Genomic DNA, 72,089 nt, shown 5'->3' with positions numbered 1-72,089 from the left:
GTTAGGTTTGTATAAGTCACGGATTTGATTCTTTCCACCCTTATGGGCAAGGGGGAATGTTGAGTATATATTTTCCTCCACTCTCAAATTTGACTTGTAATCTTTTTATATTCATAGTTCTCCCCCTCTCCAATTGATCGATTTTTTGGAGTAATTGGTTGATTAACACTTTTCTACTATAGCTCCTAAAAGAATGTGATTAAAGTCTAATCATGTTTTACGCCTGTTTTCAAGGCTCTAATCTTTGTGACCGGATCCTTTTGTTAAGGGTGTTACTCTTGCTCCCAAACCTTGTGATGGTACTTTAGGAGTTGATCTTTCTCTAATCTTTGCTCCCAAATTATAGGAATCTATTTTCAAAATGTTGAAAATTATATTTTATAAAGAATCTCACTCCATCTATCATATTATTAATTTTTTATAAATAGATTTTATGAAAAAAGAGAATTCATATATATATATATAGGGTGGCGTTCGGAGGCCCTAGGATAGCCAAACATTGTGTTAAACATTTTTTCAATGTATGGGTTAAAAGTTTTGTAATGGGTTGATCTTTTGTGAGGATGAACTCCTTGATATAGAAATCACCCTCACCAAAAATCAATCCATTCCGAAACTTCTAACCCATCAAAAGTAATTTACAAAAAATGGATGATCCACGATTCTTCAACTTGTAAACTAGGGTTAGAATTTTCGAAATGAGCTGATTTTTGATGAGGATGGTCTATTCACCATAGAGATCATCCTCACAAAAAATCAATCTTGTATATATATATATATATATATATATATATAGAGTGGCATTCGGAGGCCCTAAAGAGAGCCAAACAATTTTTAAATGTAGAAATTTTGGAACAAGCTGGTATTTTTGTGAGGATGATCTCTATGATGAGGAGATCATCTTCACAAAGAAACAGTCCATTTCGAACCTTCTAACCCTATCAAAAGTGATTTACGAAAAACAAACAATCTATAATTCTTTAAATTGTAAATTAGGGTTGGAAATTTCAGAATAAGCTAATTTTTGGTGAGGATGATCTCTTCACCATATAGATCATTCTCACAAAAAATTAACTCATTCCTAAACTTGTAACCCTATTCTGAAAAATGTTTCGCTCTCTTTAGGACCTTCGAACACTTCCTATATATATATTTGGAATAGAAATGGTTCAACACCAAATTTTGGATCTCACAAATACCCCCATTTTTACATTTGAATTTAATATAATCAAAGATCATTTGGTCAAAATAAAGAAAATTGTACTCCACGACCGTAAAATCATATTGATTAGTTTTCAAAATTACAAAAATATCTTTTTTTATTATATATTATTGTAAAAACATCTAATTAATATATTAAATTACAAACAAACCCTTTTAATTCAAGTGTATTTGCACATACCACCTTCTAGTAACATTAAAAATAAATTATGACATGAGTGACTCATTACTTTTGAGAGTATAAGTTTATATCGGGTCTTAGGTCTTAGCTCCATCTTTTTCCATTTGTTTTTTTTTTTTTTTAATAAACAATTCTTTCTCTGTAATAATACATAATTCGTACATTAATCTTATCATCTTATTTAGTCAAGATTTTTTCAATGAGAACTTTTGTTCAAATTGTATATTAGAGAATTATGTTGTATTGTTTTAAGATATATTCAAATGCACCAAATCATTTTATCTAAGATCAGGTCATATATATATATATATATATATATGGGAAATGTTCAGCACCCTAAGTTTTACCACACACTTTAACAAACGTTTTTTGTCCTACATGGGTTAGAAGTTTTGGAATGAGCTGATTTTTGGTGAGGATGATCTCTATGATTATAAGATCATCCTCCCCAAAAATCAGCCCATTCCGAAATGTTTAGCCCCATGTTTACACGTTGAAAAATTGTGGACCGTCCATTTTTTATAAATCATTTTTGATGGGGTTAGAAGTTTTGGAATGATCTGATTTTTGGTGAGGATGATCTCCTCACCATAGAGATCATCCTCACCAAAAATCAGTCCATTCCGAAACTTCTAACCCATGTAAGACAAAACACGTTTGTTAAAGTGTGTGGTAAAACTTAGGGTGCTGAACGGGACCCTCTATATATATATATATATATATATATAGAGAGAGAGAGAGAGAGAGAGAGAGAGAGAGGTGGACGGAGGACGATGAAGGAGAAAGGGCGGAGAAAGAGTGAGGTTGGGTTATTTTTAGGTGGACGTAATTTCACCATGGTGTTGGGTGGAAAAATCAAATCCCACTAATTATGAATTTCTAATTAATAGTGAAAAATCATCTTTCATATAAAATGTGCAATAAAAAAGATTTCCACCAATTTTTTATTTTTCATTGCCTAATCAAACATTGCCCTTTTCATCTTATCAACATCATTTTCATCACATTTCTTGCATGTGATTTTGATTATTGGATTTCTATTTCAGACACCTATCGAACTTGAAATAAAGAAGTTTGATTTGAATAGAATTGAGACCTTTTTACACAAACTTCCATTTTTCTCTTTTATCTTTTTTGATGAAAAGGGTTTTTCTCCATTAGCTATTGTTGGTCACCTTCTTCACATATAAACTATCTTTTAAATTGTCTAAATTCATGTTCCTCTTTTTTTTATTCGGTAGGCCAAGTTTGTGCCTTAAATAAATAGTTAAAACTTAAAAGAGGGTTGGACTGTTAATGGGCTGTACTCTTTAGACTAGACATAACAAAAGAGGGTTTGTGCTTTAACTAACCTCCTCTTCCCACTCCACCCATCAGGCTTAAGTCAACTAAGCCCAATAATAGACTGGAATTTATTTTTGATTTATAAAAAAATAAATTCATGCACTTTTTCAAATCATTTGATGGTACTTTTCATGAAATGGTGGTCCAATTTATATTGTAATTAAAGAATGGTTAAAAATGAGCGTAAACTTATTATTTCCATATGTGTTTTAGTTATTTTTTGTTAAAAAATTATATATATAATTATGTATAATATACATATATACAATATAAAAATGAATGGGCTTCGAATTGTTAGGCCCAAGTCCAATCCCAGTGTAATGTGGAAAATTTTGAATTTGGTGGGCTCAAGATCAAGGCCTAAACCCTACTTTAACAGTTACATTGGGCCAAGTTAGTGGATCAAATTGAGAACCCTAAGGAAGGGGTAAAGTTCAAAATAAGACACGCAATAAGGCAAAATTACAATGTCACATGCCCTTGACATGGCATGTGTTAGAACCATAGACTCTTTTTCTTGGGATACACAATTACACATATTTATGAGAATGTACAATTGTGAATCTCTAGGAAAACAATTTATGATTCTAATCCATGCCATGCTAGGGAGTGTGTGTCAAAGGGGGTGTTAGAAAATCACAACTCTTTTTTTAAATAGTCAAAAGAATAATGATTTTCTGATGCCCTCCTTTGTCACACGCCCCCTAACGTGGCATATGCTAGAAATAGGGGTGCAACTTGGTCTGGTTCAAACCGATAATTGAATCAAACCAATAGGTTTGGAGTGGTTTGGTTCGTTTTAGAATAATTTGTAGCTTGGTTCCGAATTACGAAAATGGAGAACCGATCAATTTGGCTTGATTTGAGAATCAAACTTGTATAGAACTGAACCAAACCCCTATGCAATAAATAAATACATATGTAAATAATAATTATTATGGATTATTTTAAGAGTTAGGACATAGATTAGTATTTTTGTGGATAAACTAATGACTTTTTTATAAATAGTTTATGGTATAAATTGTTTTGTTTATTGTATGTTTGTTTTTTCATAAAAAAAAAAAATTACTTACAATTTATAGAATATTGGCAATCTGTAGAACTGAATTGAATCAAACTGATTTTAGTTCGGTTTGGTTTGGCTTGGTTCCAATGGAATTTGATTCTTTTTTAGTGGAACCGACCTATGTCGGGGCAGCTCCAATTTGATCTCAAATCGAATTAAGTTGCACCCTTAGCTAGAATCATAGATTCTTTTTCTTGAGATACACAACTGCACATATTTATGGGAATGTAAAGTTATGTATCCTAAGAGGAACTAATCTATGGTTCTAGCTCATGCCACGTCAGGGGGAGTTAAAAAAATCACTTGGCTTATATCTTACATTTTAATAGAATTTTTTTAACAAATAAAATACATGTTTTACTTGCATTAATTTAAGAGTGGGGATCCATAGTCCCATCCCTACAACAATATATGGTGTCCATGTGGCATATTTTGGTTGGGGATTAAACAAGTCATTTTGAGTGCCAGCATGTGAGAAAATTTACCTACAATATTCTAGCTGTTTGACATGTGACTAGAAAAGATAAAATTAAAAGAAGAGAAAATTTCTCTCGTGCCAATAATGGAAAAAGAAAATTTCCTGATCGCATCATCTTATAACATTTAAGAACATGATTTAATGCCACAGGTTTGTAAAGGACGAAATTCTATGAACTTAAAAAAATAATTCTAAATTTTTTTTTCATCGTTGAATTTTTATTTTAAATATGGGTGATGAGTAGTTGTCCATTTTTAATACTCTCCAAGCTTAGATTTTTTTTTATTTTAATGTTTTTTTCTTTTTTGAGAATGAGTTTTTTTTTTTTTTAATATGAAACCTAGAGGATCGTACTGTGAGATTGCCAAAAGTGGTAATCCATGTAGGCCTAATGATTCTTTCTAAGATTTGAAAAATCTTAAAATTAAAATTCCCAGGCTGAAGATGCGTGTGAGAGAGAGAGAGTTTTCTTTCTATTGGTTTTGTCTTCTTTTACCCACCACATGACAATGGCAAGGTTGGGGTGTGATGCGCAAATTTGCTCACAATGCTCCACGCAAAAAGTCACTTACAATTAAACACATTGGATTACGCTCAAAACAACTTGGTTAGGAGCCCGATGTATTATAAACTTCTACTAAAATGTTCCATATAGATATCGTTCCTATTCTGTAAAATTGGGATACTACCCTGGATCTTGATTATGCATTTAAAGGGTGAGGGGAGGGGATTGCACATTCTCCAAGGAATAATCGAACGCTCTTAGAGGCCCGATTACTTAGGTTCCAAGAAAAAGAATGAGAGAGAAGTCCCTATATTGTTGCACACTTGATGGACCAATGCAGTATCAACGAATTGCCCCAACAAGACTTGATTTCTATAACTCGATGAATATGATACGGTAGACTTGTCAACTATCGTACCTTCTTTGTAACAACTAACATCAAGCTTCTCTCTTCTTCTTTGTCGTCTTCTTTTTTTTTTAATGTTAGTATGGTAAGTCATTGATATAGATGCCTAGCATGTATCACTCGACACAATTTTCTAAGAGATATTTACGAAAACTTGACCACATTTTGACAAATTACGATTTCAACTCACTTTACATTTTAATAATCAAAATGTGAACGACAACGATATTGGAGGTACTAAAGTACATTTATAAACATCAGTTTAAAAAAAAAAAAAAAAAAAAAAGATATTGATGTCTATTGTGCCTTTAGACATTGATGAATGTCATCTATAGACAATAGTAAAAAACCAACGTCTAAAGTCCAAGACTTAAGATATCACCAAAATTAAACGTTCGATTTTTAATTGATGTCTAAAGTCTTTTTTATACTAGTGATTTCGTAAATTTAAAGTGACAATATCACAGGTATCAACTGACTATCACAAAGGTTTCATTATTTTTTACGAGATTGTCGGTAGATAATTATCATTTTATACTCATGTTGAGAGGAATATTTCTATGATTAAAAAATAAATAATATATTCAATAAATGTAAAAGTTTGGTGAGACTTTTACAACTTCAAATTAAAGGATAACATATGAACAATAATTGGATCTACCTAATAAAACTCTTATAAAATAGAAAAGTCAACTCAGTATCAAATGTAGTATCTTAAGCATCAATCAATGATGAAGATGATCTAATGATGTGGACCAACCCTTCAGAAAAAGTGTGATGATGTGCAACATGGTTGGACAATTGGACAAAACAAACCATTGGCTTCTTTGTAAAATTGTGCGCCACGTGTGGTTATTCCCATCCTCGATCACGTGGCTTATATTCCTTCTTTTTTAATCTTTAGAACACAGATTCTCAAATCTAACGGTGGGGGTATTTTCGTAATTCAATGCTAAAGCACTCTCCCTCTCTCTTACTTATCGGTTCTCACCCCAATGGACTTATATATAGGTGAAGTGTAACTGTAAGCCTATCTCTCTCGAAGGTTCTCTCTTTAGTGTCGTCTCTTCCAAGCTTATGCCTTTCTTTCCTTTCTGATCTAAATCAGGTACGCAAAGACCGAATTGCCCTCTCACATCTCCTCTCTTTCTAATCTTATTGATGGAAATTTCTTTAATTGTTTAGTTTCATTCCGGAATTTTAGGGTTGTAAGATGCCACTGTGTTGGTAATTGTCGTAATTTCAGTTTTTTTTTTTGTTCCTCTATTTTTTTCTGCATTTTGATTGGTAAAGGTTCGAATCCATGATTTAAGGCTCAGAAATTCTCATGGATTGTTTGTTCTTCACTTGTTCCTTTTTTGTAAAATAAATAGACATTTCGGTTCTTTTTTTATTTTTCGGAACTTTTCGGGGGTGTGTAAGAGAATTTGTAGAAACCTGGGGAGTTCATTTTGTGACTTTTCTACTTCTAAAACGCCGTTTGTTTCACACATTGGGCACACGGCTGAATTCCAACGAAAATATCACCTAGAGATTTCGAGAATCCCTAGGGAACATCTCTCATCTCCGCCGTTTGTAAATGGTTGGAACTTGGGAACTTAATGCTGTTTGAAAAGACTAATTTAACCCTGTCAGTTTGAGACTACGTGGCTTGCCTTTGAAGGGAAGGAAAATGATGGTTTTGTCCCCCTAATTACTAATAAGCTACAGGGCAAAATAGTCATTTGAAAAAATAAACGTTAATAGCTCAGACCACGTAAAATATCTTTTGGCCCATTTTGGGCCCATTAATCTTTTGAACTTTTGGCCCAACTCTTTTACTGAGGAAGACACCAAAAAGAAGTGGACCAAAAATTAATGGGCCCATATTTCCACGTGGCAATCAAGGGGTTGACATAGGGTTTTGTTCCTCCAACCCAACACAGCAATGGTGCACACCTTAGCAAAATTACATTAAATAATGCCTTTCTTTGTTTGATCTTGCGAATCTTTTACAGTGAAAGCTATACTTTAGCTTTCTAAAAGGATTCTTAGTGATCAAATCAATTTTCTAGGGATCTGTATTGCTTTCAGAGGATCTTATTCTTGCGATATGATTGGTAGGGTCAACTGATGGTTATGCACTTCAGGAGCACCGTATCATATACTCTCTTCAAATTTCGACATGCTTATTCTGATTCTCCTTTTCAAATTATTCTTCTTAAGATAATCATATAATATCTTCTCTTTAGTATTCTAAGCTATTGAAATGACCTAAAAGTCCTTAGCTTATAAAAAATGACTAAATTGCCCTTATTACCTTTTTAATTAGAGCTTTTTTTTTTTTTTTTTTTTCTATATTATTTTGTTCTTAATTGTACTTTAAAGGTAGAAGGAACTCTTAAAGCCATGAACCCAAGTGGAAATACAGTAGAGGTTACTGGTCTGTCTCCTAATGCTACAGAGAAAGATGTTTACGATTTCTTCTCTTTCTCTGGTGCAATCGAACATGTGGAGATTGTCAGGTATTATCATATTTGTTTTTTTTTTATTATAAAGATGTTCTTATTGCTGAATTACAATTTTTTCCCATTTATCTCTTTAATTTGAATAAATATTATTTCTTTATTTAATTCTCAGATTATACTTTCTACTTCTCAATCACATTGATTGATCTATTTTGATAAAATTATTGAGTTTGGTGGATTTAATTACATTTCGTCAATTTAATCACTAAATTAGTTATTTTTTTTTGGTTGGATCAACGTGCAAGTTTTAAATTTAAGTCACTATCATCATCATCGTCACAATTGAAGACTTATCCCAAAGATTTGGGGTCGACCCAACGAACTTTGTTCCTCCATTTAATTGTATCCAAAGCCATGTCTTCTGTTATTGAAAGTGCTTAAACTTGAATATTCCTTCTAACTGGGACTGTTAATAGGACTTCGTTGAGTATGCCCAAATCATCTCAATCAATGCTTCTTAGTAGTTGTTCCGGCTATTGTGGTGCATCTATCAAACTTGAGTGGTTGAAAGCGTGGCTTGAGCTGTTTGTTTTCAACCCATCAATGGTGATAGAGTGCATTATACACTACCATATGTTGAGTGTTGTATCATCTACTTCCGCCCCCAGGTGTCACATGCTCATATTCATAGTTGCTCCCTTCCCCATTAGATCGGTCTTTTGGAGTAGTTGGTTGGTCAACATGGTATCAGAGCGCTAGGTTTGTTTAGGTCATGGGTTCGAGTCTCCTCGAAGGAATTTTTCACCTTTATGGGTAAAGGAGAGTGATGAGTGTTGTATTATCCGCCTCCACTCCCAGGTGTCTCATGCTCACATATCGTGGTTCAGTTCGACCCATGACCCTCTTATATTCATAGTTGCGCCCTTCCCTATTAGATTGGTGTTTTGGCGTAGTTGGTATGTCAACACCATATACTTTCTTCAATATCCGTAATAACGAGTAATTGTATTGGTACCTAACCTGGCATTGAGATGCTTTGCTTAAAACAGATCAGGAGAATATGCGAGCTCTGCTTATGTAACATTCAGAGATGCTCATGCTCTGGAGACTGCTGTCTTACTCACTGTAAGTTTCCATGCAGACTCTTGATAATGGAAGTACGTGTACTGGGATAAGACTGAATAACACTCTTAGCTATGCTTTAATTTTCTTAGTTTAATTGTTAAACTTATTCCTTAGTTTCCATCTACCATATGTTTGGTACTTTGTTTTTCTTTTAGTCTTTCTTGTACTTGATCTGTTTATTGTGTTTGAATTTCAATATTCCAGGGAGCTACAATTGTAGATCAACGTGTTTGTATAACACGTTGGGGGCACTATGAAGATGAATTTGATCCTTGGAATAGGTCTTCATGGAATATTGAAGATGAAACTGGTTCAATGGTAAGTATCTTAATCTATTTTTATTGTCCATCTGATAGATGCTTATCTGGTACTAGTAAGATCAACAACCTGGCCCATAATTTCAAATCTTGGTTTGACGTCTCATCTCGTTCATGGATGAGACCGAGTTGTTTCGGATGGGATAAATCATTTAAGTTGTTTCATAACTATTTATTCATATATATATATAATATATATATATATATATATATATATATGAAAATAATTATAATTTTTTAATCAAATAACATAAATTAGAAGATATTAAGTAATAACATTATATTTTATTTTGATGATATATATTTAAATCCAAAAAAAATTAATTATTTCAAAAATCTTGTCCGAGTTATCTCGTGAGAGTCCACACATTTGAGATGCCTTGTCTATCTATCTCCTTCATGGACGATACTGAGATGACTCAGCCGAGTCATCTCAGTCTTGGATGAGATTTGAAACCGTGACGTTACAGACAACCGAGTCATCTCAGTCTTGGATGAGATTTGAAACCGTGACCTTACAGACAACCGAGTCATTATCCGCTTGTAATCCCTTGACCAACTAGGAGGATATTATATTCATATGCCAATGTGTGTGAAACTCTATCATGGGATCTTTGAGTTGAGTAAAACTTAATATGCACAGATCCAATTGTATTTTCAAAGGCCTCCTTCAAAGTGAACTAGATATATAGTCACTATGACACATAACATCTAGGTTTGTGTTGGTATCTCTCTCCCTCCTTTCCTCCTTCCATTTTTTTTATTTATTTAAATTTTTTGTTTTTTAGAAGTATAGGGTTAGTGGTTAGAAAATGAAGTTGGGTTCAAGGGGGTTTGAACCTATGACATGGGAACAACACTCCACACGTCTCACCTACATAGCTAAGTTGGCACTTCAAATTTGTTTTATTTTATTTTTTATTTTTATTTTTCTTTTTATGGGTAAGCTGGACATGAAGCTGCTTTGCAATGTGTCAAAACCAACCAAGCAATGGGTCTTAGCCCACATCTCCCTCCATCATCTTGACATTAGGAAGTTGTAGGTATTGGAGCCAGCCGATAGGAAGTAAGCAAAAAACCTGTTACATTGATGTCCTCAATATTGTACTCCAACATTGCTTTAGTTATCGGAGATTAGCAAAAAATGCCTAAAATGATGAACGGGAGTCAACAATCACACTCAAAGAACTTCTTTCAAACTTTTTGTTTTATCTCTAAATTCTAATCCTTCAATCATCTTAGCATGTTATGCATGGGAATCAGTTTGTTTCCACTCCTGGAGAAGCCGTAACATTAGCTCAAGAAGTAGTTGTAACCATGATATCCAAGGGATACGTACTCGGGAAAGACGCATTGTGGAAGGCCAAAGAATTCGATGAGTCCCATAAAGTTTCGGCTACTGCGGCAGCTAAGGTCGCTGAATTGAGCAAGAGAATTGGACTCACCGATAAGATTTGCAATGGGGTGGAGGCTGTTAAATCAGTTGATGAGAAGTATCACGTGTCAGAGATCACCAAAACAGTAGCTTCTGCAACGGGGAGAACGGCTTCGACAGCTGCCCAAATTGTCGTCAACAGTAGCTACTTTTCTAAAGGAGCGTTTTGGGTGTCGGAGGCTCTCACTAGAGCAGCTAAAGCTGCAGCTGATTTGGGTAACCATGGTATAAATAAGTGAAGAGTTAAAAGAGTTGGATTCAGATAAGTTCTTGATGTTTTGTATCTTTTAGTAATAATAGACTTGTAATGTTTAATTGTGTATCCATGCTGGAACTTTTTCTTCCCTGAAGAGAATTTATCAGGTTGTAGTATGTTAGATTGTTGGAAATTCACAAAATAAAAAGGATAAAATGGTCATTTTGTTTTATTAAGAGAATAAATTTTGAGAGATTCTATTGCCACACCTACTTTTGCTAAGAGCACCGCACCCCAATTCATATGACATCACCAAAGAATTGGCACACATCTTTGCAGGGGTGGAGCCAGGATTTTGCCCACGTGCAGGCAACCAAGCGTAGACAGAAATGTGGGGACAACTAAAAGTGAAAAAAATTAGTTGTGGGAGCAACTAAGAGTGAAATTTTTTTTTTATGGGGGCAATAGTGACATATTTTTTTATCCCTGCAAAAATATGTCGTAATAACTCTAAAATTCTTGTGGGGGGCAAGTGCCGCCACTGTAAATCTGTCCTTTCATATTAGTGTGCCCTTAGTAAAAGCTGGTGTGGCAATAGAGATTCAAAATTGTACGACTTCAAGTTATTTTCCCTTTTGGTTTCTTTTCCTGAAGCTTGAACGCTAATGATTTTCTAACTCGAAAATTTTCACTTGGTTTGTACTTGGCTGATGTGGCAAGTGCATAGAATCGTTGATATTTTTCTTGGGTATCCTGAAGAAAAAGATCTATGATTATATGCCCTTGACTTGTCAGCTGTTTACATACCGAGTGAAAATTTTCAAGTTGGAAAATCATGACTCACTTGAATTCAATTTTTTGGTGGGAAATAAAATTTGGAAACTCTTTCATTTATTTTAATTATTTCCCTTTTTTCCTCGGAAGTTTGGTCCAATGTTGCTTAGGAGAAGTCTTCTTAATCTTTTACACAAACTAATCTCCTTCTTAAGTTATAAAGACTAAATTATGAGTGTTAGGCGGCCAAGCTACTCCATTTAAGCACATGTACTTGGACCACCCTAAACTCTATCTACATTAGGTAGTTGATTAAGAGACATTCTATTGCCACACCAACTTTACCAAGTACATCCCAATTCATGAGATACCAAAGAATTTAGCACACATCTATGGGGGTGCTTTTAGTAAAAATTGGTACGGCGATATAAGCTCTCTTGGGCGTCAACACCTGAGAGGGGTGACATGGACGTTGTGCCTTGGAGTGACAACATGGGCACCTAGTCCATGGTGGCATAGATCATGGCTCCATGCATGGGCACCTTGTGTGCGGTACTAGTGTGTGGGTTGAGCGCCTAGGCTGTGGTGCTTATATGTAGGAGTTGCAACAGGAGCATTTAATGTGTGGGAAGGTAGATTATGACTGAGGGCCTGGGCGACTAGTGCACAGTGCTTATGTGTGGGCTCTTAGTAGTGGCTTGGGCGCCCATGGGCATGGTTTGTTTGCATTAATTGACAATGGGGCCTTGATGAAAGGGTGATGTTCACTATTGAACATTGGCATTCAGGTCAAAAGAATGGCCTTCTATCTCAACCATTGGATCTGGATAATTACCGATCAAATCGATAAATCAAAACTTCAACCTTCAATTGTATATGATTTATGGGTCATGTTCAAGGGCCAACTTTTTAGCCAACAAGTTTTTTCCTACATGGATTAGAAGTTTTAGAATAGACTGATTTTTGGTGAGGATGATCTCCTCCTAATCAGCCTATTTCAAAACTACTAATCCTATAAAAAATGATTTACAAAATTGAACGGTCCACAATTCTTCAACTTGTAAACATGATTATGATCTCCTCATAAAAAATCAGCCCATTCTGAAACTTCTAACCCCATATAAGACAAAATATGTTCGCTAAAAAAATTGGCTCTTGAACGTTGCTCATGAGTTATATTTCCATTTTTCAATAGCGTTAACAATGAAAACTGAGTCATAGTGGAGTGACCTCAATATTGGACCTCATATTGCACGTCTTGAAGTGAGGATAGGAACCATATATGCTATGCTTTTTCAATCGTATCTCAAGGAAAGCATCTATGGTTCATATACTTTTGCGTCGGGGTGTGTGATGTGAGGTCACTTTAGCATTATTCATAAAAAATAAATTTAAATTTTTAAAATTTTTGTCTTTTTTCCCTTTGATAAAGATGGCAGGATTGAGATGATCAATCACATTCAATTAAGTTGATTATAAATTACTCTTTGAAAAACTGTGTTATTATGTGGGGGTGTAGTGACCTAAATATCAGCCATGTATTGTGCTTCTTCTTGTCGGTCACTAAAATTAAAAGAATAATGATGAATGCACGCGATTGGACATGCCGTTGATGTGGCAAGGGCAAAGAACCGCACATCTCTTTCTTGCATATCCCGATGAAAAAAATCTATGATTCTGTGCCCTTGCCATGTCATCCACATACCCAACCGCGTACCAAGACCACTCGCATTTATCATGAGTCAAATTAAAAGAACCGTCTTGAGTGACTTCAATTTTTAGTACAAGTAACACTTTGTGGACGTAGTGACAAGTTCAGAATCATAGATCTTCACTCTTATCTCTAAGAAAAGCATCTAACACATCAGCAAAGTGTGAATCGTAGTAAAAAACAAAGTCAAGTTAGGATTTGCAAATTAAAATGAGGTGTCGGTGTTACAGTGTGCCAGTGTGTTTCCTTTGAGAAACGAGAAGAATGAAACAAAAATGAAAGATACTTAAATATGATTATTAATCACTAATAATATTAGTTATGTGTGGCCTCTTTGTTTGACCATTGTATATTAGTCAAGGAAAAGTCAATAGTCAAAGTGTATTAGAATTTAACGGTGAATCAGGAACGAAGCGTGAAGCTTCATGTAGTGCCTCATCACCAGATACTGAAATACGAGACCATCCGTGCACCCGGCCAAATTTGACCAGAAAGTCTCTCTCTCTCTCTCCAGAGGACTTGTTGAAACCCTAGAATCAGATCTGTAGGAGAAAATCCAGATCTCTGTTATTAGCTTTAATGGAGGGAGAATCAAATTGGTAATTTTCAGTTAAATAACAAAAAAATCCTCTCACATGGCTGACAAAATGGATTCCATTTCGATCCGTGTTCCTTACAAGAACCTGAAACAATCTGAAGTCGAATTGGCCGGATTGAGCGAATCTCACAACCGGATCAGCTTTAATTCTAGGGTTTCGAATGGGAATTCTAATGTTTCTGACTCTCCTTCTCCTTCTCCGCCTCCGCACGAGGTGAGTCATAGCAGTTTGAAGACTTTGATTCTCAGTTGTATGGTTGCTGCTGGTGTTCAATTCGGTTGGGCATTGCAGCTTTCACTTTTAACGCCCTATATTCAGGTTAGATTTATCCTCACAACCTCTGTTTCTGTCTCTCGATCTAGAAATTTTACTAATTTTTGTTATCGATCTGTGCATTTCTGCATGAATCTCAGAAGTCAGATCACATTGATGGAAACTGTAGATGCGTAATTTTGGGAAAATTTAAATTAATGGAACACTAAAAAGATCTGCTTGTGTGAAATTATGAATTTGTGGTTTTGCTTGTGAACTTGAATCTGATATAACTTCTGCAAGTTTCCAAATTTATGCATTTTAATGTGGTAAGTTATAATTTAGTTGTCAAAAATGAAAAAAAGAAAAGTGGAGAAAGGTTGATTATTGTATTTAAGCATTCTTTTCTCATAAAGTTTCATGAAGGATTTGATCTGTTAGTTTTGGAGAAGTAGAGTTTTATTAATGATTTTGTTTTAGGGATGATATTACGAAAATGTCTGACTATAATAGTAGTGACTTAGAAGTTGCTTTTACTAGAGACTTATAATTGTAATTAATAATAATCGATCCTGCAACAGAAAGTGGTACGGGACTTGTGAATTCAGTAAGAGAAGCTTGGATAGGAGGAGCTTTAAACGAGTTGGAGAAAAGCATTGATGTTTAACAACATTATTAGAATCCTACTATTAAGATTTGAACCAAATCAAGTCTTACTTAAACAAATTCAAAAGTTTATGTATAATCCCTTTAGATAAAACTCTATGATTTCTATATGAATGTCATTATTTTAGTGGGTTCACGATTCAAAAGTTTACAATTTGAATTAAACATTGCATATTTTTTAGGTGAAAATAACGTCTCCTATATTGGTGTTTATGTTTTTTTCTAAGCCTTACACACTTTAAAAAGGAAAATTAGTATCACCTAACACAAAGACCAAAATGCCTGTCCATCTACACAATTTGAAAGATTGAGAATTGAAACTGTTACGGGATACATAGATTTCGTTTAATTTGATGATGAAGTGGTGAGGCTGAGGACAAGGATCATCTCATTCCTAGAATGCTTAATTGATGATACATGATTTGACCTTTTTTTCCCTGAGAAAGATCCATTAACCTATGGGTTTATAATAATATCTCCATATTTCATCATATAAGGATTGCTGAGTTTGATTGTTTTATTATATTATTGGTAAGTCTTTGTACAAAACATGTTTTTTTATATTAGTATGGAAAATTATATATTTTTAGTTTTTAGGTAATGTTTCATATTTTTTTAACTTACAAAGAGTAATCATTATGAATCCTTAGATCCGACAATTAGAATCTCGATTTGGTTTGAGTCCCACTCCTTGCAATTCACAATTTGATTTCGTCGACATTGCTGCTAAGTGCATAGCTGATGCTCAGTGTGGCATGAAGCACTACTAATGCAACAATTATCTTTGAAGGAGTGTCAATGTGTAATTCTAAACTCAAAAAAGCCCATCACTCTCAAAAGTGGTTGAGCCACTTTTGCTATTAGTTGAATGCCAAATCAATTATTGTGGTTCAAAATGTGGAATATTTCATTGCCATTTGTTGATAACTATACACTTTTGAGTAAGCAAAGTATTGGGGTGTATGTTAGTTTAGTTGGTGTAAAGATTGTAAAGAGTTTTTATGTAATTTCATTCTTATCTTAATATAAAGGCTGATGGGATCTTCTCTTTCTCTCTCTCTCTCTATCTAACCCATTTCACATAATTCAATACAAAGTACTACAATTTTTTTTTTATTGCAGGCCCAGACCATACCTAACTTCTCTGCAAATCTCTACTTTTTTCCTAACTGCTCTAGCATGTGTTTGACACATGACTATGTCATAGAGTCCAATGTGGAGTATTCTTAGAGAACGCATTGCCCCTGTTACAAATTTCATTTTCATCCATAAAATAAATAGTTAGATCAATATAAAAGAGAAAGAAAAAGATTGGCTGGTTTTAACTGTTTCCCGACAGTTAAATATGTTGAGAAAGTTTAAAGTTATACTCATTATGTCAGATCAGGGTTTTGTAATTTGATCCTTTTTCGATATTTATTGCAGTTGTTCATTGTGTCACGCATGACAAGATGTTCTGTTTAAATTTCTTCTGCGTCTCTCATAGGAACTTTATGCTGATCTATTTTGCTGTTTGATATTTGAATCTTTCTTTTATTATCACTGCTGATCTTTTCTCACCAATTGATGCAGACACTTGGAATAGGGCATGCGTTTTCTTCATTCATTTGGCTTTGTGGCCCTATTACAGGCCTTGTGGTAGGTGATTACAGCCACTTCATTTGAAACTTTCAGCGAGTTTGCCCAGACTCTAGATTGTAACTTGGTTATCTTCCAGTTCTCTGGTGAAATCATTGTGTATGATTGACATGCATTACCTTTCAATGTGATTTCTTCATCATGTTTTTGTTGATGAGTTTAATATGTTTGGACATCATCCCAGGTTTACTTTTAATATCAAGCTGGATTATATGAACAGAATAGAAACAGTTCATCTGTAGATTTCTTATTTGATCTTTTCTAGTGTTTCCATTAATCAATCTCAACTTCCTCATCCCTGCTATGCTCAATTTATTAACATGATTCCTCTTGACTGCCCAACGTTCAACACTATAAAACATAGCTGGTCTTACTGCTGTCTTATAAAATTTCTTTTTATGCATTTGTCACATAACACTCCTAAAGTGCACCTCCACTTTAACGATCCAGCTCTGGTTCCATGGGTAACATCTTCCTCAATCTCTCCATCCTTATATAATAGTCCTAAGAAAATGGAACTGGTCACTTTGAGGTTTTTCTAAACTATCAATTTTTACCGACATTCCTCCTGTTGGGTTTTAGTACTAAATTTACACTGGACATACTTGGTCTTGGTTCTACTTATTATGAAGCCCTTGAATTCCAATCCCTCTCTCCCTAATTTTAGTTTTGTGCTGACTCATCTAGTCTCATCAACTGATTCCACATCATTCACATATACATACACAAAGATGTCTGCTCTTTAATATGGGCAGTTGTTTCATCTGTAATTAAGGTAAACAGATATGTACTCAATGCCGAAACTTGGAACATATGTGTCGTACATGTTTGATACTGAAAAAATTGGAAAGTATTGAGTCATTGTTACATGGTTTTTGAATAATGTGTGTATTCTAAAGTTTATGTACTTCCTGTTATTTCCCTTTCTTTCTTTGGTTTAGCATTGAAGCTAATTGTGTATAGATTTCATTCATTGGTTCTCAGGTTCAACCTTGTGTTGGTATATGGAGTGACAAATGCTATTCAAAATATGGTCGAAGACGGCCATTTATATTTATCGGAACTCTCATGATCTCTGTTGCTGTGAGCTTTGATGAACCTCATGTTATATTGTTTTCCTAATTTTTGTACGGTTGTCTTTGTTTTGACTATTTCGAGGGTGTCTTGTAATTAGGTGACAGTAATCGGATTTTCTGCCGACATTGGTTATCTTTTAGGGGATGCAAAGGAGGATTGCAGGTGAATCTTTTTGTCTTATGATAATTTTATTTTATAGTATGGAATCAGGGCCTTAATTTTGACCAAATTTGTTATGAAAATATAGAGCGTATAGAGGCACCCGAACAAGGGCTGCGATTGTCTTTGTCATTGGTTTTTGGATGCTGGATCTTGCTAACAATACTGTGCAAGTAAGTTGTTAAAATCACCACTTCCTCTTTCCCAACCAAGACTTATAAAATCATATTCGAGATTGTATGTGCCCTCTGTATGTTAGACCTGAGCCAAACATGAACCTTTTTGTTGTTGGCAGGGCCCAGCTCGAGCTCTTCTAGCTGATCTCTCAGGTGATATCTTGTTTACATCTATTTCATGTAGGATTAATGAAATGCTGTCTTTTTAATGTGTATCTTTGATGAATTAGTTCTCACGACCACAAACTTAATGCAGACTAGCTGAATTGTGCTACATTATTTCTCTGTCCTGTATTCCGGTTGGTCTCCATGACCTCCTTTCAATAATGTCTGTCTTACTTATTTTTTTAATATCTGTTATAGGTCCTGATCAACGAAATTCTGCAAATGCTATTTTCTGCTCATGGATGGCTGTTGGAAATATTCTAGGCTTTTCTGCTGGTGCTAATGAAAATTGGCACAGGTGAAGTTTTTCTTTAGCTTAGGTGTATATTATGTTTGATATATGCCTAAATCTTTCCTCTGTTCTCTTAATGTAAATATTGGGGTATGCCCCCTTTCATACTGCAGTTTCTTTATATGTATAATATCTTGCTTGATTAGGTGACAAAATGTTTGATATGTAAATTAAACTTACTGTTTGTAAGTGTTCAATTGACTTTATGTGCTTTGCCTCTTACAACTCACTCTCCGTTGATTAGATGTGAATATCTGGTTCTTGTATTCTCGATCTTTACACTTACGTTTTAGTCATGGAATGTTCAAGGAAATGCTGCATCTTCTGCGACTCTTGTTTCAATTAGCTTTTTATAGTTTCCTTTCTCCTTGTATCTTCTCCTTTGTTTGGCTCTGTAAGAGATCGGAGCATCTAACTACTCATTTGTGTGCAGTTGGTTTCCTTTTCTGACATCTAAAGCTTGCTGTGAAGCATGTGGAAATCTGAAGGCAGCTTTTCTAATTGCAGTGGTGAGCTTCTCTCTAATCTTTGATTATGTGTGTTTGCTCTCTCTTTCTTGTTTTAGAACATTTTTGTCAATGAATTCATATTTTGGGTTATGATGTTTATAATGGTGACTCCTTTAATTTTTGGTTATCGAAAAAAAATAAAAATATGGCGACTCCTTTGTGCCATTTGTTCGGAGGGTCTTTCTGTGAAGACTTCAAGCATCTTAATAAAACTGAAAAGTATGATAACAGCAAGTCTATGGTTACCTATTTCCGCGGTGGAAATGAAATTTTTATGTACAGACTACGTGATGTGGAATGAAATGCCCAATTGTATCAGTGACAGAGGAAATTTAAGGAAAAAGTCGTTCATGAATAGAATCTTGGTGGTAGGAGTAGAGGCCCAGAGGCTGTTAGAGAAACAAGGTCATGGTACATGACATGGCAACAAAGTAGAAAGTAAGGAAACTTCGATATGATTAGGAGTAACGAAGCAAAGAAATTTGTAAGGGTGGCAAAATGTAAGGCTTATGATGAGTTATACAATAGTTGGGTGCAGCAGTGAGAAGTATGGTTTTAAAAATCATTCGAGATCGAAATGAGATGCCATCACCGAAATCTTTCTGGCATACAGAAGCTCTCGTCTCGTCTGAGATTATGTTTACAAAAATTAGCTTAATGTAAAGGGACCTTAGGTCATTTAAACTTCTACAATCCCCCCACCTCCCCGTGATTATACCTGATGCGCCAAGGTTTTGGTAGTTAGGTGTATCCCAAGGGATTAGTCCTACTTCCAAAGACCCATTTGTGGATGACCAAATAAAGCTAGATTTTGATTAGATTTTACAGTTTTAAAAGTCTTACCTTCAAATTTAAAAAAGCTAGTTTACAAAATTAAAAAAATAAAAATTGAAATGATTGGATTTGACTGATAATCACCGATTGAATGTCTACTCAAAAATCAGAGAGAGAAGTGTATGCCTAAAACATTTTTCTTTTGTAAAAAGGCTCCCCACTGCTTGTGCATTGAACATTGTTGAACACATTTTTCTTTTTCTATATTGCTTATTCTCCGTTTTGTAATGAACCTGTTAGACCTTAAACAAAGCGAGAGCTTGATACCTTCTCATCTATAAGTCCCTTATAGGTTCCTTTAGAGTTTTGAAGCCAGGTCTGTGGTACCACCACACACAGACCTTACAGCTGGCATCTTAGGTTCTTATTTTGCATCGGTCATTCAACAAGAACTGCTATATTTGCTTTCTGTTGCTTTCTTGATTTAATAATGTGCATTGTATTTGCCTTCCATTCTAATTTTATTTCCAGGGAGAAAATGTCTGGAATAAAATAATTTATTCTTGAAGCTTCAAGTCTTTGTAAGTTTTGATGACTTTTATTAACCATTTTCACTAAAAGCAACCCATCGATTATGCAGGTCTTCCTTGCATTCTGTACTCTTGTGACTATATATTTTGCTAAAGAGGTTCCACTAGAAAAACCGGTGCATCAAACATCAGATTCTGCTCCTTTATTGGATGATCCTCAACAATCTGGTTTTGAGCTTTCAAGTTCAAATTCCAATCATCCACTTAATGATCACATATCTGGGGCTAGTAATGTAGTCAATGCTGTAAACACAAATCATCTCGACACAAAAGTCTCAGAAGATCAAATCAAAACATTTAGTGATAGCCCTGGGGCAGTCTTGGTTAATCTGTTGACAAGCATGAGACACTTGCCCCCTGCAATGCATTCAGTTCTTCTTGTAATGGCTCTTAGTTGGGTATGTTATTCCTTAACCATTTTGTTTCCACGGCTGAGATGGCTACGTCCTTTTACTCTTCTCTTGTTCATAAGTGTTGTTATGATCTCTTATATCTGTCTGCTGCTGATATATCTGAATGATCAAATATCTTTCGTGCAGTTATCATGGTTTCCATTTTTTCTTTTTGATACGGATTGGATGGGGCGGGAAGTTTACCACGGGGATCCGAAAGGGGATAGCTCTGAGGTTCGAGCATATGATCATGGTGTTAGAGAAGGTGCATTTGGTTTGCTATTGAATTCAGTAAGAACTCAAAATTGGTGAATTATTTATATTTATTTCCAAGATATTTGTCATCATCCATCAAGGCTAATGTAGGGAGAAAAGTATATCAACAGCTATCTTGGAAAATCTCTCTTATGTCGTCAGAAGTGGATGCGCAAACTAAGCATCTTTTTTTCCCCCAATTAGGTTGTTCTTGGCATCAGCTCTTTCCTTATTGAGCCAATGTGTAAGAGAATGGGTTCAAGATTGGTGTGGGCACTGAGCAATTTTATAGTGTGTGCCTGCATGGCAGGCATTGCCATCATTAGTTTTTTCTCCATTGGGGAATATTCCGAAGGAATTCAACATGTGATTGGTGGGAACAAGACAATCAGGATTGCTGCCTTGGTTCTATTTGCACTTCTTGGCTTTCCTCTTTCTGTGAGTCAGAATTTCTTTAGCAATCTCTATTTCCTTCCACTTTTGCCTGCAAAAAGTTAAGTTCGAGTTTGTATTCATGAACGTTCATCTATTGCAGATTACGTATAGTGTTCCCTTTTCTTTAACGGCAGAGTTGACAGCTGATACAGGAGGTGGCCAAGGTTTGTACATACGATCTCTCTCTTTGGTTCTTTGGCCAAGGTTCATAGTCAATTGTGGTCCTGACCGGTTTGTATCTGCAGGATTGGCTATTGGAGTATTAAATCTCGCGATTGTCATCCCTCAGGTACGCTTTGATGTTTCTTTGCTAGATCTCCCAATTTTAAGCTAATTAATGTTCCTCGTGTTTCTTTGACTATGCTCGATAAAAGAAATCCATTAAATCCATGGTAAACCTTTTCATTGTATTTGGTAGTTATATCCATCCACTATTTTCCTTTTTAAAGTATCCATTGGTGCAGTTTTGCATGGACCTTGTATCAAGGGTCAGGCTCCGAGGTGGTGACTCATGAAAAAAACATGATCTCAACCGTGTAAACATGAAATCCAACTGTTCTCGATGATACTTATTTTGAGGATAAGTCTCAACTGTTGGATTTTACGGTTACACGGTTGGGATCATGTGTTTTTTCATGAGTCAACGGATCCTAACCTGTCTCAAATGATATATAATCTCTGTTACTTCTTGGTTGTAAGTTCTAAGCTTGTTCGTGCTCACTGATTTGTTTGCAGATGATTGTATCTCTTGGAGCAGGTCCATGGGATGCTCTATTTGGAGGCGGTAACATACCCGCCTTTATTCTGGCATTCATCTCTGCCCTTGCAGCGGGTGTTATTGCAATCTTAAAGCTTCCCAAGCTTTCAACCAATTCTTACCAGTCGGCAGGTTTTCATTTCGGCTGACACTCCCCCATCTCCTCAACAAAGGTAATGTGCCTTTCATGTCTGCATGATTCTCTGGCAATCCGGGTGTAATTCCTGCCCATTCTTGTTGGAAGGAATGCTTCTTATACCACACATCATGTTCAATTTGATTCATTCTTCCCACATTTTTCTTTTGCATTTATACAGCATATAACGTGTAAATTATAAGGCTGTTATTCATTTGAAATCCGTCAGTTCCTATATACATATACATAAATATCAGAGTTCTAATTTCTAACCTTATCTTGTACCTTCATCCTGGTGATATCACTTGAGAACGCACCTCATCGTTAGTATTGATCAATGTTGTTAGACGCTAAGGCGCGAGGCAAGTCTCTTGGCTGGTCAGCACCTCGAGGCATGAAGCGTTAGCCTCACATGCATTTAAATAATATAATATTAAAATTTTGAAAATTTTGATAGCCGTTGCATGTTTATAAAATTCAAATCTACACATGAAATTTCAAGGTTTAATCCATAATAAATAATAATATATTTTAGCAAAATAGAAATATTTTGTATTTGATTGGTTGAAAGTTTATAATAACTAATTATTTTTTATTTATTAAAAAAATAAAATAAAGACACCGTCGATTTGCCATTTCACATATTACATCCAAATGACAAATGATTTTGTGTTGATGAAGATGTTGGTGATACTAATCTTGACCTTGTTTATTGGGTCATTCTCTTCTGATTAACAACCAAAATTTATGAGAAGATGAGGGTCATTCTGTTCAAGTCAAGTATCTGTGATCCACAATTGAGAAAATCTTGGCATGTGGTGCATGTTATGAAATTGGAGAAAGTTCTGTATTACACTCTATAACTTGTAAAGATAAATTGTTTATTAGAGAAAATTTACAAAATCATCATATAAAAAAAAATTTCACCTATGGTTTAAGGGGAAAGTAGTACTAAAAAAAGCTCTGTATTTTGTGGAAATGACATAACCAGCCATGTGTTTTAATATTTTACTAAAAGAGGTGTGCTGGACTGACTTCAGCGGGGGATACACAGGGACACCTTGATACATGTCTGTAGATGTGTTTTACTCATATCTCGGAGAAAATGCATCTATGGGCATGCGTGCACCACCATGTCAAAGATGTCCCCTATGGTGGTCCGCACTGGTCACTCCAGCATTAATCTTCCAAAAATTATATATCCAAACCAATTTCATAATCATATTTTCTGTTAGCTAAAATGGATGCCCTTGAGTTGATTGAGGTGAATGTAGGTTTCTAAATTACTAACAAGGGTTGAGAGTTATTAAGAATAATGGTGAATGCATGCGGTGTTGTTACATGGATAATGTGGCAGAAGGCACAGAATCACACATCTTTTTCCTGTGTATCTCAATGAAAAAGATCTATGATTCTGTGTTCTTGCCACATCAGCTGTGTACACAATCACGTATCAATATCATGCATTCATCACGACTATTGTATTAATTATTAATTAATTTATGGCCAAACAACTCCAATGTTTGGCGGGACACAATATCAAAGGTATAAGGAAATTAATATATCCAAACACTAGATAATTTTAATCTATAAAATATAAAAAAAAAATGTATAAATATGATATATATTTTCTAGTTATGTATATATGGTATACATACATGCATACATAACGTATCATATTGGATGGTAGCATAGTAGATCATCATACACAACACAGGGCCCACCCAAACATTTGGGGAATATTTGCCAGAAAGATGAGTTAATTCTCTACAAAACTGTCTGATATTATACTAACATCCCATCTGGTATCCGGTGAGTCATCTACTCAGTGGGCCAATGCCAATAAAAAACGAGGATCCAATGATCCAACTAATTTAAAGACTTCTTTTCTGATGATCGTTAACCACATTTTTTTTCCATATCAAATCTATTATTACATCATCACTGAGATTTATTAACACCCACGAAAAATGTGTGTTCCACATGATGAAGGGTCCAGATCTATATAAAGATTGATGATCCTATACTCCAAGGAGTTGGGTAACCTTTGCCATGTGGCACTCTTTCGAGACAGTGAAGTATGAATCAGTTTGATTGGTGATTCATAATCCTAAACACTGCATTCTAGCATTAATTTACTATGGGGGTTTATTAACAGAGTTTGACCCACAATAGTGTCCTGCTCCTATAGAAAAATACGGTGTCTACGTGGCACATGCTCATTCGAGAGCAAACACATTGGGATGCGTGCCATACAGAAAAATGGGTTGCTTACTTAAACTCCTACCAAAACACGCCACGTTCCTATGCTATATGAACGAGACACTGTTCTAGATCCCGACTCTTATTAACAGGCCTACGACGAGAAGTGCAGATTCAAAGGGTTATGATTCATCAATCAAACTGACTTTTGTTGTGAAATTGCATCAAAGGAGTGGAACACATTTGATGCCACCCTTAATTAAAAGACTTGGGTGGCACATTTTTTTGGGTAAGTAGAGGAGCAAATTTTCATGGATGATTTCTATCCATTATTTTTAGAATATATATATTTAAAAAAAATATTTTAATCTAGTGGTTAGAAATCACCAATCAAACAAATTTAGATTATCTAAATCCACCAAGACGTGGGCCAAATGTTCATCGAGTCATCGACAAACCAACAATATGAGCCCATGAAAATACAAATAATTTATTTTATTTTATTTTTATATTTTAATGAGATTAGACGGATCGATAATATCAAAGTCGCAGTCTAAGGAAGTGGCCAACTAAATATTGGAATCGGGATTTGTTGAAAAACTGTTAATTGGCTGTATACAGTTAAGGGTTCTCCCAAAAATAAAATTTATCTTCATCTTTAAAATTATGATTAGAGAATGGTTGCATATTATTTATTTAAATACACATTAATTATATTTTTAAATTACAAAAATACTTTTGCCTCTCATCTTTATATAACTTACTAATGAACAACTATTTTATTTAAAATAATCTTACATGAAACAATGGACTACTTTTATTAAGGTAAGTTCATTGAATTGGATCCTACTATTCATCAATGTTTCAAATATTATGTTGCACATGATGTACATTTCCATTTACTACTTGCATCGTATTAGAACTACTTTAACTTACCATGTTTGTCAAATAAAAGACATCCACAAAATTAATAATTTTTATTTTTTTACTTTCTAGACTATATATATGGAAGTGTTCGGAAGCCCTAAAGAGAGCCAAACATTGAGCCAAATATTTTTTAATATACGGGATAGAAGTTTTATGATGGGTAGATCTTTTTTTTTCGAGAAGGGATCATCCTCATAAAAAACTGAAACTTTTAACCTCACCAAAGTGGTTTTCAAATAATTGACGATCCGCGATTCTTCAACTTATTAAGTGGGATCGGAAGTTTCAGAATGGACTGATTATTTTGTGAGGATGATCTCCTCGCCATTGAGATCATCTTCACAATAAATCAGTCCATTCCAAAACTTTTAACCTATATATTGAAAAATATTTGACACAATGTTTGATTGTTTTTAGGATTTCCTAACGTTCTCAAGTTTATTATACACACACTAATGATAATTTGACATTTTTTTTTCCAGACGCTCCCATACGCTCTCTGACCTGATAGTTACAGAATCATATATCTTTTTCTTGTGTATTCCAAACCAAGGATCTACGATTCTGGGAGGGGGGGGGGGGTTTGGATAAAAAGAGCGACAGATTATCATGAAAAATAAATAAATATATATATATATATATATATATATATATATATATATATATATATATATATATATATATATATATATATATTTATTGTTTGAATTAATAGCTTTATTTGCTAATTACAATAAATCCTTATTCCGAATACAGATGGATCAGTGAATCCAAAGAGTGAGCCAAAAAAAGGAGAGAAGTGTTGGGTCTCCACTCTAATACCAACAATATGGTATAGTAGTGCAAAGTGGTTGACCAATCACCATCCAGAGAGAGAGAGAGAGAGAAAGAGAAAGATGGATCCACATGGGCGATGCCTATCAATATGAACACACTAGAAGCAAGAGGCATGTGGAGGAGAAGACTTGGTGCTTTTACTTTATTTGAAATGGAAACAAGCAAAGCACGATCAACTACATCTGGATCCACCACATTCCAATGGCCCACTCTTTAACATATTTCCAGCTAATTAAGGCATGAATGACCTTTGTTTTGGACACATATAAGGGTACCCTACAATCTTTTTCCCTCACCACCCATCATTCTGAGATTATGGGACCCAAATTCACTTTGATATAACCTCACTACATATATATATATATATATAACATAACTTACCAAATGATTTCCACATCAATAGATATGACACATGACCCACCATCTTCATCCCCTTTTCGAAGGACATCTCACATCCCATGCATGTAAAGTTGTGTTATGAAATGACATTAATTAATCACCCTCTCTACTCTCTACCAAAGGTTGTTTGAAATTTGCTCTTCTTATGTCTACCTAGTGTTGCCTCGAGATTCAAACTTGTAAATTAGCTGACCTAAGAATATGGGACAAATCATTTCCAAAGATTCCCATATGCGCTTTCCCTATATTTATCAATATATACTATCAAATAATTAAATTAGAAACATAAGATTTACATGATTTGACAAGATTGTTTATGTCCCTAGAAGATGATGATGAGAATCTTTTCTAGTATTTCATAAAAAAATAATGTACAAACTCTCAATTCACTTTTTCTCAAAGAATAATAAAATATAATCGAGTTATTACAATTTTGTGTTTTTTGAGTTAGGGATAAATGTCCTTTTAACTCAATTTTGTGATTGGACAAATATCATATCAACCTATATCACACTTTTTTATCTTTCTTTTTCATTCATTTTAATTTTATTATATCTCCTTTTTAATCTCTTTTAACATATTTTATTATTTTTCCCTTTTACCTTTTTGAAGTTTAATTTTTTTGTCACTCTTGCCCCCTTAACCCTCTCATCAATATGTAATTTTACTATATTTTTTATTTTACTTCTTTAACCCATTTTATTATTTTTCATCTTTTACCATTTTAATCTTAAATTTTTTTAATAATATATTTTTAATTTTATTTTTTATGTTTTTTCCCCTTTAACCCGAGAGATGTCTGTGACGTAAGCACGGGTAAACTCTAGTTAAAATATATAAAAGAAATAGATATATTCTAAACCCAAACATGAAATTAAAGTTTATATCCATGAGATCCATGAATATGAAATTTTGGTGACGATATCATAGACTTGGGTTTGATTCTTGCTAGCACTGAGTTAAACTCATTGAGAACAAGTTTAACAATGAAGATAATGAAAACTAAAAATAAAATAAAAATTGCACATTATTTTTTCTCTGATTTAATGCCCAGAAAAAATTAAGAAATAACTGAATCAACTGGGTAGACATCTCGAGTTCATAACATTGAAGGAACTAACTGAGTCAATTCAGATTTGACCGTACTCTATGTTCTCTTTATAGAGACATCTCTCAAATAATGTGGCCCACATTTCATAAAAGTCTCTCTGCCTTTCCCCTAAAATTAATTGTTCCTAGATACACAAGGTACGATAATTGGGCCTATGAATCTCATGTTCAAACTATACATCCCCTTTAAAAGATTTATTGTTTGGAAAGTTATGTGCTAAGCTGATGAACCAATGGCATGAAGCCATGTGTATTACATGAGCAAAAGTGATTGGTCACCGAGAGAAAATTTGGGAGCAGTTTAAGTGTATTATTTTTAAGTAATTTTTTCAGTACACATGGTATCATGCCATTGGTTCATCATCAGCTTAGCACATAATTTTCAAAAGAGCAAATCTCAGTTCCAAATATGGTTGAAACATGAACTCTACTAATCCCTGGGAAGTAGGAACCAGTATAGTCATATGATGAGCAAATGATCTACTTCTATGGCTAGGAAGAGCATTGTAAGCTACCCTACTCATGCACACGTTCTAGCAAGTTTGTTGACCATATCTGATCAATGTTTTAAAAACTAAACCGATGATCCAACTGAACTTTTGCTTAATTCCCAAAAGCATGATATGGACTGAGAACATCACGATAAATTTATGTATGTCAAGATGGAAGTGGATCCTTTGCAGCACATGGCTCTTGGAGTACATTTTAAACGGTTGGAAAAGCGTCACGTCAGTGATAAAATAAGATCTCACACTAAAAATTTGGGGGAGTTCAGTAGCCATTCATTTTTAGAGACAAATATCTTTGTCAAAAAACTTATTTTTTGATTAATTTTTTTTTTTTTTCTAAGTCATGAGCACAAGAGGCTAACTTAGATCTGATAATGAAAAAAAAAATCAAAAGAAATTTCATTTGATTACCAAATTCTCCTACATACATTAGTAGGATTCTATTGAATCTACCTAAACACAATCGGTAGTATCGAGTCTCAATGAAAATTTTTGGTATCTTCCGATTGAATGAAAAATCTTTGTATCTTCCTACCAAACGAAAAATTAATCTTTTCTTAAGTGGGTGTGATAAGTAATTTCGCTATTAATTATTAGAAAATAGCGTTTAAGTGGATGAGATGATGAAAAAGTAAGTGCAATTGAAAATAGTCCACCCTGAGAGAATAGGATAGAAAGGTTGAGATGGAAAATAAGTATACAATTAGGATGTTTTGCTCTAAGAATTATTGATGATTATAATCTTTGTATTAAGGCACTTTTTTAAATCTTGGTTGATGTAAATGTAAAATCTATAAACATATATCCTATTAGGTTTCATATAAATATTTTCAATAAAGTTCTTTTTTTTTTCTTTAATATGTTCAATCAAAGGTAAAGCTATACAAGATTTCTCTTAAGAAATCTAAAGTTCTATTACATTTTCTAGTAATTTGTTTGTTAAAGTATTTTCACAAATCTGATCACCAACAAGACAAGAAACACTCAGCTCAAGTAATTGTGATTAGGGACTCAAGAGAGTTATGAGCAAGACCACGTTTTGTCCCCATGGTATGTCTCTTATCATCTAATAAGCTGTTCGCCGGACATTGGACACAATGTCCGACGTTGTTGGACATTAGGCAAATCCCTCATAGGAAGAGAGAGAGAGAGAGATGCATGGTGGGTCATAGGTTTGGTGAGTGTGGGGAAGAGAGAGAGAAGAAAAGACGTGTCAAGAGCAGACCTCAGTGGGGGTTAGGGTGACTGAAGGACTTTTCATTGCTGAAATGTTGAAGAGGATAACGGATGAGAAAGAGAGGCTTCTTGACTCTTTAGTCACGATAGCTGTTGGTGGGTTAGGTAGCACATCCTGTTACCCTCTTTGGACCCATCCCTACAGTCCTGCTCCCCCCATCCATCTCTCTCTCTCTTCTTTATTCTCTCATAAATTACTGCATATCCCCACTTGTTTGAAACTGATGACAGACACCCTTGACCTGAAGTCTTGGCTCATATATTAACAGAAATGATTTAAATGCCCTTATCTTCAACTTCAAGTCAAAGAAACCCTGATTTTTATCCCCAAACGTGCATCTTCAACGCCCCTAGCTTATATATATTTATATGTATACTAGAGTTTGTCCGTGCCGCAATGGACATCCTCTCTCGGGTTAAGAGGATAAAAGCATAAAAAATAAGACTAATGATTTTTGAACTCAGCCTCAAAAACTCACTGACGTGTCATGTGCAAAGAACCGTAGATTCTTTGGCTCGGGATACACAACTGCAAATGGCAGGTTGGTCAAGTCAGTTGTATATCCCGAGGGACATAATTTATGATTCTTTGCCCATGCTACATCAGTGAGTTTTGAGTCCACCCGTCAGGTTGAGTTCAAAAATCAACACTCAAAAAATAAAGATGGAAGGGTATTATTAAGAAAAATTAAGTTTATAAGAGTAAAAGATAGAAAATAATAAAAATTAAAAGAGTAAAAGAGAAAATATAAGAAAGTTATAAGAGTTGAAGTATAAAAAAAATATAAAGTGAATCCCATAAAACTATAACTTGCTAGGGGGATTAAAGGAGTAAAAAAAAGTTAGAAGGATATTATTAAAGAATTTTGAAATTAAATGGGTAAAAGATGAAAAACAATAAAGTAGATTAAAAATGATAAAAGAGAAAATATAGTAAAACTATAAAGAATGAAGAGTAAATGAAATAAAGTAGACCCTACAAAATTATAGTTTGATGGAAGATTTATCTCACACCAACGGTAGGTGATGGGAGGTTTATCCTAATTGGATTTGTCTCCCACAAAAGTGGGTTCTATCATTGTTATTAATGAAATTTGAAGTTAAGAGGTTAAAAAATAAAAAAAAAATAGTAAAATGATTTAAAAAGAAGTGAAGAGGAAAGACAAAAAAAAAAAAATGTAATGTAAGTCAATGAGACATTTTTCCAACCACAAAATCGTAGCTGAGGGGGTATTTATTCCTAACTCAAAAAATACAAAATTGTAGCAACTCAGTTGTATTTTATCATATAAATATTATTACAATTGATTTTAATCTCAAAATTCTATGTCCTGTTACTTTTAACCTACAATCATGGTAAGAGGTATTGAAGATCGAACATGACTTGAAGATGAAGTTCAATATATTTAAAAAACGGGTTACTGTTATGATCCTAGGGACATGAATGCTATTTATTTGTGTCATTTATTCTAGTTGTTAGATGGAATCTCAATCTATCTGTTAGGATAAACTCTTCTTTTGTAATTATATAAATAGTAATATTTGGGATGATTTGATATGATTAAGGTAGTTTCCTTTTTATTTTCAGAGTGGTAGGAGAGGGGTGTACAAAGGTTTTAAGGTTTGGATTTAGGATTATAATTTGAGTATTTATTTATACTATTCTTCATTGATTATTGTAGATATAAGATTTTCGAGTCTAAAGATCTCTACTACTTGGATATGGGGTCGTTATCATTATTTTTTTTAGAAAAGGGTGTGAATGACCACCCAGAAAGTAGTTTTTTGAAAAATCATTTTTTATTTGTAGTGACTCTTGTACGGAAAAAGACTATTAGTCCATCTAAGGTCTAAATAAGAGGGTCCATATTAGGGAATAGGAGGGTGTTAGGCATCATACTTTCTCTACCATTTGTGGTAACCTCATATTAGGTCAATTTAACAAAAAAAGAATAAAAAGTTAAAAAATCTGATTTGTGCCATCGAGTGCGAGGGACTTTGAATTCGATTTAAATCATGGAGGGTTTCCTTATTGAGGAAGGGCTCTACTATGATCCATACCTTTTGGCAAATTTTAAAAAATGTAGATTTTTCGATCAATTACCCATTTCCATAAGGAAAGGGCCCAAAACCTTAGTCTCAAAACTTTTCCTTTTGTGGTGGGTGCATTAGTGTAAGGATTTTTTTAAAGAAATATTTGAAAAATATTTTTCAACCTTTACCTTTTTTATCGAACTAGGGCTTAATTTACTGAAAGTAGATGAGGGTTTGCATCACATCTTAAGGTTGATTTAAAAGAAGAAAAAAAAGGGAGAGAGAAGAAGTAGAAGATGAGGAATTGGAGGGGAGAGAATGGGAAAATTGTTTATTTCTTTTTATTATCTACACCCTACCTTGTTCTTCTTCTTTGAGTCTCCTTGACCTTCAAGTGATGAACTTCCTTGACTTAGTCTTGATGTGTGTGAGATGTGTAAAATTGTTAATGGTAGAGGGGTATAAGTGTAGAGGTTATAAGAGAAGGAGTTGAGAGTTGAAAGTGAGTTTAGGGAGAGTTGAGAGTTGATAGTGAATTGATGGAGAGTAAGACTTGATAAAAAGTTCAAGTCTTCAAGGATTTGAGATGAGAATGAAGGGGTTTTTATAGATTTGTGGAAGTGATTTTTAAGGTAAAGTGGGGTGAAAGGGTGGAAGAGTGTAGAATGGCATGAAGTTGATGAGTAAGTTGTGTAAAATTTAAGGTTGGAGGTAGGATATTTTTAGAAGGGGGTGTAAGTGGGTTGCTTTTTATTCAAATGAGTTGGATCTTTCAATTAGGTCGAGTGTTAGGAAAGGAGATTGAAGTGGGTTTTGGTTAGAAGAATAGTTGTGTAAGGGGGTGGTTGTTGATTTTTTTGGAAGGGTGGAGAAGATGACAATAAGTGTCCAAAAGGTATGGGAGGTGTGTGTTAGGTGAGTTAATTAGGGAGAAGGCGTGTGGGGGTGGCTTATGATGAGGGATTTTGAGAGAATGATGGGGGTAGGTTATGACATGAGTGTGGGTTGAAATGCGGGTAAATTAATTTTTTAGAGAAAAGTGATAGGGTTGGTAGATAGATTATGAAGGTGAGTTGTGGTGGTGACACGCGTATCATTTTGATGATTTTTGATCCCTATGGTGATTGGTGGTGATCATGGGGCTTGAGTTGAGACTTGGGTTTAGGATAGAGTAGTGGTTTTGGGTTGGGTTGAGAGGTGAGGTGAGGGTTGGGTTGAAAAGTGAGGTGGTGAAGGTGAAAAAGTAAGGTAGTAAGGGTTAACTCATCATTTTTATTTCCCCATGGATCAAACAAAGGACCTTAATCATTTCTTTGAATTAAAACCATTATTTTAAGGGTTTTGGCCCCTTAGGTCCATTTTGATAAAAATACATATTTTTTAGCCTTTTTTGAATGAGGCCTGTTCAAATTGGGATGTCTACAATTATCATAATGAAAAATATCAAATTCATCTGTGGACTAATAGGCACATTGTCGAACCACTTAAATCTTGTTGTTTTTTAGTTTATTTTTTTAATCATTGGCTTTAACCTGGGCTCATTGTTGAACATGGTTTCAAAATTCAGTTTCACGTCTCATCTTGTTCATGGACATGAAACCGAGTTATTTGGGACGAGTCATTTCTTATCGGACGAGACAAATCATTTAACTTGGTTTAAAATTATATATATAAATAATTATATCTTATTTATAAAATAAGGTAGATTAGAGGATTTTTAATCATTCAAACATATTTTATTGACTTAGTCGAGTTTTACAGACTTAGCCAAGATTTCAAAATGTTGTCTGAGTCATCTCCTTTGTCTCACGAAAGTTTGCAGGTGTAAGACATCTTGTTTATTCGTCTTGTTCATGGATGATACAGAGATGACTTATGCGGTCTTAGATGAAATTTAAAATCTTGTTGTTCTTTAGTTTAATTTTTTTAATCATTGACTTTAACCTCAAGTTTAAGAGAAACTCCAACCCACTTTCCATCCCCTTTGAATTGTTATTTTGGAGAGTTATATCCAACATATGTGTCTCCAACGCACTATCCATCCCATTCTCCATTGGTTTTGAGGAAAAATTCAGAGGTTTTTGGTTGGAAGTGAAGAAAATGACTTTTCCAATTAGTTTATGAGAGAAGGCCCAATATAGAGGCAATGTATTTTCAAAAACTGAAAGATGGGGGGGGGGGGGGGGGGAGGGGGAATCGGAGGGAGGTGAGAGGGGGGGAAATAGGGAGAGAGGTGAGGGAGTGGGAGCGAATAGGGCATGTAGCTAATTGAAAATACAAGGTTATCTCAAAGTTCTGTGAGGACAATTGTCCCCACAAGATCCTTACTAGTTCTGCTCCAAAGAGAATCCGATCTGAACATATTTTAATATTTTAGTATTATTATTCATAATTTTATATAACTACAGATAAATAACATGTATTAGTCGTTTAGTTTCCTCTTATATTTTTAGTTTAAAAGTGGATTTTTTTGAACATTGATAATTTGAAAATAAGGCATGTGTTTGGATCAGATCAGCTTCAGATTAAAGATGAAATGAAACGAATCAAATTTGGTTCGCAGATTCATTAATCCGATTTGATCGGAAACATTATTAAAAAAATTTGGATCAATATTGGAGTGGTACTGATCTGATATCGAACCGATTTGTTGCCATCCCTAGGTAAGAAGAGGTTGAATATGTTTACAATTATGATCCAAACATCTGGTATTAGATCAACTATTTCCTGGACCAACTTCATATGAGTCCACACCCTTGTTAGCAATTTGGAATTTGAAAAAAATTCGAGTTTTATTCAATTTTGGATTGCAAAAATCCATTAAATGCGAACTATGAAGTATATATTTTATACGTGTTTTATACGGCTCACATAAAAAATTTGGGAATAAAATAATTCGGAATATTTTGAAAGGGAGTCACCTGTAGAGTAATATACTTATCATAATCCAATGGTTTTCAAGTTAGGAAGTTCCAACTATGTGAGCTATGACTCTAGAAGTTAGAATTCATGCATAAATATAATAAATTAGAATTTAAAAAATAATTAGTTCCTCCTCCACTTAGACAATTGAGCAAACAATTAGGATGATTTAAGTATCAATCTAAAAATCTAATAAAAGATTTACAATATTCTATAAAATTCTTAATCAATGTAATTCCTTGAAAAGATTTAAACAATGATAAATATCTAAGCTTAATTATAATATATAAAAATTACAAATGATTAGATATCAAAGCAACCATCAAAAAATTCAAGACATGATAAACTAAAAAAAATTCCAACAAAATATATGAACATCCCTTGAGCTCAAATGAGAGAGAGAGAGAGAGAAAGAGAGAGAGAGAGAGAGAGAGGTGTGGCCTATTCCTGTTGTTAAGAGAAAAGAAAATTATAAGAGGAGATTTAAAAAAAATTTAGAGTTACATAGGTTGATTCAATTTTTGTTCTCTCTATGAAGTTGTAAAGGTCGATTTGATTTCAAATCTACTTCTTCATTACTTTCAAATCTAATTTTTTAATTTTTTTAATCGATTTACCGAAGAGAGAGAGAGAGACCTAGATGAATGGGCTACCGGAGAGTGGAGACGATGGAAAGATTGAGAAGTCCAACCGATGGAGGAGACTGGTAACTTTGGTTAATGTCTTTTTTCTTGCATGATATTACAATTTTCATCAAAAAATCATTTTCTTATTAAAATATGCGAAATTTTTTGAATCATTCTAGCATTCATAAGCATAATACTTTTATTGAAAAAAACAAAAAATGCACGATTTTTTTCACGAATAAAATGACAGATTGATAACAAGGTGTAAAATATATGGGGAATAAAATGGGTTGGACCCAGGTTGGTAGTAAGCGAGAGCTAGCTCGACTGTATACAGTACAAGGGATTCGCCTTTGATTCAGACACAAGAACGACAGATTGAACATGCCAAGATAATCAAGAAGGGAAGCCTGACATAGATATTGATTTGAACAAATTAAAGGAACTGAAACTAATACCAAAAACCAAACAAGAGACGGAATTCCAAATTGAATAGATGACTGATCTACAATAAGATATTTAGATATGATTTTTAATACTAATTCATATTTGGATCTGGATTCAACTTGGTTCGAGTCGGGTTGAATGATTTTGAGATATTTGGTTTGTTTCTTTTTCTTCCTATTTTACTTCTTTGGTTTTTATTAACATTCTATTTTACCATTATTTTTATACCATTTCACTTTGTAAGAATCCATGTGGTAGAAAAATATATTTGAAAAACTTGAAAATATAGTTTACAAATTAAAAATATATATATATAGGGGGCGGTTCAAGGGCCATATGTAAAAACATATGAAAAAACAATGGCTTTTCAAAATATGGGTTAGAGGTATTGGATTGAGCTGATTTTTTGCAAGGATGGTCACTATGATGAGAAGATCATCCTCACAAAAAATCAGCTCAATCAAAAACTTCTAAATCCATCAAAAGAGATTTACAAATTAGTGACAAAAATTGGCAAAAAATCGACGGTCCACATTCTAAATCACTTTTAATGGGGTTAGAAGTTTCAGATTGGACTGATTTTTTTTTTCGGATAATCTTCCTATTATAGAGATCATCCTCACAAAAAATCAGCTCAATCCAAAATTTCTAACTACATTGTTTTTACATATGTTTTCTCATACGTTCCTTGAACCTGACCCATATATATATATGGGGGCGGTTCAAGGGCCATATGAGAAAACATATGAAAAAACTTTCGTTTTTCAAAATAAGGGTTAGAGGTTTTGGATTGAGCTGATTTTTTGCAAGGATGGTCACTATGATGAAAAGATCATCCTCACAAAAAATCAGCTCAATCAGAAACTTCTAAATTCATCAAAAGTGATTTACAAATTAGTGATAAAAATTAGTAAAAAATCGACGGTCCACATTCTAAATAACTTTTAATGGGGTTAGAAGTTTCAGATTGGGCTGATTTTTTTTTTTTTTTTGGATGATCTTCCCATCATAGAGATCATCCTCACAAAAAATCAGCTCAATCCAAAATTTCTAACCCATATTTTAAAATTTTATTAAAAATGAAAGTTTTTACATATGTTTTCTCATATGGCCCTTGAACCTGACCCATATATATATATAGGGTCCCGTTCCCCACCCTAAGCTTTACCCTACACTTTAACAAACGTGTTTTGTCTTACATGGGTTAGAAGTTTTGGAATGGGCTGATTTTTGGTGAGGATGATCTCTATGGTGAGGAGATCATCCTCACCAAAAATCAGCTCATTCCAAAACTTCTAATCCCATAAAAAATGGTTTACAAAAAATGGACGGTCCACGATTTTTCAACTTGTAAACGTGGGGCTAAAAATTTCAGAATGGGCTGATTTTTGGTGAGGATGATCTTCTAATCATAGAGATCATCCTCACCAAAAATCTCTCCTCACCAAAAATCAGCTCATTCCAAAACTTCTAATCCCATAAAAAATGGTTTACAAAAAATGGACGGTCCACGATTTTTCAACTTGTAAACGTGGGGCTAAAATTTTTGAATGGGCTGATTTTTGGTGAGGATGATCTTCTAATCATAGAAGATCATCCTCACCAAAAATCAGCCCATTCCAAAACTTCTAACCCATGTTAGACAAAACATGTTTGTTAAAGTGTAGGGTAAAGCTTAGGATGTTGAACATTTCCCATATATATATATATATATATATAGACGTAGGGGAATGCTAATGTTCAAGACCACATGAGGGCGTTAGCATTGTCCAACACTCTTTTTTTTTTTTTTCTATAATACCCCTCATCATTTTTTCTTTTTTAGTGAAAAAGACAAGGGCATATTAGTCTTATACTCAATAAATATATTTATTATACTAATAATAAATGCATTTATTATATTGACACAAAATAGATGTTTAATTCAAATACTGAAATGCTCATAACATTTATTATGTAAAAGATCAATACACCCTTGTCTTTTTCACTAAAAGAAAAAACGAGAATGGGTATTATTGAAAAAAAAAAATTATTGGATAATGCTAATGTTCTCATGAAGCATTGAACTTTAGCATTCCCTATATGTATATTTGGATTCGGACAGATTAGAGATGTATTTGCATTCGACCCAAATCCAAATCGGATCAATGGACATATTAACCATATTTGACCCATTTTTTAAATTGGAATTTACACCAAGGATCCAAACCGCTAAATTAGGTTTTTGAATCACTTGGATTCGGGCCAAGTCCAACCCATTTTTACACCCTAAAAACATGGTTTTTAAATTTCCGTAGTTGACCTCAAAACTCAGCCCAGTCAACTCAACCATTATTTCGAGATATCAGCTCATATAAGCTCCAAATGTGTTAATTCATTCAAAAACTCACCGAGTCAATTAGAAACTCAGTGGAGTTTTGTGTGCTTTGATTAATGTTATTATAGAAAACCAAAAAATAAAAATAAAAAATTTATATATTAATAATTTAAATATATAGTTTGCTGATTAAGTGGAGTTTACTAACAAAAGCATCTAGTTGATTCAACTCAATGTTGATTCTAAAACATTGATGTAAGAGAAATACTACATAGGGATAAAATTGTGAAAGGGCCTATATTAGATTGCAAGGACATGTACTAAGAAAATCCTTACACTCACTATATCTAAATCACATGCACGAACTTGCAAAAATATTATAGTGGCAGTCGTGGCACTGGCCCCAGCATGGCAAGCTGGTTGTGGCACAGGTTCGTACTAAGCTCACTAACATGTTGGGGGACGATTTTGCCAAGAAGAAGCATTGTTAGTAGTACAAGTGGGGGAAAAAAAAAAAAGTTACATGGCTCACAAATATTATAGTGGTACCCATTTACCTGATTACCCCATCTTGTACCCGAAACCTATTTGTTGGTTTTTGGTCTACTATTTTGGATTTGATTATTTTTCGGTCCAATTCTAAATAGCCATACTAGGGAGCTGGTATGATTACGAATTGGGTCTCCTTCAAATACAAAATTCCCGAACTTTTATTATTATTTTTTCCTTTCTCATTACATGAATGTCCATTCATATTTTCTACTTCTTTTTAATTTTAAATACAAACATATACTTTATATCATAAGTTTTTAAGGTTTTCTTTTGAAAAATTTGATTTGTTTGACGAATTCATTTGCAGGTATTAACTCTCAAGCGATTGAGGATATGAAAATTAGTCTTTTTTTTTAATTCAAAATAATTATCTAGCTATTTAGGTACCCGCTTTGTTCTTTTCATTAAAAGCTAATTATCTACTTTAATGGGGTTCCAATGGGTAATGGGTATGTATAGGGTTTGTTACGATTCCAAGGGTCTTATAATTGGAGTCAGAATCAGAAAAAAATATGAAATTGATATTTTGTTTAGGTGCCAATTCTTGGTATATGTGGAGCTGAACTAAAGTTGACCCATTGACATCCCTAATATGGACCTATGTCATCCAATTTGTTGGTGTTAGTCCGAATTACGAATCGAATCGATTCATGATATGGTTCAAGCTAGGTTCGTAAAATCAAGCGAACCACGAACCTACCAAATTTTGATTGAATTCGACAAACAAAAAAGCATGCCAGTTCATTAAATCAAAACACACTAGTTCACAACAATTTTCTAAATGGTTCAGTGAATCAAACCAATTTATCATTTTTTTTTTCATTGGTTATATTTCAAATTTGAATTATTATATTAATTTATTTATTTCTATTTAACTTAAATATTTTCGATAATACAATCGTAATTGTATATTTGAATATTATATATACATGCTCAAACCAAGCTAGCAAACTGATATAGGAACGAATGCGAGCCAAGAAACAAATTATCTCTATCTACACCGAACCAGATTGGGCAATGGATTGAGATAGCCTAGACAAAGATTAGGGCCCCAGATTGGTGACCTGTATGGTAAAAGATTAAAATTGAAGAAAAACCCACATCACCTCATAAGAAACACAAACATAAAGAATCAACCCATGTCTCCCTCTGTCCTTGAAAAAAAATGATATAAATATATTTACTTCTTCCTATGAGCTTATACAGCTGATAAGCTACCCAATTGAACACTTCTTCTCATAACATTTCTATTATTTTCTTTCACAAAATTGGCTGTGATATATTGCATCTCATATATCCTACATCTCTCTCTTATTCTAAATTTCTCAACCCTTCAAGTCTCTCTCTCTCTCTCTCACCATGACAGTCAGATCATCACAGGAGGTTTGTTAGATAGGAGCTTAAACCATGACTTGCAATGAGATGGCCTTCTTTCCTTCAAGTTTCATGTTACAAACTCCTCATGAAGAGGATCACCACCCTCCAATCTCTCTCAATCCAATCCTCACCTCATGTACAACACAAGACTTTCATGGTCTCTCTCTCTCTCTCTCTCTCTCTCTCTATATATATATATATATATATATATATATATATCTCTCTCTCTCTCTCTCTCTCTCTCTCTCTTAATGGGTCTTAACTATTTCTAATGGTGCAGGTGTTGCATCCCTTCTAGGGAAGAGATCCATGACATTTTCGGGTATTGACATGTGTGAAGAGAGGAATGGAGATGATGACATGTCTGATGATGGCTCACAAATTGGAGAGAAGAAGAGAAGGCTTAACATGGAGCAAGTTAAGACACTAGAGAAGAATTTTGAGTTGGGTAACAAGCTTGAACCTGAAAGGAAAATGCATTTAGCACGGGCTTTAGGTTTGCAACCAAGGCAGATAGCTATATGGTTTCAAAATAGGAGGGCAAGGTGGAAGACCAAACAATTGGAGAAAGACTATGACCTCCTCAAGACTCAATTTGAAGCAATTAAAGCAGATAATGATGCACTCAAGGCTCAAAACAACAAACTTCATGAAGAGGCAAGTGTTTTAATTCTCCGTGCTTACTTGCTTTTGAACTAGATCTTGCATTCTTGATTTTTCATTAGGGGAGAAAAAAAAAATTTTAATTTAGATTTGGGTCAGTTTTAAATATTGAAAACTTCTTCTTGGGTTTGCTTTTGAGATAGATTAAAAAAACTCATTCAAAATTTAAACCTTTTTTGAAGTTGTAAATAATTAGATATGGGCCTTGGGTTTTTTGAAAAAAGAAAAAAAGAAAGAAAAAGAAATTATCTTGTTAGATTGCTCAATCTGTGGGATATGGAGATTTTTTCCCCCCTACTTTGCAAGAAAAATGATTTGGGTCTTTTGAGAAAGATTTTGGGTGGTTGACTATGTTGTTGGATCATGGTTTTGAGGAACCAATCATGGTTTGTAAAAAAGATCTTTATTATTTCTTCTCTATTCTCTTTGTGTCTTACTTTTTGAGTGATTGGTTAATCATAGTTTTGGTGATATATTGTATAATATTTACATCTTGATTGGTGAATCCCACTGATTGCAGATCTTGGCTCTAAAAAGTAGAGAACCAACTGAATCCATCAACCTTAATAAAGAAACGGAGGCTTCTTGTAGCATTAAAAGTGAGAACAGCTCTGATATCAACTTAGATATCTCAAGAACATCAGCAATTGATAGCCCTCTATCTTCAAACCCAAGTAGACCTTACTTCCCAACATCAATTAGGCCTTCAAGTGTTTTCCAATTCCTCCAAAACTCCTCGAGATCAGATATCCAATGCCAGAAGATCGATCACACCATCCAAGATGAAGGCTTCTGCAACATGTTCGGCACCATCGAAGATCACTCGACCTTTTGGCCGTGGTCGGAGCACCAACAATTCCATTGAATCAAACCCGATTACCATATTTGTGAACTTAAGGGTGGGGATTGAGTTATTCCATTAGCATGATTACATGTATTAATATTTGGATTGGTGTATACAAATAGAAAAATGTTCACTTTAAGTTGGGCTAAGAATCAGTTTGGGTTTTTTTTGGGGGGAATAAAGCCTGTGGCTTTGGATTGCACACCATCTTTACCCATCATAGAGAGGTTGTTTTAATAGGTTGGATCATGGAACCAATCAATTTAAATTAGCTCCCCAGTGGGGTTTTTTTTCAGCTCTATCATGAACCATAAAATGTTAATAAAAGCTCTCTTTTATTATTGTGAACTCTACCTAGTGAGAGCTTTTGTCATCTTATAGTATTTGTGTATAAAAGGAAATTTACTATTAGTTATTAGTTATGAATGGTGATATCGCACTTGGTACACTCAATTGACTCTCCAGACGTGACAAGTTCAAGAATCGTAGATCTGTACACCTTAGGATACAAAAGTACACTTTCCCATAAAAAATATGTATCCTGAGGTGTAAAGATCTATTGTTCCCAAACTTGTCACTTCACACAAGTTCAAGAATCGTATATCTGTACACCTTAGGATGTAAAAGTACATTTCCCCATAAAAAATATGTATCCCGAGGTGTAAAGATCTATTGTTCCCAAACTTGTCACTTCAGGAGAGTCGATTGAGTGTGCCAGGGGGTAATCAGATTATCACGACTCATTAGTTATTAAACAAAACGTACCATTTTAGAAAAATAATTTATTTACCAAAAACAATTAAGAAACTATTTTGGTAAATATTTTGAAAACTTGATGAGTTCAATCTTGGAGTACCCTTTTGGTAAAATCCTCAAAAATAAAAGAGAGAAAAATTTATGAATGGTTTAGAGAGAGAGAGAGAGAGAGAGAGAGAGAGGGAAGAAGACAAAGAGAGTGATAAGAAGAAGACAAACAAGTTGAAATTGTCATTCCCGTGAAGGGGACTGCACTGATGACAAGTGAAGGGCTCCATGCCCTTGCAGAAAAGAAAGAAAGAAGAATGGTAGCGTAGGGAAGAGAATCCTCTCATTATTATTTGGTCTTACATGTGACCATAACGTGTTTGATGCCAGCATCTCGCATCAAACAACTGTGTCAACCGTGCCAGGTCACACTACTAGTGTGTCTAAATACTCTGTTTAACTAAAAAAAAAATCAATCTATTAGATTGTAATAAATGCCAATCAGATACAACAAATCATTTTTGTTCTATATATCATTAAAATAGAAAAAAAAAATTGTATTTTATGATTTATATTTAAGGTTATCTAGTCACTTTATATTATCTAGTTTATTATACTTTTTTTTTTTATGTAATTCTTCATAATAATCCTATTAGGCTTCATGTAATAATCAATCAATTTAATAGAAGTTATTTCTTCGACATAGTAGTAAAGCCTAAACTTTACTGAGAGTATGATCTAGGTAGGTCGGATATCAAATGAGTTCAATGTGCCAAGTGATTCACATTGTCTTTCTCACTTGGTCGACTTCACATTACGTGCTCAAATCCCTAAGTTCCAAAGGAGAAACCACCTCAAGGATTTCATTTATATATAGCAAGTGATGGGTTCATATAAATAAAGTCATACATAAAAACAAGAGAAAATTGAGGTGCCAGTTTTTTTTCTCACAAAATCTTATAGGCATCCGATTTCATAACAAAACTAAAAAAAAAAAATATTTCTACAAAAAATAATATCCAAACTTTTTCTCCTGGAATGCAAATTTTTTTTTTTTTTACTAAACGAAGAAATATCAAAACTTCTGAGACAGAAGTTACACAAAACAAAACAAAAAAAAAAAAAAACATCAATTTCCTAATATGAAAACGTGACCTGAGCACCTGTGGAAGGGTTAGAAAACATGGATTAGTGTGTATGATAAGGGAGGTAGGATGACAACTTTTTTATTGTTATAAAACTAACATAGGTTAAGGAAACCGCAGAGATGATTCAATATCTTAGAATATTGGATTACGAAAACATTGGAAAAAGATAATTATTGGCATGTTTGTGATATTAAATTGGAGAGAACACATGGTGATGTTATATGAAAGTGTGTACCATGGTTTAAACTTGGGATTAGTCAACCCTTTATCAAACAAATAAATGACTAATCAGCGTGCGTCCGTCCAAGCGCGTGTGTGTGTCAAGTTATTTGTGATTCAATGACCAATGTTTCTGACATATTACTAGCCTTGTATGCCCCATATCCAGTAAATGTACCACTTATAAGCTAAAGGAAAAAAGAAAAGAGAGAAACAATAAGCCTTGAAGGTCAAAACTGCGATTTTACACCGCTTAATGTTACGTGAGAATATACTCAATTACAGTAGTGATAGTCTAAAAAATTATCTGAAGGGATGAGAAACCCTTAAGCTGAGACCCATTTATTGTACCGACCACCAAAGATGGAAACAAGAAGAATATATTGTAATCGTATAAAGATAAATATCAAATCTTACATGGGCTTTCTCTTCTTCTGAACCTTTTGCAGTTTCTGCCACTTTAGGTAGATTTGGTATGACAACCCAGAGAAGACCATGATGACACTTCCCCATTGCTTTGTTGACAGGGGATTGCCACTCAACAGGGAAGAGACCACGATACTAACAAACTTGCGGGTTGTGGTGATAGTAGTGTTGGCAAGGGAGCCAAAGCGGCTGATGGTCAAGAAGATGAAGTTCTGGCCAACAGCCCCACACAAGCAGTAGAGGAAGATGTCCCAAGCTACCTCGGGATGTTGCCTGCAGAACTGGACTGCCTCGAATCCGCTCCCATGCGGCCAGCCAAACATGTAGACCATGTTATATATGGTGCCCCATAGATTCATTCCTAACATAATATCCCAAGCACTTGTCTTTGGGTACCTGTACAAGAAAGATTCAATCCAATTGATGGGAGTGAGATAGGCATTCATGTTTGATGGATGAATAAAATATGCATGCAAGATGACATTAATGTGCCAGAGCAACAACAACAAAGCTTTATTCCAAAGATTGGGGTTGGCTAAATGAATCTTATGCCTCTATTTCACTCTACCTGAGTCAAGTTTTCTATTATTGGAAGTGAATTCATATCTTCTTTCGTTATCTCCATCCAAGTTCTTTTGGGTCTTCCTCTCTCTCTCACTCTTCTATAACTTTCAACTTGAATATTTCTTCTTACAAGGGTTGTGATGGTCTTCGTTGAACATGCCCAAACCATCTGAGTCAACTTTCTCTTAGTTTATCACTTATGTGAGTTATACTTACATTTTCTCAATGTGTTCATTTCTAATTTTACCTTTCGCAATCTTTCCACTAGTTCAACTCAACATCACTATCTTTGCTACACTCGATTGATTAACATGATACTTCTTGACCGTCCAACATTTAGCTCCATATAGTGAAGCTAGTCTTCTACCATCTTGGTGCCTAAGTCCATAGATCATTCTAAAATGCAAAATATAAATGACTTACTTAGATGGTACTACTTGATGCATAGAAAACAAGGATAAAGTGTTACATGGAGCAAATGATTCATTATGCTTTCATATTCAATCAAGATCTCAAGTCTTTGTGAAGCACAAAAATTCAAAACAAGAAATGTATGAATTTGATTCCATCCAATTCATCACCCGTTAAAAGTGTGTGATGAAACACCCAAGCCCCATATATCCAATATGACGAAGGTTGTTCTTTTAGCAAAAGAGCTGGAAGAAAGAAACGAAACAGAAGCTACTGAGATATTTCCTAGCAGTCTCAGATGTGTTATAGAGGGTATTTTAGAAATACCCCTATTAAATTGCTGATATTAGGCTTACCCGCAAAATGCAAGATTAGTTTACCCCCTTGACCGTAAGTCATCATTGCGTTTTCTTGATGATTTAATGGTGCAGTTTTGAGTTTTCTTCAAAATGCTCTTCAGATACTTAATTAATAAATAAAAATTTGAAAGAAAAAAAAAATCAAAATTTCACTGTTCAATCATCAAGAAAAAGCAACGTTGACTTATGGTCATGGGGTAAACCTAATATCACCAATTTAACAGGGGGGTATTTCTAAAATAAGCTACTTTTTTTCAATCTAACCATGACAGGCATATTTTTTACTTTGAATTTTCAAACTAAGCTAACTTACAAAATCAACACTTTGAGTAAATCCAAAATATTCAGGATTCAACATTTTCAGATTTAGTTGGACATCCATGCAAAATAATCAACTCCTTAACTGTCATACCTTGCTGTTATCGAATCTTGAGTAGCATTTGTGAATCCATCAAATGCTAAGTTCAGGAAACACAATCCGTATCCAAGGGGGGCATTTGGGTGAGCCAACTTGCTTATTGTCTTTTTGCTAGTCTGCGATCAACCCAAACATTAACAAAGGAAACTTCCGTGATTATCAAGCAGAGCCAAGAATAATAGAGAATTGCCATTTAGTTCTCTAAACTAAGTGAAAATCAAGCAGAATAACTTTGCTATTGTAACCTCTATGCCTATGAGTTAATAGATACAACTCGTCACCTTTAAGAGTGCGTATGCTGATACCCCTCCGGCAACAAGTAGAGTGCACATATACTCAGGAAAAGTGTATTTAATACCATAAACGAGTGCGCCCATCAGCATAACTGCATTGAGGTTAAATATGCATTAGTTAGTCATGAACTCAAAAACTCTCAAAAAAAAAAATAATAATAATAATCTTGATTTGAAATGTTGCAGTCGATTTGAAGCCTCAATATAAACCAACAGATATTTAGATGTGCACGATTTTTCTTTTTACTAGGTAAGCAAGGTGGTTAGCTGTCAATGTGAAAGTGAGTTCAATGGGATTTGAACCAAGATCGTGGGTTTAGAATAAAATGACGATAATAATTTGATAATTTCAAATTAAAACTGTATACAAGAAAGCTTGCGTGTGTCTGCACATGAAAATCTCACCTGGAATCATTTTTGAGGATTTTGCCAGGACCTGCAAGCAACAAGAATAATCATCATCATCATCTACAACTTATCCCAAATACAGGATTGGAACCGAGACTAATATTAGCATGAGAAGAACAGTAGATTTATTGATGGATTATAGATGGACTCAGTTCAATATTTTAAGTCAAATTAGCTAATTTGGAAACAGAGTTCTTAAGGGCTTAGCTAATAAATGAGAATTAGAATTCTGCTCTTCTTATCAATCTAGACCTTTTTAATTAGTAGTCATATGTAAAAGATATTCAATACCGACTGAACGAACCAAAATAATTAGATCCATAGCATTTCAATGTTATATTTTATGTGTTTTTCACCTGTTCTAGCTTCTACTAGAAGCATTTACAAGTGACTCTACAGTTGTACGGAAACCGAAAAAGTTGGGCCATTCTCAATTTCTCCCCATGGGCATGTTGGAACATGATCCCTATTACCAATTATTTGGGAGTCTTTATAACACTGATTGTTACTTGTTTCAAAAAGCTAAATAATCTATGTCAATACCTTCCACAAGTGACCATCAACTGATATCATTATTCCATTATTGTCCCTAATTAGATCTAATCTACTTATTTACAACACTCAAATCAGTCTCGTAGTCGCTAACCTCGCTAATTTGAAATTTTTTAGCCAAAACAAACTTCCCTACATTGGCGATCATCCCAAAAAGTAACTCTCCCCCCATTCACCACCATAATTCATACATTTCTACGTTAGAGAAAGTTCTACCAATGGTCCTCCAAAATCTAATTTGTGGATATATTTGTCCCTACACGATTCATTATAAAACTTCAGTAGTATTGCATTTGAAGTTGACACTTAAAAGCTAAAACACTTCCAGGACTCGTTAATAGTGTCATGAAGAAATGAGTATAAATTGGATTGATTGCAACAACAAAGATGAAGAGAAACATTAAAATTTGGAAAAGTCAAACTTACCTGGGCAGGGTAACTGATGTACTTTAAAGCCTCAATTCCCATAGCTGGGCCAATCGTGTTAGTGATACCGGCACTCCAGTAACTCCACCATGGAGCACCACCTCTACTGCTTCTCGACCATAGCTTTATCACTGTTCAAGTAAAAAAAGAAAAAAAGGTGTAAAGAGTAGATTTTCAACTGATATTTGACTACAATAAATTTGTGAAAAATAAAAATAAATGAAATCATAGATACACAATTTACAAGGAAAAAAAAAAATACTTACTCACAAATGACCAAATCAAACAAAAAACATTTTGGGCAAGGTTCAAAAATGAAAGATGTTCGAACCGTTTCCCATCCGGGCCAAATCGCTTAGTGGAGCTGAAATCAAGACAAGCTCATATTAGAAACTCTTCTACTCTTTTTTCTATCAATAAAAAATACTCATTAGTGACCTACGAGATGATATAAAACATGATCAGATGCCACATGGATATTAAACACAAATTTTTTTAAACAATAAAATTTTTTATTAAAAGACTTTTTTCACCATTGGTCAATGCATTTTAAATATGAGAGTTCAGTAGTTGTCCGTTTTCAAACCCTTTGACTAGGCAAAAAAAAGTTTATATATACACTTTAAAACCTAATCTAAACTATGAACCCTATAGTGTGGAAGTGTCGTTTGGGCCAATGTAGTAGTCCACATGGCCTAAATGAAGACCTCAATCTAGGCTCTAAAAAGATTTGTTTTTGCAATTTAAAAAAAAAATGTATAACTAGAATTGTAATTTTAAAAACTTATACGGGACGTTTTAGTAAATCTCTCATATTTAGTAATTTTCTCATTGATTTTTTTAAATTCTCAAAGTTTCACATTTTGACTTACCTTCTTAATTAAAGTAGCATATTAGGCATTCATCCCTTGACACTTTGACTAGTCGTTGTGAATTGTGATCATTAAATGACCAAATTAACCCTCTGTTTTTAATTTCTTTTTTCAAACTACATCTCATATTTTTCTCATTTAAAAGATTAATGTCACGATCTATGGTTAGGATTTGTCAGAGTTCAAAAGTCTGGGAGACAACCATATTTTTTGATGAATCTAGGGAGGCATTCCTAATTTGTCAGAGTTCAAATCTAAACCCTAAGTTTCCAACATTTTCTTCCCTAAATTCATCCCAATTTCATGCACTAAATATTGAGACCCCCAAACATAGAGTTTTCTGAATCAAAATCTCCAAAACAAAACACGATCCATAAGACAGTTGAGATCACATTAGATCCAAAAACAAAAAAAATATAGAAATCTAACAATAAGAGATAATTAGATTTCTGAAACTTACACTGTTTCCTGAAGAACACCTTGGGTTATATAAGCTGACCAAATCCCTACTACGCAGAACACCAACAACAGAACTCGACCTACTCCGGCGCCGTGACTTTCCATTTCTGCTGAAATCTCGCCGGAATTTAAGAATCCGGCGAGAACCAGAGGTTCCAAGAGTAAATCTCCCGCCAATTTTGAAGAAAAAAAAAAAAAATAGAGAAGAAGAATGTAGAAAGGTTAGAACTTAGACGACGAAAATAAATTTGGCGCAGTAAATATAACGCTCATATTTTCAACTTTTCTGTGTTGACCGTTTTATTTGAAAGCTATTGTATTCCACGTGGCTAACTATGATTGGTTAAATAAAATAATCTTGCATTCCTATTGGCTGTTAAGACGCGTATATTTGACTGATGACATATTTGTTGGGCTTGAACCGGGCTTGGTTCAATCAAATTCGACCCGTTTAGGTGGGCTCTGTCGAAGACTTGAAGTTATGGCTAAAAATCACTTAGGCCCGGTTCAAGATAGTTTGGATTTGGGCTTTGCAACTCATGTGAGTGACCCAATTTGTGGTGCTTCTAAAAAGTGAGGTTTTGTTTTCTTTTGTAAAAATGATGATTTTAAAACTCGTTTTGATGTCTGATGTCCATGAATGAGATCGAGTTGTCTCAGACGAGTTTTTCGATACTTTTGAGTTATCTCATTTAATAACGAGAAAAATGAATCATGGTTTTAAATCCTGTCCGATACATTTGACTTGTCTATTTGCCTCGTTGGTAGACGATACCGAAACATATTGGACGAATCGTCTCGATCTCGGATGGGATTTAAAACCACGTTAAGAACTCCAAGTCTAAGTCTTTTTGTAGAGATGAGAGTAGAGAAAGAAAGAAAATTCAAGAGAATAGAGGTTGAGAGGTTTGGGAAAATTAAAATCTAGAAGAAGGTGAAGCAAAGTGATAAAGGTGTTTTCTTGTATCAATTTGCCCTATTTTCTTTATAGGGAAATTGAGCTCTAACACTCATATCTCAGTGAACGTAGCATTTAGATGAATCACGTAAAATCTTATATTGTAAGTACTGTGTTCTTACTCTTTCTTTGTGCGATTTTTATATTTTTTGCATTTGCTACTATTAGTTAGATTTATGTTTCATTGACATTATCAAACAAAGTATTGGAAGGTGTGGCATACAAGATGTTTAGTGAAATACCCAATAGGTATTTGATCAAATTACTAAGTGAGCTTCATAAAAGTGTTCAAATACACAATAAGTAGTATCAGAACTTAGGTTATTTATGGGGTTTGCAATGGTGGAAAAGGATACAATGATGATCGAAAGTTCCAGTGGGGTAAAATTTGAGGTGAAGTCATTTGATGAAAAATCAAACTTTACATTGTGTCAATTGGCAAAGGAAGACGATGAATATTCTTTTCCAAGAAGGACTTCATGATTGCAATCAAATTCGGTTATGTATAGGTGGGCTAATTATTATTCTTTAGGTTGAGCGAAATCTATATTAATCAATACTAATAAATCTATATTAATCTGTAAGGAGAATTAAAATTTATTCTTCCTCGAATCTGAGCCATTTTCGAGGTTAGAAAAGTTCATGCCAATACACTAGATGATTATGACTTACAATCAGACCAATTTGTTGCTCTTGTAAATATACACTCACGATGCCATACCACCTTTTATTTTGCGTCAACTTTTAATCATTTGGAAAAGTTTTCTAAGTTAAATATTAAATTTATTTTATTCTAATTAATTTAAAAGAGAAAGCAATGAACTATATCTTTGGGAGAACCATACAATGTTGGCCGGAGATTGATGATGGGGCTAGGTTGTTCATTTTGTGTTAATCTCTTCTCACTACAGTAAATAGGGATATAGTGACAGTCGACCGTCGCTATAGGGAAAAAATTGTCGCAAATACATATAGTGACAGCCATTCGGGCCGTCCGTGGTCGTTGCTAAAACCTCCAATGCTATATGTATTATCGACGGCCAACTATTCATAAAACTGTTGTTATATATAGGACTTATAGCAACAGCCGCCATTGGCCGTCGCTGTAGGGTATTTTATATATATATATATACCCATTGTTATAAGCTTTTAGCTACGGTTGCCGACTGTCGCTATAGGGAATTTTTGTAAAAAAAATATTTGATCTTTAACTATAGTCACAACCGTCGCTATATGAACTTTTGAAAAAAAAAATTGATTTTACACCTGCCTCCCTCACATGTTGTTGAATATTGGAAATATCCCTATGTTTTGAAATTGATGACCTAAACCCCAACTACCAACATGAGAAGACCCTGCTCCTCGACTTCAACTTTCGTAAATCTAATTGTCAATCCAAATTCTAGTCTATAATTTGAAACTACAAAATATATTATCACTACTTATTACAATAACTTTACAAAAATATCCTCATATACATTAAGTTGAGAATTTTTCAAATTAAAAATCCTATCCACTTTCACATCAAGAAGTATGATATGAGGTTCCAACTTGAGGTCACTCCAGCACTACTCAACAAGAAATTACAGCTGATCAAGACCAATAACAAAAACTTACAATTTCTCTCTTCAACTTATGAGCAACTCAAGTATGTGATCGTGACCGTACAAATTCCTCTAGCCTGCCCCATACTTCTAGAGCTGCGGCTCGATCCTGGTGTCTCTTATTCTTGCTAATATGCACATTCAAGTTACATTTACATATAATGATGTGTACATAGTATGCTAAAAGACGAGAGAGAGAACATAGGCTTCAACCCATGGCTTAGTAGACTAATATGCATGTGTGCAACTTTGAGGTTGTGGGTTCGAGTCAAGCTTACCCATCAAAATAAAGAAACACATGACATATTCATCAATTTACATTAATGCTAGTCAACATTTAAACAACTAAGGAACTCTAGAAGAAGCATTTGCTCATCGAGATGATCTTCACATTCCACTGTTTCACCATCTTTGCAGACTCCACACTGTCATTCAAAACGCATGAAAAACCCCATAACTGCATAAGAGATACATTTTACATTAGTGTATTATTTCTTTTATCAAAGAAAAAAAAAGTTTCAAGCTCATGATGAAAAAAAATGCTCAAATCCAATCTATAGCACTTACCTATCCCTCGTTGTTTTGCTATACCTCCACTTGTATCCTCTAATGAGCAACTTGAGAAATGTTAGACACTCACTCAGTAGGGAGAGTGTGAGAATGTCATTTTTGATATTAGTGAGCTAAGGGTCCATCTTCACTTAGTAAAACTTTGCACTGATCCACTATTACCATCACACTACCTGTTATATAATTACTCAAGTTTTATTATATGTTGGACTGCAACCTATTAAGTATAAGATAAATCTATTGAGTGTTCTATACTGTATACATTAACACATTCTACATTGTCAAAAACAACAAAACAAGTAGGTATTCCCAGTGCATATGCTACATTTTGTGTACAACACCTCTTGAAATGAGAAGTATCCTCTTTGCAAATATATGGTCATTCACTTGTCCTATTGCATTTGTCTTAATTGTGATTGTAAAAATGAACTGTATATACAATTCAGCATATGCAGATCTTCTGGCATCTTCTATCACAATATTTTAAAAGCTTCAGAAAGGAAATCAAAAGTGTTCTCTCTCTATATTTGGTAAACTATCCTGGATGAACTATTAAAGATATACCTTTGAATGTTATAAAACTAGCTTAATGGCATGTACTGATGCTGCATTGTTCATGATGATCATGTTCAAGTGCCCAATCTAAGATTAATTCATCCGTCTGTAACTTAGAAATAAAAAATTACAATGCATAACAGATGATCAAAAAACATGTACCTATTTATAATTAAGATTTACCTATTTATAATTAAGATTATAGAAAAAATATAGTATCCAAACAATTGAACAATTTTTTAGTTAATCATGTACTTCTTTCATTAGATATGGACGGATGCATATATTGAAAAGATGGTAACATTTTACTCAACCATCTAAGAAAAAGGTATACACCACAGTAAGAAGTTTTCATCACAAATTCCATGTGTCAGAAGAATAATGCACGTAAAAAATAGCTACTGGAAGCAAGTGTATTATTGTAAGATTTCAAAAGAAATCAGTACCCAAAAGCCATTGTAGCTGCAATGGCTTGTATTTTGAAAGAAAGCCAGTCATCTAAATTAAGGGTAGCCGATACTGAAAACATATTGGGAAAAAAGCTATAAAATACACATCAAAACCTTTAAATTCATAACTGGAATCGTAGACAAAATTGTAATGATCCACCATACATGAAAAAAGTCTTCCATGTACATGTCATCAACAATCAAATGATTGATTTAGACAAACTTAAATTTGTACTTCTACCATAATTGGGAATCTTAATGATGCTTTGTTTGTCTGTTTGCTTGTTTGTTTGTTTCCTCACATGCTTTGTATCTAGACCATATATGTCTCCATGCGTTTAATGGATGAGTGTAAGTCGTCAATTCCATTAAGGGGGTATAGGGGCACATTGTTTACCCATCCATTCTAAAGTACACTATAGTAAAATAGGGCTATAGTGACAGCCGTGATCATTGCTAATAGGGACAAATATCGTCACAAAAGCATATAGCGACATGTCTAAATGCATTCAGCCAACACCAAATTTTTGTGATACCCTTCTAAACACATTCGTTCTCTATAATAAACTTCTCATGAACTAAATCATTTTAAAAATATATTTATCAAAAATATGCAATGAAAATTGGATGTATCAGCATGCCAGGTTTCCTAAGGATCACTGTGAAACTTTTTATCATCATTAGACACAAACACATGCATCCATGTTTATTAAATAGGTAACAAAACATTATTAGTAAAGTAGGGCAAGTAACTAGAAAGAAAGACTACAAAGGATACGTCTAGTCACTTTGTGCTCCCATGAAAACAATCTTTTGTTTTCTCTTCTACTAATTCTTCCTTATAAAAATAAGCTGATATGTACTTACTATATAAATAAGAAGCAAGACTGTCATTTGCAGACACTTCATTTTTGCACTTACCTGATTAATCAACTCGTTAACTCGATTGTGACGGTTCCCAATGATGGATGAATATTCCAATGTTTTTTATTTGTTATTAGATATGTTTCAGAAATTTGGATGAGGTATTTCAAGCTAAAAAAAATTTAGAAATCATACTACGCTAGGAAAATATGACTCAAAAACATAGAAATCATCATTGTGAGATAGAAATAAGCTTTACAAGAAAAATCGCTAAAAAATGATCAAATTATCAAAATACTCTTAACATCAAAACATTTCAAGAGCCTACATTACGCTTAGGAGAACTCTTTCAAACACATAAAATAACAAATTAAAATCAAATAAACTGTTTCGCCAATTTTCACAAACTTCGACAAAATTACGAAAATACCCCTCATAGGGTCCACGACCATTTCACATAAAAAAAAACTCATAAATGACACAAACTGATACTCCCATTGAATTCCTTACGAAAAACTAATTTCAAAATATCCCAAAACATCAAAAAATGACCTCTTAACGCAAAAGTCCTCTTTGAGGGCAAAACGATAATTTTTCAACCTTAAAAATTTAAAATTTCAAAATTAATAATTAAAATATTAATTAATGTAAAATGAAATCTTAATAAATTGAATAAAAATTTTTTAAACAAGTAAAATCAATTAATTAAGCGTACGGGCCAAATTTTAAGTGGTAACCCACATGATATTTATAAAAGACCCTTTTATCTAGGGTCCCAAAGAATTAAAAATATAATTAGGAAGATTTAAAAAAAAAACTTAAAAATATTCATTGTACGTAAGAATTAAAATCATAATTCAAAATCCTAATTAACATTATCTTAAAAAGACCTAGTCAAACTAAAAGACTTCCAAAAACTCTATAAAAAGGAGTCTCTATAACCTAATCTCGCAAGTCAAGAAAAATCCTATGAAATAGAGGTCAAAAACTCTCCCCAACCTTCCCAAAACCTTAAATCTCAAATCTCAACTCCCTACTTAACACCCAAATCCCATTTTTTACTCAAAAACACCTAGAAACCTTCAAAACACCCAGAACATTTAGACAATATTCAAATCTATGAGGAGAATACCTCATCTCGGAGATCGAAAGCTGATCTGATAACGAAGATATGAGCAGGAAAATTCATACGAGGAACGTACTCCACCAAATCTGAGGGAATCAACTGTTGCAATCATCAAGTAAACTAGTTTTATTTATTTATTTTATTGTTTAGGTTATTTTTTAGTGATGTAATTTTTGGGAAAAATAGAGATCGACATTTACCAGGCAGGATTGGTACCTAATACCTTCCAATCCCGTAACATGATCCCTAGACCCGTAGTTTCTTTTTCGCAGATTAGTGCTATTTATCTATTTAGAGTCATGATTCGGTTCTTAGACCGTAAAACTAGGTGGAGACTCCCAAACCCTAAAAAACAGATCTGTACCCGTGGATCGATGGCGCTTTCACCATTGCTCATGTACACGTATATAAGCACATGTTGGCCTCTTTCTGCACAATATCCCACCAAATTCACAAGGTTTTTATGATGTAATCTCCCAAGTAACATAACTTGATAACAAAAGAGAAAATCAATTGTTAAAGCCATTAAAGTTATCGTGGGGAAGGATGAATTTAATCTGACAGACTTGAATCTGAGAAATGGATATTTTCACAAAAGAAAGCATGCCTTAAAAGAGTAATTGGAGCTTCTAAGCATACTAAAGAGAATAATAAGTGCACAAATTTCAACAATAAAATGTATAAAAATCGTAACATCAGAGTCTCTTAGAAATGAAGAAATCAGAGTATGGCCACAGAAGAATACAAACTTTGATTGTAACTTTTCAAAGTAATATAAGGTGACGGAGATAAAAAATGAGACATTTTTTAATTCCATAAAGTGGTAGTTTGTGTGAAGCAAAGCAAATAATGATGTAAACTTCTAAGAAGGCTCATAACCAGGCTTTTCTATATGTAGCATGCAACCTAAGGTGTTTAAATTCCAATAAAAAAGCATGCCACGTAGATACCGTATGTTGTTATAGGAATGGGACACCATCCTAGATCGCGACTTTTTATACTACTAATCTCAAAAGAGTTAAAACTATCAACTGTCACACTAGTAAATAAGTTATTCCTACCAATCAAAAAAAAAAAAAAAAAAGAAGTTACTCCTGAGAAAATCCAATACAGTGAATCTCAAAGCTATATTGCTAAAGAAATTCAGCAGGACTACCTCTGTTTGGAATTCCTTTTCCCCTTGCTTAGAGTCAGTAGCCAACACTTTAACTGCGACAATCTCTCCATCCGACATCTGAGCTTTGTAAACAGGACCAAATGCCCCTTGGCCTATCACTGTTGTGAAGTTATAAGTTGCTTTTTGCAGATCTCTGAGAAAGCACCACTAGAAGCAAGGTTAGATAAACAAAATAGAGAGGAAACTTACAGCTTAAGTGCTTAACTTAGAAAATAATGATAAAAAAATGATTGAAATAAAATTAGAACCTGTACTTCAAACCTATGTTTCTGTGTATCAAAATTAACAATTAGTTTTTCACAGAAATAACAGGTATTAGAAGTTGCAGGCTACAAAGAAGAAATAAACCAAGAAAATTCTCGCAACCTTGCAAGTTTCAATATGAAACCCACACTATTTTTATGCAATAAAAAAATGTAGAATGGTTTAGACACTCTGAAAAATAAAAAATCACATAATAATACACGTAAAATGATAGAACGTGTCTTATAACCCTCTCTCATTCCATCTACTTGAGACGTTGCAACTTCTCATTAATTCTCAAGAATACCATAGAATCGTGAGACCTATCTCTAATAATTACATCAATAAAATCATCTCTTATTTCTGTAGGGAAATTTTTTATGCTCAGACCTCGTTCTTCAGATTTATCATGTCTTCCAAATGGTTGGGTAACATGATTCAGCAAAGCTTTCTTCTGACTGATAATTGATATAACCTGCCAAACTACACCACAAACCATATTGGTCATTTTCCACCTTTCCAAGGATTCAGCCTTTCATTTCCTTCATCCAAATTTTGACACAATGATAAGTCCTTCACCTTAGCTCGGTTCCAACTAAGTTTGCCAGGAAAGCTTATGACAAAAATTGGTCAATCCAACTGACTATTCAAAAATGTGTGTAACATAGGCAGATATATGTTTCTAGCATGAAAAAGATTTACCACCAATTTTCCCATTAATGTGCTTTTGTAAGGTGAAGACAATAGGGAATCGCCATTAACAACATCTGAAATTCATTTGAAGTCACCAGGAACTGAATAAATCATTTTTCATAACCTAGAAAATACACTCCATTGATGATAAGGTCCAACATGACAAAGTAAAGTAGATGGATAGGTCACAACCCCAACAAAATCTTAAGCAATGAAGAAAAAGATGCCCTGTTGAATTATAAAAATGAAATAAAAAAAATGGACCCTCTTGGAAACTAGAAGGAAGATCTTTACATCTCACTGAAGTTATATGACCCTTTCATGTATGTTTATCTGTAAAAGAAGTATAACCTTTGGCTTGTAGCCTTCTTTCATATTCAAAATAGAAGGGGACCTAACACAAGGCAAGTACCAACAATAACTATGTTACGTGCTAATCTTCACCCACAAATACTTTAACACATGCAGACACATTAGCCTCACAAACTAAGGCCAATTCTTTTGTCCATAGAAAGCAGCATATCCAGCGAAGCAGAATCAGATCAGAAGGCAAAGATAAGTACCAAAACATTATTGAGGGAAAATGTTGGTTAGTGAGGGTCCGTGTGGATACAGGAGCCAGAAGTACTTAAAACATAAGTACTTTTTGAAGTACTGTCTAGAGTAGGTGAATAATTGTTGTGTGTTTGGATGCAGTTTCTAAAAAGTACTGTTAGAAGTACTTTTGATAGAGTTTTGTATTTGGAAACTATTTTGGATTCTGTTAAAATGATTAAAATGCCCTTGTAAGTATCAGTTATTATTTTTAACATTATAACTCAACAAATTATTCTTCAAAAGAAATAAAAGTTATTGTTTTTATCCATAAAAACCAATATAAACACCCAACAATTATAAACAAATAGAAGATATTGTGAGCAAATATATACAACCACTAAAAATATGAAGAAGTTTTCACCACATCAATCGATAGTAAATTTTTGTGTAATTATTCACATCAATCTTGCAATAAGAAAATTTCAACCATGGTTGAAATGCTCATGGATAAATCATTGAGTGAGCAATTGGGGGAGGTAGAAATTCAAATTCAAATGCTACACTAAAAGGCTATCACCACATCAATGGATAATAATAAAATATTATTTAATTGCATTTTTGAGGATATGCTTGTAATTTTCAAAATTTATGAGGGGCATACTTGTCCCAAATGCTACACCAAAAAGCTACCACCACATCAATGGATAGTAATATAATATTACTGCAATTGTATTTTTGAGGATATGCTTGTAATTTTCAAAATTTATGAGGGGTATATTTGTCTCAAATGTTACACCAAAAGGCTACCACCATATCAATGGACAGTAATATAATATTATTCCAATTGCCTTTTTGAGGGTAGGTTTGTAATTTTCAAAATTTATAAGGGGCATACTTGTCCCAATCCCGTCATTTTGACTATATTTTGTGACTCCGCATAAGAGTAGTTTAGAGAAGTAGCACCATCGGTATTCTGTGAAAAAACACTAAAATGACTCCACAATAATGTAGTTCTTTCTAGGAGTTATTTATCCAAACACCTTTAAAGTGCTTCTGATTCCCCGCAAAAGTCAGAAGTACTTAGAAAAGTCAATCCACAAATGCCCTAAAGTTTTTACAAACTTAGAAGATGGGACGCACCTCTCATTTTGGCAAAGCTTCAATGTACAGCATGCATCATAGAGACACCAACAAAAATCAGTTAATGATACATTAGGAAAAAAAATCTACAAAGTTAAAGGAAGACACACCACTAAACACCTATTAAGGCAAATATTTAAGAGATAGAAGAAATATTTAAGCAGTCTTTTGTTCATAATATTATTTACAAGTTGAACAAATACTTTATCTTTTCCCTCCTCCTTTATCCGGGCTTGGGACCGGCAATGTATAATATTTAATTTTACATTGGCGGAGTTAAAAAGATGTTAGTTACCAAAAAACAGATATTAATTAAACAATATGTATGTAAAAAAGTCTAAAGAATTGAAAATAATAAAATAATAACCACGTAATAAATAAAGAAAAGAATTGAAAAATAAAATAAAAAATGTAAGTACATGATACAAAGATTTACAAGGTTCCCTAAAGGTCTGTGGTACGTACATGGATCCACACCGACTTAACGAGTAAGGTTAGCAACCTACGAACATAGGAGGAGCTCGACGGACAACAAATTGAAGCTTAATTAACACTAATTCTTTGCCAACCAGTACCATCTAGCATCACAAATCACAACACCTTCAACAAAGAGTTACTTGTACTACCATAGACCTAGAACTATCTAAAGAGGAAGAAAGAATGCTAATCTCTAAAACAAAATGTCTCTATTAATGGAGAGGTTTATGACTTTTATCACCCTATAACTGAAGGTGTTGTTGAAGGCACCCTCTCCAAGTAAGTACCTCTAGGATGATGTGTATTTAAAAATTCTACCCATGAAATCTAATTATACTTGTTCTTGTTCCCCATGCATTTTTCTTTAACAACAACAGAAACTACAACAGTAATTTTAACCAAAGCTCAAACAACTCAAACATCAACCAATTTAATAATTCATCAAAAAAAAGTAAACCATAATTCAGTTAGGAAACAAATTCAAAAGACTAAGGAAGCCAAGGAGTACATACATGATAATAGCAAACTATTACATTACTTATTTAAATTTGTTTTTCCTACAAAATTAGCACAAAAATCATTTACAAAATTAAACTTACTTCAAACTTATTCCCTCCACCCATTACATACAAGCTTAGTTAATCTAAACTTCAAATAAAAAAATTAATACAAATTTGAGCGAGTTCTCAAATTTAATAAGCAGAATTAGGGAGTGGTGGTCACCTGAAATCTGATTTCGTCTAATTGAATATTAGTTAGTTATAAAAATGAGAATTTAGGGTTTTGGTTTTAAACTGAACAAAAAATTAAATTAAAATTATAGAAATTGGTATTTTGGTTTAAAATCAAACCAAAATTTGAATAAACGCTATAGAAATTAAGATTACAGAGAAAAATCAATAAAATATGCAGGAAAACAAAATATGCAGAAAAATCTAAGGTTTAGGAATCGATTGGAGAGAAAAATTAACAAAATATGTAGGAAAACATACATTAATTTTGGAGGCTGAGATCAGATCAGATCTGTTTAGATTGAACCCTCACCCGTTTGAGAAATCAAGAGAGATAAAGATTGACAGAGAGGCAAAGAGATCTCGACAAAGACAAATATGTCGAGTATGAGATGAGAGAGAGATAGAGACTTTGTTTTCGATTTTCAGAAGAGAGAGAGTGAGACTTCGTTTTTTGAGTATCGATTCCTTCTCTACTAAAGCAATCAGCGGAGATGAGAAAGAGAGAGTGATGCTTCGTTTTCAAGTACCGATTCCTTCTCTATTAAAGCAATCAACGGAGATGAGAGAGAGAGGAGAGAGAGAGGAGAGAGAGAGAGAGAGAGAGAGAGAGTGAGTGATTGATTTTGAGTTTCAGACAAAAGAGAGTGACTGACTTCGAGTTTGAGACAAGAGACAGTGAGAGTGAGATTTGGCAAAATAAACACTCTATAGCGACGGTCAAACTTTGACTAACACTAAAAGTTATTGTAGTGTCTAGAAGACCATGGTCAAGGGTTTATCATCACTGTGAAATGCTAGGTATCTCAAATATTCACCTAAAAGTTAATATAATTGCACGATGATAACAATTTATAAAAGTAAGAAAATCAAATAAAAAACTTAGAGAAATATAATTCATGATCTTAAAAACCTTTACATAATGGTAAATAACATAAAGTATAGGGCACTACTTGCTCATTTCATGAACCAAGTTCTCTTATTTTAATTAATTTATTTCCTCAACTAAATTTGTGCCAAATAATGGATCTCAAAACAGGGTTGAATGGGTCGGAATTTGTTGAAATCATTATTCTTACATAGTCAAGAAAAGGACATCCATTGCATTTATAACAAAAAAAGATTTCAACAAATATTAACCCATTGAACTCTATTTCGGAATCAATTATTCACAGAAATTCAATTGAGCAAAAGGCACTAAGAAAATCTTGGTTCATGTGCAAGTAATTCCTGCGATACTTGACGCATGTTTGGTCGAAGTTGTGGATTAACATTTACACAAGCAACAGCGAGCCTGACTACAAAAGCAATGTCATCTTCAACTTGTCGATCGATAGGAGGTGAGAGGCGTGGGTCTAATATATCCTTTAGTAGTATTCTTGGATCAGTCGTGGACCATAAAGATGATATAAGTTCCCTTGGATGCCTTCCCATGATCACTTCTATTGCTAAAATACCAAAGCTATAAACATCACATTTTTCAGTCACCACCATTGTGTAAGCAAGCTCTGCACAAAAAATGTAGACTAGTTGTAAAGAGCCGCGCCAAGTACCATATTTCAGAAAAAAATAAAATAAAAAGGGAGTTTATAGTAGAAATTTGCCTGGAGCGATGTATCCATAAGTGCCCGCAACTGTAGTCCATAACAATGAATCGGGCATTAAAAGCCTTGAAATACCAAAATCAGAGACACAAGCCTCAAATTCCGAATCCAATAGAATGTTTTTGCTTGATATATCTCGATGAATGATAGGCAGTGTGCAATCATGATGCAAGTAAGATAAAGCATGGGCTACACCTTTGATAATATTTACCCTTTTAATCCAATCCAATCCCATTGCTCCTTCCTGACTGTGGAGAATGTTAGCTAGGCTTCCCTTCTCCATATATTCATAAACTAAAAAAGTGTGCAGTCTATGAGAACAAAACCCGAAAAGTTTCACAATGTTTCGATGCCGAATTTCTGTTAAAATTCGTATCTCATTTGTAAAGGTTTTCATTTCTTCTTTCGAGCAAAACTCTCCATCGTCTTGTGAACAAAGCTTCTTTATAGCTAGTACATGACTTGTTGGTAGTTCTGCCTTGTAAACTCGTCCATGTCCTCCTATCCCAATGAGATACTTGTCGTCGAAATCTTTGGTGACTTCAATGATGTCTTCGTACACTATCCGTCCAGCATAATTCCACATCGAAAATACATCATCACTGTTTGAAGCAGTTTTAGTTTTCTCTATCCTTCTCCAATTCATTCGTCGGTGATAGAGAATGAAAATTCCAACAAGGACAAGAACCAATGCACCTAGGATTGAACCAACAATGGTGACTACAAGATTATGATCTTTTTTTTTAGCACCCATATTTCTAGGACGATTGCAAGGTGGCAAAGGTCCAAATTCACTGCATAAACCTTTATTATTGACGAATGCCTCCAACGAAGCATAAACCCTCTAACTCATTATTCGACAAATCGATGGATGACAAGCTGACCATTTTTCTTAAAGAAGATGGAATGGAACCCGTGAGCTTATTGTGGGAGAGATTCAACTTTAATAACATAATCAAATTTCCTAATTGTGTCGATATCTCCCCAATGAGTGAATTTTGACTAAGGTCTAGCAACTCCTGTAAGACTCTCAGATTGCCAAGCTGATATGGGATGGTACCCGTGAAATTATTTTTGCTCAAACGCAAATACCACAATTTCGAGCAATCGCCTACTTGCTCTGGAATTTTCCCACCTAGCTTGTTCATCGAGAGGTCGAGGAACTCCAAATTGGATAGTCTTCCAATTTCAAATGGTACTTGGCCCGAAAGTTGGTTATCGTTCAAGCTCAAATTGAACAGAACAGACAACCTACTCAACTCCTTTGGTATCTCTCCTACAAGTTGGTTTGAAGAAAGGTCGAGAACCCGTAATTGAGTTAACTCGCCTAATTCTTTTGGTATCCTCCCATTTATCTTGTTATGGCGGATTCGTAGGGCTGTTAAATTATGACATTCTCCCCAATTCGGTGAGAGCACACCATACAATTTATTGTAACTCAGATCAATATAGTTAAGATTCGGATATACTCCAAAGGATTCGGATAAATTTCCCTCGAGTTGGTTTCCTTCAAGTCGAACACGAAATAAGTTTGTGCAGTTTCTCAAGGTCTTTGGAATGGGACCTGTGAAGTGATTGTAGGCTGCAGTGAAATTTATTAACGATCTTCCTTTACATACTTGTTGGGGTAAGTAGCCCGATAAATCGTTTTCATTCAAGTGAAGTACAATTAAAGATGAAAGATTTCCTATTTCTTGAGGTAATGGACCTGATAATTGATTATGGAAAAGACGCAAATCGACTAAGTTCCTCAAAGTACCAATGTTAGGAGGGATTGATCCAGAAAGATAATTCTGATCAAGGAATATGGTGGTTAGCTTACTAAAATTGCCAAAAAATGGGGGAATGTGACCAACAAGATAGTTACCACCCAAACCGAGAGCGACCAAATTTTTCAAGTTTCCTATTTCTGATGGTATTGAGCCAGTGATTAGATTATCTAAAAGAGCTAGCTCTTTGAGACTTCTGAGGAGACCGATTTCATGAGGGATTACTCCACTAATTTTGTTGTAGTGGAGTTCGAGGTTCGTGAGTGTGCTCCAATTCATGAACATTCGTGGGTCTAACTGACCTGTTATGAAGTTATCGGCAATGTAGAGCACAGTAATCCTTGTGAGATTAGATAGAGAAAGAGGAAGGGTACCCGAAAAATGATTCGCAGTAAGATAAAGGTGGGTGAGTTTGGAAAGTGAACCGATGTTCGTGGGGATGGTACCCATGAGTTCGTTCTCACTTAGATCAAGATAGACAAGGTTCGGCAATGAAGAGAAATCTAAGTCGTCGAGCTTACCTTGCAAGCTTGCATTCGAAAGGTTTATTTTAGTCACGCTCCCGGCCTTGTTACAAGAAATCCCAAGCCATTTGCATGGGCTTGCACTAGTGGTAGTGTTCATATATGTCGTCGTGGTTGTCCATGAACTTAGAACAGCTTGACTTTGGAGACTGGCTTTCCACTTAAGGAGAGCCTCAGCTTCTGATTCAAATGCTGCTTGTGTTTTGCAAGAAAGTAACAGAACCCAAACAACTAACAATACAAGGGAGAAATATTTCTCAATATTGGCCATGGTAGAAGTCTTGATTCTTGGAGTGCTATAGCGTATAACCTATGAACTATTATATAGTTGATGGATAATCCTTTTAAAACTTGATTGGTGTCAAGTAGTGTTTGTGGTCATAACTATATATCAGATTTTTAATGGGTTACATTCACTTACACCTTTGAACTCTATCCGAATGCAGATATTCTTGCAAACAAACACCTCCCTTAAGACGACTTTTCATCTTCTCCTTTGAAGGGTCAAGCACGTAATTAGCCGTTCAAAAGGACGACTGTTTAATAACAATACAAGTCTCAACTCTATACTGGTGATGGGCCTCTGGATTTACTCCACACATCTTAAAAGACAACTGACTGTTTAGATATCTAGTGGTGAAGAGCAGATTTGATGCACAAGCCTCAAAGGATGCCACTTAGCACACTCTTCACGTCTCAAAGGCGCTTTGAATTTATTCCACCTCCTACATTTCCTTCAAAATTTGAAATACTTCCTTGGAAATGCCATGTGAAATTCAATGGAGAGGTTTTCTTCATAACTTTGTAACGGGCTGTCCGCTACAAAGCTTTTTTTTCTAAACTGGGCCATATGTGATTAATTGTTGGCCAACTTTAGGAAATTTAATTATGCCCACTTGGTGTGAACCTAACGTCCCAAGACCGTTTTTTGGGCTCAGTAAACGATGCCGGACCGTTCATGGTACTGAAATGGGCCCTATTAATTAATTAATGCTCAGATGGCCTAACGAGGATATGTTTCAACCTTTTAAAATCTTTTCGACCAACAAAAAGATAAAGAGTTTGTGAAAGAGAATCGTCTCACTTTAGCTTTTTTCGAAGGCGTTATCTAGTTAGTAATAATAATAATATTATGATGCGTGTGATGTGCGGGCGTTGTGTATGCCCCAGGACTAGTCCTTAGACACAGGGATGGAGCAAGGGGGGCAATTGCTCACCCTGGCTATTTTTTATTTTTATTTTTTTTGAATTTTTTTTACTAAGAGTAATTATAAAAGCACCTAAGAATTAATAAGGGCAACCCACACCATAGCCATTTTTTTTGTTTTATATGGGTTACAAGTTTAAGAATGAGCTGATATTTGGTGAGAATGATCTTTATGGTCTAGAGATCATTCTCATAAAAAATCAGCCCATTTTGAACCTTCTAATGCCATCAAAACTAGTTTACAAACAAATGAACGATTTATGATTCTTAAACTTGTTTTGAGGGGGTTAGAAATTTCAATATGGGCTGATTTTTTGTGATGATAATCTCCTCGTTATAGAGATCATCCTCACAAAAAATCAGCTCATTCCAAAACTTTTAAACCATATAAGACAGAATAATTCAGCTATGGTGTGGGTTGCCCTTATTAATTTGTAGGGTACTTTTATAATTACCCATTTACTAAATTTACCTCAAAAGTGACGTCTCATAATACTTTCTACGCCATGAAATTGACTAATGTCGGATCTCTAGTATGTAAAATATATATTCCTCTAAACCTTGAAGTCGCTTCCATAGAAAATGTTTGAAAAGACAGGTTCTTGCTCTTGTAGAAATTAGGCACACTAGTATTAAAAATTTACTCACTTGTCTTTTGATTGTTTTTTTCAAAATCATCGGGACCCACATTAGATTTTATTATGTGTTGGGTCCCACTTCCAACTATTTAGAGAAATACCTGATTAGGGGGTCACGAGTTAGATCTTTTACGTTCGACTATTGGGCTTTAGGCGTATATTAAAGGCCTCATAAATCGACTAATACATTGATCTAATTAAAGGCCCAAATAAGCTATCTCACTTACTGTAATTCGTTAGAATGTTGAAAATTTTGGACCCACTTCCCCTCTTAGGACTCACAATTGGACGGGTCAGCTCACTAGCTGAGCTTACCTAGCCTAAAAAATAAGGGTTAAGGCCTTGAACTTGATTAGGGTTGGCTAATATATATATTGTAACTTCCTTTTACTATTCGTGCTGAAAAAATTTGGTAAGGTTGTTAATGAGTTAGATCTTTTATGTTCGACTGTTGGGCTTTAGGCGTATATTAAAGGCCTCATAAATCGGCTAATACATTGATTGGATTAAAGGCCCAAATAAACTATCTCACTTACTGTAATTCGTTACAATGTTGAAAATTTTGGAGCAACTTCCCATCTTAGGACTCACAATTGGACAGGTTAGCTCACTAGCTCAGCTTACCCAGCCTAAAAAATAAGGGTTAAGGCCTTGAACTTGATTAGGGTTGGCTAATATATATATTGTAACTTCCTTTTACTATTCGTGCTGAAAAATTTTGGTAAGGTTGTTATCGATATTATCAGTTGAGTTGACTACTATAGTTCCCTCCCCCCCCCCCCCCCCCCCCCCTAAGAAGAAAATCTTGGCTCCGCCTTGCTTGGACATGTCCTTGGTCTATAGATTGGGTAAAACCCAGATATGAGTCTAGTCCATTGTTTACAGGGATACCTAGTTATAAAAAAAAAATTAATAATAATAATTTCCAACGTTATTTTTGCAATTTCCCTTATTAAAATATAAATGGAGTAATATGAACCCCCCCCCCCCCCCACCTATCCACTCCCCTATTACAGAACCATAGATTAGTTGCCTCAGGATACATAAGATAAAGATTTATGATTATACATATCCCGATGCAAATGATCTTCGGTTCTGTGATGGGGGCATAAGGGGGTGTGTGTCATATAAATAACAACATTTTACGGGGAGGACGGGCGGGTTGAAATTGTCTTCAATAGTAAGACTTAGCATTTAAAAGATGAAACCTATATATCATTAACGTGTGCGGTAATCAATTAACTTGATAAACAGACTATAATTATTTTTTTAAATAACTAATAGTAATTATTAAATTAACTGGTGACAGCACAGTTACATGAGTAAATAAATATTTTTAAAAGTATTTAGTAATCCACATGGATGCATGTACGCGTTTTACTAGTAGTAGTGGTATACTGGTGCATTAAGGTGAACCCATGAAAATGAAAGTCAAATAAGTATATACTGAAGTGAGGGTCTAGTTGCAGATCACTTAATATCTAATGCACTTCATGATGTAAAATCCTTCTTGCACTCTCCACAAGTAAGATTGCACTCCATTTCTTCTTCTTTTCTTGATCAGTCAAAGCTTGTCGGTTGTGACAATGCCTTTTTTTTTTTCATTTTGAAAAAAACATTGTACCATGTTCATCATCCTTTACTTCATCTATCGATTGCATCCCACACACATGGTACGTAGCAACACAAAGACAAGGTTCATGCAACTACGATTGAAGGCAACGATGAGTGAATGGTAGTAGAGCAGGATGAAGTGTATTGAAGAAGATGGTGAAAACTACTCCCTTATAATACCAGAAAAAATTAAAAGAGTGGGGAGAGAGAGAGATAACGAAGATGATGACAACGATAGTCGGCAGTGATGGTAAGGAAGAATAAGAACAAGATTAGAGTTCTGATTTGGAGGTGGATTTCATTTTTTTTTTCCATGAGTATTGTGAGGAAAATAAAATTTTCCCTTTGTTGGATTTTGGATATTGGTGAAAATTCATTTCTCAAGGAAAAACCAAATCAAACGGATGAAAAATGCATATTTACTTAAAAATAGATTTTCACCCATATTCCATGCCCAATCAAACACATCATTAATGCTCATATGATTACAAAAAAGTAAAAATAAATAAAAATTAGGATATTTTTGATTGCATGGAAAGTGGCTTTCCATGAAATTTGAAATTCATGAAAAAATAGTGGTGGAAAATGGGTAGGGTTTGAAAATCAAATTCTATTGTTTGATTGCATATGGAAAGAAATCTGAGGAAGAGGGGGGGGGGGGGGGGGGGGGGAGGAGAGAGAGAGAGAAATAAGAGGAAAAAGGAAAATCAATAAATCATTTTTTATTTTTATTTATTTTTACAAAATGGATACCTTCCCACGTTACGATATCTTCTGCAAATTTATTAGGCTTCTTGTGAACCTCAAATAAAAGACATACCATGTTTTTTGTTTATACAAAATTTTGGTGATGAACAATAGCGGACGTGTATAATATGTATTAAACACGAAAAATTGATGCATTTGTAAGTTCCTCAATATTACAAGAAATTCATCCCCTGAGATGATGCATGTTCTTCTAGGACGAGTAAGCAACATCCGTCAATCCAAATTATTATGCATTTTGTGGTGCATTCCTGCAAGTTGGTACTGTAGGTAACCAAGAAACAAAGGAGTTTTGTTGAATTCCACATTGAACAGCACTTTTAGATTCAAGTATTTATGGCTACCCAAGTCAAGAGGGAAGAGTTGCTACAAAAAAATTTCATGAAATAGAGGTTCCTACCGTGGTAAATTCATTTTTGTTGAACTCTACCACTTAAAATCTGACTTCACCTCGCAATGGATCATATTGTATAATTGCTTTGAAGTATAAACATCCCTTCAGAGCTAGCCCAAGCAGACATAATAAAATACATGCATTTCTTCTTTCACCTCATGTGATATCCAATATCCATTGTTGGACGTAAGATATATATGGTCCTCTGTCATCGAGATTGGGAGTGTGGTATATTGGTATGTTTACAACAATAATGAGGCAATTAAATGGGATTAAGGCAATTCATGGATTTCTACTACTATGAGAGTTTCTGGGCAGTACTAATGACAATATCATTGATGAAGGCCCTAGTGACAGGAAGGTTGGATGATACAGACTTGGTTTTATTTGTGTGATACGGAAGATTTTTTTGATTGAATTGTAAATGATTTGCATTCCTTGCTCGCTTCTCTTTCATGGAGCTTGCATTGTTTAATGGTTGAAGAAAGCAACTTTGTCATGTATGTTACCTTGTGTTACAACTTATGTATATTGATTTCTAATATTAATTAACAAAGAGTTTGAGTTTTAAGTTTTGGAATTTTTATGATTGTTATGGTTCCAAACACCTTAATAATCAACTATATCTAGTCACCAAAACTCAAGGTTGTAGACTGAAGGAATTTTTGGGGAGAACCAGAGAATGTTGGCGGGAGATTGATGATGAGGTTAAGTTGGATCATTTTATGTAAAATCTCTTCCAGAAAACAATGGTAAAGCGTTTATCATTAATTTGAAATACTTAAACAACGTGAAAAAAACCTATATTTGGCGGCCCAAGGCCATCGAATTTCATAAAATTTGATGGACCAAGGCATCAAAATTTTCATTGTTAAATTATTATTTTTTTGACGGACTGAAATCGTTAAATTAATGAAGGATGGAAGAAGTTTGATGCCTCTAAACCATCGACTTGGAGATCATAAAAATTTTCAATAGCCATAGGCCCTCTAAATTAGCTTTCTAAAATTTGTGGGCTTTGCCCCGTCAAATTTTCTTGTCAAAATTTTCAGTTTTCACATAGTGTTAGCTTTCTCAGATATTCACCTAAAATCAAAGCTAATAGAACTACATGATGATAAGCATTTACACAAGTATGAAAATCACATAAAAATATTTGGAAAAATATATTCTTGATCTTAAAAAACTTAACATAATGGTAAATAACATTTGTTGAAATCTTTACTCTTACATGGTCAAGAAAAGGACGTCCATTGCATTTACAACAAAAAAGATTTCAACAAATATTCACCCATTGAACTCTATTTCGGAATCCATTATTTGCAAAAATTCAATTGAGCAAAGGCACTAAGAAACTCTTAGTTCATATGCAAGTAATTCCTTTGATACTTGACGCATGGTTGGTCGAAGTTGTGGATTAACATTTACACAAGTAACAGCCAGCATCAATACAAAAGCAATTTCCTCTTCAACAGGTCGATCGATAGGAGGTGAGAGGCGTTGATCAAATACATCCTTTAAAAGTATTCCTGGATCACTTTCAGACCATATAGTTGTTATAAGTTCCCTTGGATGCCTTCCCATGATCACTTCTATCACTAAAACGCCAAAGCTATAAACATCACATTTTTCAGTCACCACCCTTGTGTAAGCAAGCTCTGCAATAAAAATGTAGACTAGTTATTAAGAGTGACGAGTACCATATTTAAAAAACAAAAAAAACAAAAAAAGGGAGTTTATAGTAGAAATTTTCCTGGATCTATGTATCCATAAGTGCCCACAACAGTAGTTGATAACAATGAATCGGGCTTTAAAAGCCTTGAAATGCCAAAATCAGATACACAAGTCTCAAATTCCGAATCCAATAAAATATTTTTGCTTGATATGTCTCGATGAATGATCGGTGGCGTGCAATCATGATGCATGTAAGATAAAGCATGGGCAACACCTTTGATAATTTTTACCCTCATAATCCAATCTAATACCATTGTTCCTTCCTGATTCAAATGTTGCTTGTTTTTTGAAAGAAACTATTATAACCCAAACAACTAAGAATACAAGAGAGAAATATTTCTCAATATTGGGCATGGTTGTAGTTTTGATTCTTAGACTGCTATAGATTAGAACCTATGGGCTTTTTATATAGTTGATTGGTGTCAAGTGCTTGTGTGATGCTGAAGGAGGTGTTTGTTTACTTGCCAACTCAATTGGCAAAACTTGACGCTCTTTGTACACTCCCTAACGTGGCAGTGCATAGAACCGTACATTTTCCGTGTGTATCTCGAAGAACGATCTATGTTCTATGTAACTCTATCCGAATACATATATTCTTGCTACCAAACACCCCCCTAAGACAACTTCTAAAGTTGGAATTGACCTTTGAAGGCTCAAGCACATAACCAATTGTTGAAAACCAGGGTTACCCAATTCGTTGAAAAGGAACAGAACTGCGAACCGTTTCGAACCGCCTCAGGTCGCAGTATGGTTAGCTGTGGTTTCGTTAAATGCAGCGAATTTAACGAATTCCGTTTCACTTTAATTTTTTTAAATCTCCTCCCACATTTTTATATTATTAGTGATATCCCTCTAAAATTTTAAACAAATAAAACACTCCTTTGACCTTGGTCTTTTCTAATAGACTAGGGAAACATGACTCATCTTCACCGTATAAATGAAAAAAGTTGAGTAATTATATAACCTGAAATGGGATGTACCAGAACAATAGATTATCTTTTATTGAGATACACAATTGCACAGATTTATGGGGATGTTCATTTGTGTATCCCAATGCATAAAGTCTATGGTTATAGCACATGCCACAATAGGAGAGTAGGAGAGTATTTTGAGCATGCCACATGAGGGAGTCAGATCATCATGCCTAAAAAGTTTGAATTTTTTCTTGAGTAATGATTTACTAACTCCTCTACATGACATATTCAAAGTATTCTCCTGATGTAGAATGTACTAGAATCATAGATCTTATTTTCTCGGGATACACAATTATATAAATTTATGGGGTGTGTAGGTGTGTATCTTGATGCATAAAATCTATGGTTCTAGCACATGCCACACTAAGAGAGTATTTTGAATAGGCTATGTGGGAGAGTCAAATTATCACGACCTGTTTTTTTTTTTTTTTTTTTCTTTTTCAAATTTGTCATCTTCAATCTCTTTTTTATCTTACTTATTACTTCAACTTCAAATATCCTCATCGATGTCTATCCTATGAATCAAGTTCATTCTCGAGTGGCTAACCACGAACCTGAATTCGAACCCATGAACCAAGCAACATAGGTTGAAAGGAGCATGTACGCTCTTCATTGTTGACTAACAAGAGAAGTGTCACCATTAGTGAAGTCCACACTCATGATGGGCCTCTAGAATTCCTCCATACATATCTCAAAGACAATCCGATTGTTTTGATCCTTCGATCACTTAACTACGGGAGGGGAGAAAAGCCGTTATATCAAGAGGAGGAGAGCAAATTTGATACACAAGCATCAAATGATGCCACTTGGCACACTCTTCATGTCCCACTTACCATGAACATTTGGTTTGCCGTTTGATGTACCCAAAAAAATTAGAAAAATTTATTAAAACAAAGCACAATACATCTTATTTTACCAAAATGGTAATTTACCATTTCGATAACTATTTTATTTTATCCATTTTTTTACCATCGAAAATACCCTTTTTGTCAGAAAAAACCTTTTGACATGAAATCAAAATGTATTTTATGTAGTGTTAGAATGATCATTCTAACACTGTATAAAATATATTTTAATCTCATATTAGAATACTCATTTTAATATTATATAAAATACATTCTGATCTCATATCATAATGATCTTTCCGACAAAAAACTATTTTCGATAGTAAAAATATGAAAATTACTCTTTATACCATTTTGGTAAAATAAAATATTTACCAAACTGAAAAATTACTGTTTTGGTTTTTAAGATGTATAGTGCTCATTTTTTATAAATAATTAATATATCATGCATGTTTTGGTAAATTTGCCAAAAAATTATCTTGAACTTTAAACATAGCTGGAATAAAAAAAAAAATCCT

At 34.2% G+C, this 72,089-nt stretch overlaps 5 protein-coding genes across 6 annotated transcripts; 3 read left to right on the top strand and 2 right to left on the bottom strand.

Annotated features, from left to right (window-relative positions):
• Window positions 1-6,160: 6,160 nt before the first annotated feature.
• LOC147394982 (binding partner of ACD11 1-like) lies at window positions 6,161-10,953 on the top strand. Of its 2 annotated transcripts, none has more exons than XM_086453958.1 (5): window positions 6,161-6,309; window positions 7,569-7,705; window positions 8,698-8,773; window positions 8,978-9,091; window positions 10,354-10,953. In XM_086453958.1, the coding sequence occupies exons 2-5, from the start codon at window positions 7,590-7,592 to the stop codon at window positions 10,762-10,764; spliced, it is 717 nt and encodes a 238-aa protein (XP_086310084.1). In that variant the 5' UTR covers window positions 6,161-6,309; window positions 7,569-7,589; the 3' UTR covers window positions 10,765-10,953. The 2 variants fall into 2 exon arrangements, with proteins under 2 accessions (XP_086310084.1, XP_086310082.1); XM_086453956.1 differs by having other exon boundaries at window positions 6,162-6,309; window positions 10,333-10,953.
• A 2,598-nt stretch (window positions 10,954-13,551) lies between these two features.
• On the top strand, window positions 13,552-22,350 carry SUT2 (sucrose transporter 2). The gene is made up of 14 exons (XM_086453655.1): window positions 13,552-14,123; window positions 16,296-16,361; window positions 17,346-17,444; window positions 17,536-17,600; window positions 17,686-17,770; window positions 17,893-17,926; window positions 18,137-18,236; window positions 18,664-18,739; window positions 20,154-20,501; window positions 20,643-20,786; window positions 20,955-21,188; window positions 21,286-21,349; window positions 21,431-21,474; window positions 21,921-22,350. The coding sequence occupies exons 1-14, from the start codon at window positions 13,842-13,844 to the stop codon at window positions 22,089-22,091; spliced, it is 1,812 nt and encodes a 603-aa protein (XP_086309781.1). The 5' UTR covers window positions 13,552-13,841; the 3' UTR covers window positions 22,092-22,350.
• A 17,020-nt stretch (window positions 22,351-39,370) lies between these two features.
• On the top strand, window positions 39,371-41,375 carry LOC147394980 (homeobox-leucine zipper protein ATHB-13-like). Its single transcript, XM_086454640.1, has 3 exons — window positions 39,371-39,730; window positions 39,854-40,230; window positions 40,757-41,375. Exons 1-3 carry the CDS (start codon window positions 39,604-39,606, stop codon window positions 41,099-41,101), a joined length of 849 nt encoding a protein of 282 aa, XP_086310766.1. The 5' UTR covers window positions 39,371-39,603; the 3' UTR covers window positions 41,102-41,375.
• A 1,980-nt stretch (window positions 41,376-43,355) lies between these two features.
• On the bottom strand, window positions 43,356-48,611 carry LOC147394979 (UDP-galactose/UDP-glucose transporter 3-like). Its single transcript, XM_086454423.1, has 7 exons — window positions 48,381-48,611; window positions 47,315-47,412; window positions 47,049-47,179; window positions 46,068-46,098; window positions 45,651-45,754; window positions 45,364-45,485; window positions 43,356-44,013 (listed from the first exon to the last, which is right to left on the bottom strand). Exons 1-7 carry the CDS (start codon window positions 48,482-48,484, stop codon window positions 43,605-43,607), a joined length of 999 nt encoding a protein of 332 aa, XP_086310549.1. The 5' UTR covers window positions 48,485-48,611; the 3' UTR covers window positions 43,356-43,604.
• Window positions 48,612-60,658: 12,047 nt separating this feature from the next.
• LOC147394978 (uncharacterized) lies at window positions 60,659-63,731 on the bottom strand. The gene is made up of 3 exons (XM_086453345.1): window positions 61,949-63,731; window positions 61,108-61,917; window positions 60,659-61,011 (listed from the first exon to the last, which is right to left on the bottom strand). Exons 1-3 carry the CDS (start codon window positions 63,669-63,671, stop codon window positions 60,701-60,703), a joined length of 2,844 nt encoding a protein of 947 aa, XP_086309471.1. The 5' UTR covers window positions 63,672-63,731; the 3' UTR covers window positions 60,659-60,700.
• Between the last annotated feature and the right edge of the window lie 8,358 nt (window positions 63,732-72,089).

This window comes from Akebia trifoliata, chromosome 9 (assembly GCF_017979445.1).
Source record: "Akebia trifoliata isolate Shusen 1 chromosome 9, ASM1797944v1, whole genome shotgun sequence".
NCBI classification, from domain to species: domain Eukaryota; kingdom Viridiplantae; phylum Streptophyta; class Magnoliopsida; order Ranunculales; family Lardizabalaceae; genus Akebia; species Akebia trifoliata.
This window is presented reverse-complemented; position numbering and strand designations above follow the sequence as displayed.

Coding starts and splice junctions, on each gene's coding strand:
- LOC147394978 (XM_086453345.1), bottom strand. CDS start 63,671: ATGGCCAATATTGAGAAATATTTCTCCCTTGTATTGTTAGTTGTTTGG. Junction 61,918..61,948: donor GTCGAATAATGAGTTAGAGG/GTTTATGCTTCG, acceptor CATTCGTCAATA/ATAAAGGTTTATGCAGTGAA. Junction 61,012..61,107: donor TTATGGATACATCGCTCCAG/GCAAATTTCTAC, acceptor TTTTTTGTGCAG/AGCTTGCTTACACAATGGTG.
- LOC147394982 (XM_086453956.1), top strand. CDS start 7,590: ATGAACCCAAGTGGAAATACAGTAGAGGTTACTGGTCTGTCTCCTAAT. Junction 7,706..8,697: donor GAACATGTGGAGATTGTCAG/GTATTATCATAT, acceptor TGCTTAAAACAG/ATCAGGAGAATATGCGAGCT. Junction 8,774..8,977: donor AGACTGCTGTCTTACTCACT/GTAAGTTTCCAT, acceptor TCAATATTCCAG/GGAGCTACAATTGTAGATCA.
- SUT2 (XM_086453655.1), top strand. CDS start 13,842: ATGGCTGACAAAATGGATTCCATTTCGATCCGTGTTCCTTACAAGAAC. Junction 17,771..17,892: donor TTGCTAACAATACTGTGCAA/GTAAGTTGTTAA, acceptor TGTTGTTGGCAG/GGCCCAGCTCGAGCTCTTCT. Junction 18,740..20,153: donor CAGCTTTTCTAATTGCAGTG/GTGAGCTTCTCT, acceptor TCGATTATGCAG/GTCTTCCTTGCATTCTGTAC.
- LOC147394980 (XM_086454640.1), top strand. CDS start 39,604: ATGACTTGCAATGAGATGGCCTTCTTTCCTTCAAGTTTCATGTTACAA. Junction 39,731..39,853: donor TACAACACAAGACTTTCATG/GTCTCTCTCTCT, acceptor CTAATGGTGCAG/GTGTTGCATCCCTTCTAGGG. Junction 40,231..40,756: donor ACAACAAACTTCATGAAGAG/GCAAGTGTTTTA, acceptor CACTGATTGCAG/ATCTTGGCTCTAAAAAGTAG.
- LOC147394979 (XM_086454423.1), bottom strand. CDS start 48,484: ATGGAAAGTCACGGCGCCGGAGTAGGTCGAGTTCTGTTGTTGGTGTTC. Junction 46,099..47,048: donor ACATCAGTTACCCTGCCCAG/GTAAGTTTGACT, acceptor TGTTGCTTGCAG/GTCCTGGCAAAATCCTCAAA. Junction 45,486..45,650: donor CAGCATACGCACTCTTAAAG/GTGACGAGTTGT, acceptor GGTTGATCGCAG/ACTAGCAAAAAGACAATAAG.